Here is a 72,089-nt window from a genome sequence, read left to right as displayed (position 1 = left end):
CTTGTTAAGCGACTTCTTAACATCTATTATCATCTTTTGAATTTCCTTTTGTAACGGAACATCTTTTTATCTGCTTTATGTTTTATTGGAAATCCGTTTTGTAAAAGAACTTCTTTACATCTGTTATCATTCTTGATTTTAAAGTATGTAGTATCGATTTTTCATTTTCACAAATCTGCTGGATGTTTCTCAATTTGTACCATGTTTTTGTATTTGAGCAGTTGTTCACTAATCAGTACCCTGGTGGGCTGTCAGTATCCCTGTATGCCCCCCTGAGGGGGCTGGTCAGGGTAAAGCTTATATACATATATAGACAATGCTGTTTTTTAAAGATATCATCCGTGATATTTGTTTGTTTAGAGCTCTATTTAATTAAGAAAAAAAGTTTATTGCATGGACTTTAATTATTTTTTATTCGCTATAAGATAAATTCAATGAACAACATTAACGTGGTTGCATTCGTGGATTACGCCACCAAATTAATATTTCTAAAGTTATCTGATATCACGTGTTTATAGTATTTAAAATGTTTATTTTTTATTTAAATCAACTTAAATTGGGTAATTTTACTTCAAAAAGAAGAAGACTACGGACACCCACACATGTGATCTAGGACGTCAGCGCCAGCTGATCGTTTATAAGCAAAATGGCGTGTTAAAGTTGAGCTCAGTTTCTCCACATAAGTTAGAATGTTAACTAACGTGAATTTAATTAAATACAACGCCGGTATCGCCCCTCGAATTTGGTGAAATATAATTCCTTCTCGTCTTCATCTTTTACTTAACTTAGATTTATTATTTGTTTATGTATTTTATTTTAACCACACTATATTTTTATTTCGTGTGCCTGGAAATTCGATTGATATTTAGTTTTTGTTTTACATGGATTTGTGCAGCCCGTCTTTATGTTATGTACGAAACAGATAATGAAAAAATTTAAATCTCGTTGAAAGAATCTTTGCGAACGAGCATAGAATGTGTCACTTATGAGAATTGATACTTGACGGGCTTGGTTTACTCGATATAGAATAGAAAGAACAGATGTGGACGTGAACAAATACCACGTTTCAGCAACCAATCAAGATAGAGATACGCGCACTGCGTCACTTAAAGTAAAATAAAAAATTGTTATGCATTCAAAGATAAAACTAATTGAAACGTGGTACTATTTCGCTTAGAGACGTAAAAAATCGGCATGCTATTATTGATGCCAATGATTCTTAATTAATTTAGATAATACATGCATATTTAAATAACATAAATAACCTATGCACTGAAAGCTAAAATTCATGGAGTAAAGGCACCTATTCGTTTATTCAAACCGTAAAAAAATGCCATACTATTATTAAGATCTATATTTAAATAATATTTGTAATATGTATTAATTGAAAGAAAAAAAAAGTAATGTACTAAAAAAACAAATTTAATGTAGAAAGCTTTCTTACCCGTTTAGGAAACTTCAGAAAATCTCTTTACGTAGATTACACTTATTAATTTTAGTAATATCTATTACGGGTATTATGGTAATTGGTGCAGCTTTAATAAGAATTTTACGAGTTTTCTGTAATTTCAGAAAATATAAATACAAAGGTAGTGAAGATAGTGTATTGATATTTTATTATATTAAATTAATAGAACTTTTTTCCACTACTACTTTATAAATATTTTAAACTATATATTAATAGTCAGATATAGAAATGGTTAATCTAGGTTATCGAAGAATTATATTTGTTTTCAAAATTTCGGTTTCAGTTTGTTGCCACTGATAAATGTATTGCGCACCCAACTCAAATGAGGGGTTATGCGATAAGCGTCAAATATATTAATATAGATATAAAGTATTATATCAGCACATTTGGTGATTATTAAAACTGCACCAATACTAGGCAGTTTTAATACCGAATACCATTGAAATAAAACTGTCTTATAATTCCTTCGAAGAGATATGAACCGGAAAAATTACTTGATAGCTGCAAGTTTTGACTGTCATGTGTTGCCCCCGAGCAATATAATTACGCCAAGTAATGCTTAATACAGTTAATCTCAATTTTGATGGGATGAACTACACAAATTAAGTTTTGCTAACTATAACAATGTGGGACGGGATTGCTCGGTCGGTAGAGCTCTGGGCCCATGTCCAAGAGTTCGTGGGTTCGATCCCCACAGGCCGAAGATTCCTCGTGTAGTAGATGGTGACTGATGCACGTTAAATCTGTCGAGCCGCAAAGTCCCCCATGTTCCCATAACAAATCAAAACCTCTGGGGGTGCTGATCCAAGAGTTTCCTTGTCTACTGGATTGGTTCAAAATTACAAGGCTAAGGAGTTGAACATCAGTAGTCGTTAACCCAAAAATTGGGTCTGCTTTTCAAAGACGGATATATAAATGTAACCATGGATCAGGGGATAGAGCGTTCGCCTACCAATGAGGTGAACCCGGCTCGAATCAATCCCGGTGATGGCTGGTCGATATGAATTCCGTATCTGGCTTGTACGGACTGCTACAGTGCTGACGTGTAATATCCTCAGTGGAAGATGGATCGTGGGTTAGGGTTCCCTCGCAGTCAGGCTAACCGTGGGAGGTTCGCATGGTCTTCCTCTCCATTTAACGCAAATGCTGGTTAGTTAAATCTAAAAGTCCTCCACGAAAGAAAATTCCTCTCAATACTTGATCCAGCTCCTTTGTCTTCTGGATTGGGTTCAAAATTACAAGGATACGGAGTGGAACATAAGTAGTCGTAAACTCAAAAAATTGGTCGGCTGTTCAACGACGGTTATAAAATTAAAATGTAAAATATAACAACGTGAAACAAACAGGAAGGGAAATAAAAATGAAATTATTTTAGTGGAAAAACCAGGTAAGTGACATTTTCAAAGTGGCCTCCGAATTACTTTACTACCGATTTATTAGATTGTGGAACTTATAGTTCTCTGTCTTATTTTATGTACCATTACTTAATTTGAAAATAAAAACCAAATTCTATTAAAAAAATAAAGTGGATCAGTTATGTTAAGTTTAAAATGAAAGCAATTACAATTTTCTTACATTAAACATACCCGATTGATGTAACCTCTTCATGTTATTTTCAGTGAGTCATAAATATCACTTACCTGAATCTTTCACTAAACTCCTCAATTGTGTCGGTTTATGCCTTTCAGTTTTGTGTATTATTTCATACTGCTGTGCCGTACTGATTAATTGGTTATTTTTTTAATCACCCCGTACAGAAAACGGGTATTCAGCTAGTAATTTAAACAAAACATCAAAAGAATAAATGAACAGCCAAGATCTTACAAATTTGTACAGACATATTTGTAATACTTCCATCAAAGATGGATGTACAGTAATTAATGCTGAAATATAAATATATTTACAAATCTCTTGAAAGCTTTTTTATCTTCTCTAACTTTCCGTTTCTTACTCTTGCCAGCTTATAACGCTTGAAAGGATAGCTAATGATAAGAATAACTGTCTCTAAGAAATCATATACAGCAACCAATGAGATTCCAAGCCAAATTCCAACATAGCCACCTATATTGCTGAAAGCCTCTACATTCTAAAATATATAATAGCCTGTATTTATCATTTTTAATTGAGAAAAATGTAGAACTCAATTCACTATAAAATATTTATGCGAAATAAAACTTGATTTATATAATCTAATGAAACATTCTTTTTTTACTGATTACAAGAAAATATATTAAGTTCACAATGAAACATCATGAAACGGCGCATTAATTAAATAGAAACACTAAGATAAGCTTAAGCAATAAAAAATAAAATAGATTATTTTTTCATGATAAAAAAATGCCACCTTTTTTTCAGGTGTTCAGTGCACGGAAAAAAAAACACGAACCATCTTTTTAAATAACTTTTTTCTAACAATCAGATCTTCACGTTCTGGGACTCAATCCAAAGGTTTTAAGCGGATGAAGTCAAATATGAAAATTAATTAGTGCAGACGATAATTTATGTTACAAGTTTATACAGAAAAACGTATTTTTTCTGAATAAACACCTCTTTTTATTGATGAAATCGAGTTTCTGACCCCAAAATGTAGGGGATGATTGCCGCAATTTGGGAAATGTAGTCCCAATAGTTTGGTCAGCCGAGCAGTCCCAAGTTTAAACCCCTTAATGTTAATTTTAAGATTTGTGTATTTCGTCAGATTTCGAGAACTTCTCAAGCAAATTGAAAAATTTTTGACCACAATTCTGAAATTCGTTTATCAAAATATAATTCCATGTATAGTTTTTTATTATTTTATTTAATAGTAGTAAAAAAATTGAATAGTAAGGTATGCATTGTTTATATCATTTTAATGACTGTAATTATAGATGGCAAAATACAAAATTTTAGTGAATCAGCCAAATAATTCCTGCGAAATCAAAATGCGAATAAGTAATAATTATAAAATTCTTCGGCATTAATTAATTTGCATATTTTAGGTCACCCTCTCGAATCATTAAGATTGAGTCCTAGAACGTAAAGATCCGATCATCAGATCAAAAGTCACTCAGGTCACACTGTTTATTTTTTTACTCACTATACAACTTTACATTACATTTTGTTTTCCTTATCAAAAATTACAAAACTTATTAGTTTAAACTGACGATGAAATAAAAAAATTAACATTCGGAAATGAACTGAAGAACTGCTAAACTTCTAGCAAAAAACACAAGACAAATCACTGAAATGCAAATACAGATTTAAGAAACTAAAAGGGCAATATATTTGTTTATGAATTTTAAACCAGGTGGTTTTCAAAAAATTCCAATTTTTGCATTTTTAAATGTTTTTTTCGAGTTTTTTGTCACTTTTTTTTACGTTAAACTTTGTTTTGCTGTGCAAAAAAGCTATTTCAAAACTTAAAATCATGACAGCGTAAAAGAAAAAAAAAAATACAACGAAAGAAAAAAACATTTAACATCTGATAGTTTTACAATTATTAACTACCAGCCGCCTGAGGCGGCCAGCTGTTCGCCACGCTAAAGGTTTTCACAAATAAAGTTTTTTAAAACATAGCAGGAAATTTGAAGATTAGTGGACAATTAAAGTACTCCTGTCCTGCAATTTTGTTATCATATCCAGTTCTGCTGCAGACAAAAGTTAAACTTTTCTCCACTTTTTTAAATGTAAACTAATGCGAACCTTACAATTAAATTATTAATTCCTTCGTATATTATTGGTTTAAGTTGTCGAAAATTAATATTTCAATTGTAAGGTTCGCATTAGCATACATTTATAAGAGTGGAGAAAAGTATATGCATTTTTTAATAGTTTTTTGAATATGGCTCTTTGAAGACGATAAAGCATAGATTTTCTTACGAAATGACTGATAATTAAAAAACTAATCCTAATTTTTTAAAAAGAAAAAAAAATACTTCTTCATTATGTCAAAACACAATTATGTGCCGAGTTTCGTGCCTGGGCGAGGCTTCTGGGGCGATATATTGTGATTACAGACAGACACACACAGCCGCGTTTATTATTATGTATAGATTGAACTTGTACTAAAAAATATCATTCGAGTCAATCTGTTGCACGCTGAAAGGAAACTTTACATGCAGAAAGAATCTTGTTAACTCAGCAATTGTTATGAAATTGCACTTCTTTTTTTTTCTGAAGAGCAAATAAAATGAATAAAAAGATTCACAAAAGTAAGATAAACAAATTAGATGTTGCCAGATATAAATTTTGACTTTTATATCGAAATTTTTCAAAAATAAAGGGATCAAGTGAGATAAAAATCACATTCCAATGTTATACAAGTTAAGGTTATTGTTATAATATTGTTAACAAGTAAAATTACTTCTCATTTTTTACTTTATATTTAGTCACAAGTTCAGTGCGGAAAAAATAAGTAAATAAAACCTCCATCCTAAATATCTTTTGATCTAATGATCGTATCTTCGCGTTCTAGAACTCGATCTTAACGGTTAACCTTAAAAATGCTAATCTGAGCACATCTTGAACTGTTTAGGGCTGAACTGGAACGACATTCATTCCTCTCCCATTCTGGTTTCGGATTTTCTTAATGTCAACGGATTTATTGATCAGCTTGTTGTTGCTAATTCCCATCTGGTCTGACGGGGTCAGACCAGATGGGAATTAGCAACAACAAAAATGCTAATTAATTAGCGCAGGCGATATTTTAAGTTGCGAAATCATCTAAAACCAGTTAATAAACATATGTTTTATCAGTTTAATCAGTTAATAAACATATGTTTTATTCGGCAGATTCAGATTTTTGTCCTCCACAATATATAGGGAGTAACCGTAATCTGGTAAATAAATGTCCCTACAGTTCGGTCAGGAGAGCTGTAAAAGTTTGGACTCCTTAACGTTAATTTTTCCCGTAGTTCACCAAATCACGAGAACTTTTTAAGTGAATCGAAAAATTTTTGCACACAATTATAAAATTCGCTTATCTATAGTAATTATCCATGCAAAATATCACTTTTAATAAATTTTATTTTTATTTTTAATCCTTATTTTATAATACTCTAAAGAAATTTGTAATTGTATGGTATATAATTTTTTACATTATTTTAAAGAATTCTAGTTTAAAATGTAAATTACAGATTTTGACCGAAATCTGTCGAAAAGTTTTTTGAAAATCAAATTTTAAAAAAATTAATTTTTCAAAATTCGATTTCTCGAGAACGATTTCGCTCAAATTTTATATTGATATAAATTTTGATAAAAATGTTAGGATTTATATTTGGTAACACCTAGTCTTTTTCTCTTATTTATCGTTTTAAATTCATGTTTTGTTTGTTGACGTTCTTATATTTTGTAACGCGTCTTTATTTTCTGAAACTGCAAATAAAATGTCAAGAAATTTTCCTTGATAACTTAACTTCAAATTATGTGCTGATATATCTAAAATAACATGTAATTGTTACGCGATGTTATTATTTTCTTAAAAACATAAAAAATAATGAAATTTTAATTGAATCTTAAAATTTCCAATTTCCTGACGTTCTGTATATATTTTTCTACAGATTTTCGTAAATTCAAAATTTTAAGTCATATATTTTGAACAGCAAAACAAAATTTTACATAAAGTGAAAGAAAATTAAAAATAACAGATATAAAAAAAATCTGTTAAAATTGCTATAACATTTGAACGAAATGGAATTTCCCAAAAAATTCTCGTGTTTAGTTCATAGACAAAAAGGGCTCTTTCAGCATGCCGAATTTTATATCTGTATGTAGTTGCAATCATGCTACAAAATATTGATAGATGCTCTAAAATATGAAAAATACATTTAACTTTCACCTGAAATTTGGGATTATGTGTATACGTTGTTGTTTCCATGCCATCCAAGATTATAATTATGGTAACTCTTTGGCTAAAATATAAATGTTTTTTATAAATTAAATTTATAATATATTTAATGAAGAAAATTAGTTTAATTGTGAGGATCTTTCAGAATACTTACGACTTTATTCAGGAATCAAAAGTATTTAGCTCGGATTTTAATTTCATTAGGTGATACTTAGTAATATGTTGCCTTTTTATTATTTTTATTTTTAAACTGTTTTTCAAAATTTAAGTTTACTTTTTCTAAGCAAAGTTCATAAGCCAGGGCTCAGGGGCATTCGTCTCCCAATGCCAATTCGCATCGCACTTGACTAGACCTAGTATGACTAGACCTTTGGTAAATCTCCGAAATATATACTAGCTCTAGTTAAGTGCCACTGCCCGGTATACATTTACCCGGTATACAGTACACTGATGTTTTTTTAAGGTCAAATGCCATTGAACTGTATACATTTGCCCGGTATACCCTTCACTGATATTTTTTTAAGGTTCAGTGCCCTTGCCTGGTATACATATGCCCGATATACCCTACACTGATATTTTTTAAGGTCAAGTATCATTGCCCGGTATATATTTGCCCGATACTTCAAACACTGATGTTTCTTCAAATCTATCGTCAGTAAGTATTAAAATATCGAATAAATGTAATTACATCCACTGATAAATTAATATTAAGTCGAATGTAATAAATATATCGGGCATTCACCAAAGCGACTATGTGATTGTCAACATTCACCGATGAAAGTCAACAACCATCGATTTCGGTCATTCACAGTAACATGCACATCATATGCATAATAACCTCATCAGGACGCTTATTTCATACTTTGCCTAAATAGGCATCCGGCATTATATAGAATGCCTAGGCAATGTAAGAAATATAAATCATTTCATACTTTGCCGGCTAATTTTAGGCTTTATATATAATGCCGGATTTCATACTTTGCCGGTAACATATACATGATTCCTCACACCCCACCTTTCTAAAGAAAAACACTTATCCCCGTTTTAAAAAAAGTTTTGAAGTCTGACAGACGAAATCACATAGGAGATTGTTCAATTGGTAAATATATTCTTCAAGAAAAAGGGAGAGTTTATTCAATTTTATGGTAGTACTTCTCAGATGAATTGACCGGAAATATATGTTCCCTTTTAAACCACAGTTCTGGCTCATTGAATCCTAATATTGAATAAGTTTATTGCTATCTGGACAAGGCATTAAATCGAGTAAAAATATCTTGTAATTAAGTTTCGGACAGTTCTTTTTTTGCTCTATGATATGGTTCAACTTGACATTGATTAAAATGTAATAAATTTGTATGATATTGTGTTTCAACGCTCTCTAAATCTTTTAGCATTGTGTAGTTCTTGTAAACGAGAATAAAAAAATAAAGTGATATCATTCAAGATTCATGCAATTACAAATTTTTCTTTTGTACAAGAATCTATAAGAATAAGCTCTAAGAATTAAAACTATTAATATTTCAATTAATACTTACAGGTAAGCTGGTACACGGGGACAACCATGCTAAAAAAGAGATCAGGTCATTTTTAACATACATATAAAACATTTTTCAGTAGATATATACATATATATACATATGTCTTGCCAGTCATTGAAATCCGAAAGCTGATCTCTGTTGTCAATCCCTGTAAGCTAAAAGCTAATCCGAAGCAAGGGAAATCATTTGAGCCACACCCCCAACTCAGATGAGAAGACGGTTGAAAACATGAAAGACTTACGTATGTGCTTCAAAAGAAAGTACAGATTAAACATTAAAGGAAAGCTTAAGCATTTATCATTTGTGTTATTTGTTTGTTTGTGAATCGTCCCCTTGTAAAGTTTTTTGGTCAATATATAATTTTGTTTATTAGGAGAATTTCTTATTTCAAATTCAAAGATGCCTAACACCCTTATAGCCTTCCCCACAAATATATATATATATATGTATGATGTATGTAATATCTAAAATACTAGCTTAATAAAACTAAAAGGATCTTTTGAGACTAAACTTAAAAAGAATTATATCTTATCTACAGATAAGCTTAACTGGGTTCTGAGAACATTAAATTTCTCTTTCACATACTTAACTTAGCTCTTCGCGTATATATTAAGTTCCGTTGAATAGCGATGGAATCTTTATTTATAAAATAAATCCTAACCGCGCAGTAAAATATCTTAAGGAAGCCGAATTCCCATTTAGGTTCCGAACTATGTTGAGATATTAATTCATCTCCATCTGGTCTTCAGATCTTACGGCGCGCCGCTTCTGACAAAGAAGATATAAACAAAAGAGGCCTGGATGGATTTTATAGATCATATGACATGAACGATAGATTATATGTAACGTTTAAGAAAGTGTACACTTATATTTTGGAAATGAAACGGTAAAGATGTGTCCCGGAGCTCTACTCCATTTGTATATAAATTGTAAATCTTTTCCTCAATAAAAGCATAGAAAAGTCATTATGTTATCATCATTATAGAAAAGGATATTAAAAATATTAAAATATGACTGAAAAAATTAGGAAATGCTATATTACGAGAAAACACGAGAAGGAGCACTATATATATATATATATATATATATATATATATATATATATATATATATATATATATATATATATATATAAACGCTTGTAGTAAAGTACAAATGCACCCATGTCCACTCTGAAAAAAAAGACGTTAGATTATATAAACAGGGGGTAAATAAAATAACATTAAAATAATTGCATGCAACGCAAGGTCCAGTGTAGCAGCGTCTTATTATTGTCATTACATTTGTATTTACACTTCGTAAATCTACTCTGCAAATAGCTAAAGCAAAGTTGCATGCTTTATATCGTGTTATAAAAAAGTAACAATATTGAAAAAAAGTATAGATTCGAAAAGGAAATTTGACATTCAGCACATTCAATACCTTAGAATGAAAATAAATATAGTAAAAGTAAGCTTACGTATGAAACTGTCGAGCCAGTTATTTCTCTTGTAACTTCAAAATGTTCTTCACTAACAAAAGCAGAAAAAAGTTTTTTTTATTCATAATAAATCAAGTTAATCGTCAGCATACCAATTATAGTGTACTGACATTTCTCAAATACAAATAGTAATGCAATTTTATGAGTTTACATAATCATTTTTAAAAAGTTATTAGGAAAGAAAAGCATTTTTAGTGTGTTTTGATGAAAAGGTGTAGCATACCACTAAGATTGTTATAACATACTGTCGATTTCTCTACTAATTTTTTTTCTTGAACAACGAAGTAGAATCTATCTATTTCTGTATATTTTTTTCTGTACATTTTGAACTACGTTAAGCTAGTGAAAAAAAAAGCTGTGTTAGGGTGTGTGATCAATTTCAAAGTAATATTTTGAAAGATTTATGTTAATAGCGGATTTGATATCTTGTCAAGTTATCCAATATCATATCATGGTATAATTTCTCAAGTTGTATGTTTATATTTACTTATTTCGATATTCGTTTTTAGAAAGTGATGAAAGTATTATTCACCATTGGACGTCTCTGAAATGCTTAAAAATGTGTTATTAAAATTTCCTTTTATTAATGCATTTAATGTATATGATACAGCCTCATTAATCATTATCAATGCGCATTCTACAGCTTTTTTTCCACTTTCGAATGAAAGTTACAACTTAAAAAGAAATAGAAAATGTTTGAAGAAATTTAAATTTAAAGCAATGGTAGATGGACTAAACAGATAATATAAATATCAAAGTTTTGCTTTTATTCTAGTTTCTTTTAATTTAATTTTATTCATTTTTTTAAAATTTGATTAATTGATTTATTATTATAATGTGGGATCATATATTTCTTTCAATTCCTTAGCTTTAAAGATTTGGAAGAAGTTAAATTTTTTTATTTAGAATTTTGTAGCTTAAAAGAATTTTTACTCAAAATAGGTAAAAAATTTCACAATAAATTTTAATAAATCAAAATTAAACATTGTTTAAAACCAATATTAAATTATTACAGAAAAATTATAAATTTTTAATTTTTGCTTTTTAACATATTACAGGATATTTTTACTTTGTTCTTCGTATTTTAGTAAAGAAATAAAAATCAACAAGATTCATAATAGCAAGATATGTATGTGCCACAAACTTCTTAAACAGTCGTAACCGTAAATAACGTAATTTCGATTGACCTTTCTAATATTTTTCTTTGTAATTAAAAATTCCTAAGAACGAGGATAAAGCAAATTATATTTTCATGTAAACATTCACTTCGTAAAGGCATCCAAAAGGAAAAGATGATAAAAATGTTGTTTATGCGATAACATTATATCAAATGTTGTATAGCGTATATTTTTTTATAAACAATCGTTCTTGTAAAGGTATATACGCTGAAAAAGTTTGAAATATTTTTTTAAGTGATAAAATTATACCAATATATCAAACGATATGTCTTAAAGAGGATAATGTCGCAATTGGAAATAAAAAAACTAATAAAATAAAATATTTTCTCCAATTCAATCTAGTTTTAACTGCATCAGTTAAGTAGCTGATATGAATTTATAACAAAATGTTTGTGACTTAAGCTAGTTTTTAATAGCAAATATTATCGCTTAAGATTAGAAGATGTTATTGCGTTAGTTACTGATGTTACCATAAAGTGATATAGGGAAAAAACAATTAATTCAATGTTATAAATAACGCTTCATCTTAGCTCACACTTTATCAGAAAATCAAATCCCATACTTACTAACAGGCAGGATAACAATTCTCTTTTTCACATTCTACAATATCATTTTCTGGCACTTCAATGTCAAATTCAACTGTAATCAATATTAAAAAAAATCACTTTATTCCTCATTGCAATTCTATTAATTTTTTAGAGAAAAATAAAATCCAATAATTCATTTATGAAAAATAAACAAATAAAACATTCCTTATCTTTCTTCCTCCTATACAAAATTGATCTATATATGTGAAAGAGAGTAAAATTATTAAAGTTATTCACATTTTTTTTGTTGCAAATTTGTCAGACTTTACGGAATTCAGACATAATTTTCATGATTCTAGTCTATTAGTCTAGTCGAATTGTCCCGAAAAATCTTAAATGGCTTGAAATATCAGGGGAGTTTAAAATTTTTGGTATGTTAACTATCGATGAAGAGTTTAAGTTTTCCAAATCCAAAGACCACAGCAGGGGCAGCAATCTTGGAAATTTTTTTTTGGCCTTTCATCTTATTTTTTGCCAATATTTTCTTATGTATTAGAAAGACAAAAATATGTATATTGGTGTTTAGTTATTTATAATAAATTATCTGCAATTTGATATCAATACAAAGGTTATAGCTGTAATACTTTCCGAAAAAGTGCTCTTTAAATTCAAAATTTTTTTCCCAAAAAAGACAAAATTTCAAATTATTGGTAGTTTATATGAATTAAAAAGTAAGTAAAAGTAAGTAAGTTAAAAAAAAGTAAGTACCCTATATGAATTAAAAAGTAAGTTTTACACCATAATAGCTGTTGTAAACGAAATTAACTGCGTTTGTGAGACTTTTAGTTTTCCAAGTTGTACGCCAATTTGAAGTTAAGGAAGAACTAGTATAGATAATTGGAATTAAATACCGAAATAAATAGTTTTTCCAGCAAATTTTGACTATCATGAGTTGCGTCAAGCAGCACTATCATGACAGATGATTTTGGGTAGGTAGGTACGTATACTTACGTAGCACTTTAGCTGCACAATAGGCAATTGGCGACAGTCTGGGAAACATCCCTGAGGATGATCCAAAGGCAAGCCATCGCTATTTTAATCCTCAAGAACAAAGAGTGTGCTCTCCTCACGCAACGCCTATGCTGCTCAAACTTGGTCATTGGTTTAAATATAGCGTGTTTCTTAAATCCATACCAGTACATAAATAATGATAAGTATCTAATATTTTTATTGGTTGAAATATTTTCTTATAAAAATACCAGAAACTAAGATATTTCTTAATTAATTTTTTAAAAATTTCTTTAAGCTAGTACTGGCTTAAAAAGAACATATTTGGCAGCCTTAAAAGTTTTTTAAGTCATTAACTTGATTTTTGTGATTTTTATCATGCGCATAAGACATCATAGAAGTTTTCTTTCCTTCAAATTTTAGTTCTAAAGAAGATTAAATTATAAAGCTCTTTCCCTTATTTTACAGAAGTATTTGCATTTAAATAATGTGTGCGTATTTTTTTTAAAAATCTCATAAAAAATCATAATCCTCAGTTAAAATTTTAATAAGTTACGAAAAGTCAAAACAAAGTGGTACATTGATGCCTTCTCAATGAAATCAATACCACTTAGACCCCTTAATAGAAAAAATGTGAAATCAAAATTCAGTGCAGCTTTGGGTGACTCCTATCATCAAGAAGGATTGCATGGAAAGCTCGGTACTCTAAAATGGCCAAAAGTGGATAATAAAATTATACACGTTTCGTGATGATAATTTTTAATTATATTTATTTAATTAAACATAAGAAAAAATAGATGTAATTACTTAGTGAACAAAATAATTTAAGGGAATAGCAGAGTTATAATAGTTTATAATTTTACATTACTTTCAGAACTGCAAATTTTTTCAAGTCCCGGATAGCCGTAGTAACTAGGGATACAGCCACGAACAGCCATACTAACGTTCTTTCGGCATTCCTTAAAGCATTCCTAGAAGTTTAGAAAAATCAATTCATTAGCTTCGGTTAAACAGTGCCCGTAAAGTAATGACAGAGAGTGCATTAAAAGCATTGTTTGTGCAAAGACTACGCACTATAAAAAAAGTTCCAAAATAGGACAGAACGAACAATTTACAAAAATTTTTCTAAGCGCCGTGAAATAGAATGCGTCGCAACATTATCAGAAGCATATATATATATATATATATATACACACTATCTGGCCATTAATGACCGGACAACCCTAATTTCGGATACCTGAGGTGTACAGCTTTAACCCTTCTAGGAAGGCTATCCACTAGGTGTTGGTACACGGCGGCAGGTATTGACCGCCATTCCTCCTGGAACATCGCGAAGAGTTGAGTGGTGGTTTTGGGGCGTTGTGGTCTGGCCCTCAACCGGCGCTCCAACTCATCCCAGAGATGCTCAATTGGATTGATGTCGGGACTTGGGATGGCCAGTCAAGCTCTTGCACCCCTGGTTGTGATGGCCTGTGCTTTATGAATGGCAGCGTTATCGTGTTGAAACACAAACGGGTCATTACCGAACTGTTGCCACAGGGTGGGAAGCACCGAATTGTCCAGGATGTCTCTATACCCTTCTGCGTTCAGGGTTCGACGCACTGACACCAGGGGTTCAAGGCTAAACCATGAGAAACAGGACCACACCATAATTTCTCAACCGCCGAACTTCACAGTGTCCGGTCATTAATGGCTAGATAGTGTTATATATATACATTTATAAGAGGAGAGTGGAATGATAACACATAGCCAATAGAAAAGTCAAGACGTTTAAATGAAAACGAATAATATCGAAAAGAAATTGATAAAAAAAATTTGTATATAAGGAGGTTTTGTAAATAATTTTTAATTTTTTTATTGTTTTTTCTTACTTTGAATTGCTTTTTACTTACTTTCAAAAAATCGTTCAGCCAGAAATATTAATTAACAGTTCATATTTGTTTCAGATATTTGCATAATTCAGATATTTGCATTTAAATGATGCATAAAAGTGCAAATCATTGGTACACAAAATGATGTGAAAAGAAAAATTAATCAAAAATGTACATAGCTAGGTTTTGTGAATATTCCGAGATTGTAAATAATTTTTAATTTTATTGTTTTCACCATTTTATTGTTTTCACCTTATTTTTTTATAACAATTCAGACAAAAATGTTTATTGATCATTGGTAACATAATTATTTCATTTTACATTTGTTTTTTTATTAGTATTCAATATGACAAAAAAATTAAATTGCTTAATTTATTTGTCGAATTTCAGTTTCATTATGTTTATGTTTTATTATGTTTTTATTACATAATTTGCTTTTTGTCTGATTGAAACTAAAATATTTTGTCAGTTGACAGTATTGTAGTTAATTGGGCAATTACTTGCAATGGGTTTTGCTTTTGAAATTTTACTCAGCATCAACTTGTTAATGTTACATGTTTTAATTTGTTTGCCATATTTTAAAGTTTTTTTCATTAGGTTTTAATTGTTTTCAGTTTAAAATTTAAATTTCTGGGGGGGGGGGAATGAAGCACCAGGATAGGGAGCGTCCGGCACCCTATAAGATCAACAATGATTTCAGTTAGTGGGGGTAAAAATATATATGGGTTTCCCCTAGGCGAAATTGGCGACTTATGTTTGGCGCCATTCTTGATTGCGCGGAACATCGTGGTAACAGGAATGACCGCCGAAATATAATGATATTTCAATAAAACATTGGAAAATTTCAACAGAACATCGGCCAAAACTTTATAAAATTGCAATGAACCCGTTATGAGCAAAATTAATAAACCCAAGAAAACGCATTTTGAATCGAAAAAAAATTTATGAAGTAAGCACAGAAAGAAAAGGAAAAAAACAACTCACTTCTTCTTTAAGCTGGAGTATCCTCAAATTTAGGTGCACCATATTCTCTAATAGGAGTTAGATACTGTCTAAATTTATCATGAATAGAATCTGTGTACCCCCAATCGCCACATAAATTCGGCGAAATACGAATCGAAAATGGCGTCTGTGGTATCGGACTGGCGATGAAATTTTTTTCTGAAGTCCCTTTTTATGACTACCCACATACCTTCGATCTTATTGACCAGAGGAAAAAGTAATCTTACCAGCCGGTATCCAACTTAGAACAAGATACTGAAATCAAATATACCGTTGAAATCAAATATACCGTTGAACATTTAAAAATAACGCTAAAATCTAAACCAATCAGAATCACGATTGGGTTTCAACATCGCCCTGCTTGGTGATCAACTCCGACCACAACTTGGTGAGAATCAAAGGGCACCCTCAAATATAGCCAACCCGAGTTAGGTTCAGCCCCGTATGTTTCGAATACGGAGATTAATCTCCGGCTAATGCCCTATAGTAATGTGTTAAATAATATTGCTTCCTCGCTTTATATAAGTTTATATTATTGTTTGTATTAAAATTGCTTTATATAAGTTTATAATGCTGATAACAAGGACCTCTGACATATTACAATCCTATCATATTCTCTCTATGCAGAAAAATTGCCAGCTAATCTCCAGGAAAACGACTTTAATTTTGTTCGCGAAGCGAGCAAAAATGTAATTGCGTTGCAGTTATCGGGGGCAGCGAGTGGTAGCGAGCAGGGGGCGGAGCCCTCTAGTATATATATATATATATATATATATATATATATATATATATATATATATATATATTGTATATACCTGCGTACTTGTGGAGTTCTCATTGAGATACGAAATCATCTAAACAATGGGACACGAGAGAAATGGGAGGGGGGGGGATAACATTTGGTTGTCTCATGCACTTTTTCGGAGTTATTTTTGCTTTTGATTTCTGTATTTAAAGATTTCTTGTTCCTATCCTTCTATTCTTGGTTATGGCAACAGCTATTAGAAATAAAATTAAAAAAACAAAAATTTGGACGCAGTGGAATGTTACTCTCCGCGAACAGGATAGCATTCTTTTAATTATGTATAGAAGGCCTTTCAAAGCGCATACAGATTAACTCAGCTTTTATTAAAAAATATTACGGGTTGGGTTGTATAATGTGTATGTATGATTCTTTATATATTTTTTCAATGAATACCATCTTTAAAAATGAATGTTCTTATATATTGTATCTCAAAATCTATATTCACCTTCATATCTCTACTACAATTATTCTGAAAAAGTTTATTGTATAATCCACCTTCTTATTAATATCATGCAATGACCAAATGAACCTTATCGTAAAATTGTGTCGTCTAATTTATCGTAAAATGACTCAACGAACTTAATCTAGTAATACTCACCAAATTTCATTTAAATAAATGCACAAAGTGTAAATGTGACAATACCCGGACATATAAAAAAAATATATGAAAAAAAAGGGAAATAAAGGTTTAAGAAAATTAATAGATTAGATATAAATAAAAGAGTAAATTGTTACGTTGCACAAAGTGTAAATGTGACAATTGTCGAAAAAAGCTCCACTGGTTAGCTAATCTTAATACTCCTGAAGTTTTTAACTTTCTTCCATTACTTGTATAAGAACATAACACAAATTTATAAAGTAAGAGAATTCATCTGAACTGTCACAAGACGCTCCTCTTTCTCCACCAAATCGCCGAAAGAGAGGGAGCACGTGATGAAATTTGGGGAAAAAAACAGTGGCCTTGCTCAATTTGTAAGCAATAAGTTTTGGTAAAGTATCGACACTTCATTAGGGGACGCACTGCCTGCTAACACACACATTTTTTTTCCTTCTCAGCTATTTGGAATTTCAAAATTTCCTTAGAGAATAATAATTTTCCTTTTAATTATTGTAATTATAATTTTCTTAATTCAATGTATTTTAAAGACGTTTGACTAATTTGGATGATATTGAAGCCAGCATAAATAAGCCTATGCGGTGAAACTAAGAATTTTTTTTGTTCCTGAAGAATATAGAAGGAATTATTAGAATTTTTAATATTTGAATGTTTTTGCTTTCAAGTTTTTCAAAACTATAAATATTTCTTAAATTTCTTTTTTAAAGATTTGGCTATTTATGTTTTGTTTTATTTTGATTTGGTTATTTTAACTGTAACTTTATCTTCATTTATTTTTCTTATGTGTGGGCGTCTCATTATTAGTTTTTTCTCTGTTGACTTGAGTTGGTATATCATTAAATTATCGTAGCATTTTCTTTTCCTTTTTTGTGCTTTTCAATGCTTTTTATTTTTGCTTCGTTTTATTAGTTTATTCATTATAGGGTATAGGGTAAAGTCAGTTTTTGGTATTACCAGTGAGGTCAGGAAGGCTCCTGTTTGTTAGCAGACAGTGCGTCGCCTGATGAAGTGCTGTTTTGTTAACATACATATCCTTAAAAGTTCTTCTATTTTTTATTTGTTGCTTGATTTGTGTTTATAACTTTCTAAATTGTTTAAATTAGACAAATTTGGTTTTAGGTGCTTTTAGCACTTTTTCATTTTGACTTATTATTATTTTAAAGGTTATTTTCTTAATTTGCCTTTTTCTTAATTTGCTTAAATCAGTTTCATTCTTTGATTAGATAACAATGCAATTATTCATAACATAATAAAAATTTGTCTCTGCATGGCTACCTATTCAGAAATAACTGTTACAAAAGCTTCGCCCTAGCATGTTATACTATATTTTCTTTCATATACAATTTAAAACAAGCGTCGTGGGCAGAAAACAAAGAATTATTCATATGATTATTTTCAGCTTTAATTAATAGTTTGTGTTACATATTTAAATTCAGATATGTAAAAGAAAATTGGAATCCACAACTGCAGAGTCAAACATGTCAAGACATGTGTCGACTCTCTTGTCCAGTAGTGAGAAAATTAGAATTTAAGTGGCTCATATGCGTTTATCGGTCACTCATTAACCTGATTTTTCTACTTTTTTAAGTTAAACAATTGAAATAAACAAAAACACTTTCATAAATAAATAAATATTATTTACTCTCTGGTTAGTGGGGCCATATCCTCCTCTTATTTTCCATCTTTCCAGGTAATCTACGCAATTTGTCTCATAAGGGGCAGGTAAAAGTTTTTTTACTACCTGAAATACATACGTATTTTAAAAAAATACAGTAAAAAAGATAAACAAACTAACATAGTGGTATATTACATTTAGAAAGTTATTTTTAAAATAACTGAACACCTTTTTTAGTCGAAGTTCATGTACCGTGTTGGCCTCCATTGGAAATCCATAGTGGAACGGATTAAGAATATGTCGAGGATTGTGAATGGAGATATACACTGAAGCAACTTCATAAAAATAAGGATATTCTTCAATATGAGGAAGCACAACTAGAAAATATTCTAGAAAAAAAGCATTGAAAATGATTGCAATACAAATATTCTTTGTTCCAGGTATACTTTTCCTGATATCAGCAAATCAAGGGCAAGAATGTTGTAGCGACACCATTACTAAATATCTTAATAGATATTTAGTAATGGTGTCGCTACAACATTCTTGCCCTAAACAGTACCATTAAGTACTACATAAGAAGTTAAAATACCATAGGATCTATTTTACCTGGTAGTAAACTTCATAGTCTCGAAAATGGGCGCCTATTTTTGACGCTCTTGAAACATGTCCGTTCATTTCAATTTTATATATTTTTGAAGCGTATGAAGGTAATACCTTTCTATCAGGTAAATATAGTTCCGCTTCAGTTTCTTAGGATTATTTGTCTAAGCCATTGTGCTGTATTGGTTGTATTGTGTTGGTTGTTTGTGTTGGTTGTATTGTATTGCATTGAATTGTATTATATTGTGTTTTTACTTTAAAAGTGAGTCTTTTTTTGCGAATTATATGCTATTTTCATAACTTCTGTGATTTTGAAACTGTTATTTATGATTGTTAGGAAAGTTAAGCATATTTAAAGCTAGAGCTGTTCATGCTTGTTCTATAAATGGCGCAAAACGTCAATGAGGAAAAAAGCAGAAGTTTTGTTAAAAGGAAATAATGTTTAAATATTTTAGAACTACTCCAATGCTGCTTTATCTGAACTCATGAAAATTTGCAGAAACTGAGAATAAGTCAGTGATTTTGATAATTTTCCTCTTGGAGGTTTTAAAAAAAGCTTAATAACTTTCAAAATATTTAGGTTATTTATCCGTTTTAAATCCAAGATAGTTCTTCACGTCAACATGACATATATAATTTAAAATCATCGCTTTGTTTCAAGATTAAAGCACTTAAATTGTGACTTTATTTTATTTTCCTTGGTGACAGAGCATCTGAAAACGTTGCTAATAAACTTACCTGAGATAGCGGGAACTTTCTTAGGTTTAGTTTCTGGCCGTCCGATTATTGTATTAAAGGTCCAACAGCTTTGAACGACGCTTTCACCTCTGATTGCACAGCGAGTGTGCTGATAGTATTTTAAGCTAAAATATAACATAATACTTTGTAATAAAATTCTGTTCAACTTTGAAACGTTATGTGAAAATTTTCAAGTTATAATAATACTATTGATCCATTGATCGCAAGAAAATATTTCAGTTAGAATAAACGTAACAATGCTACGGTTTTAACTAGACTCCAAAAAACCTCAGAAACAAATTGGGGTTAGGCTAGTATCCTATTTAAGCTGTATTTGAATGCAGATCAAAAGTTTTAGTTAAGTTGGCTTAAGTTAATCTAAGTATGTTGGTTAGCGTTAATGTTTAAGTTATCATTAAAATTAATTAGTTTGTTTATCTTTAAGCGAGATTTTACAGCAATTATTTGCCATTAAAATCTTTTAAGATTTAAGTTAGAAACTTAAAATATTTCTATTAATAACACTTATGCATTTTTTTAAAAAAATAATTTTTTTTTTATATTTTTGTTACAAATGTTATTATTTCTTGAAAACTGAGTTCTGATAGCGGCAACCACATCATTGTTTAGATTAACCAGAACAAGAAATTTTTCAGATGATCTTGTAATTTCGTAAATAACGTTTTCTTATTGTTGCTTTAATTCTGGTTGATTTTTTATTACTTAGGTTAATAGGTCAGGTTTAATTTATTAAAGCGTAATTACAGCGAAAACAATCACGTTGTTTCACACAGTTGTCAATAGAGCCCCTGGTTTCCATTTCTAAGCTCCTTATTTCGTTCCGCCACTCCAAGTTGATTTATCAGTAGAAAATAAATTATTATTTGAAAGAGCAAAAAAATCTAGTAAATTAGAATTTCATGAAACAGGAGCTCTAAGTTATAAAACAGAACTGTTGTTATCTTTAAATCTTTTGTGCAAATAGAATTGTCTACATATTATTTTATTACAATCCCCAATGTTAACTCATTGAAAAAAAATGCAATTTTCAAAGTTTTTTCCGTACAAACTAACTGAACATTTTTTTAAAATTTTGGGAATCGGATGGTAAAATGCCTTTTGCATAGACTATCCATATTTAAGGACAATAATTTTAGAGATATAGATACAGTGAAACCCCGATTTTACGTTTCTCAGGGGACTGGGTAAAAAAAACGTAAAATCCGGGAAAACGTAAAATACGGGAAATTCTTAGATAGCAAAAAATCATGTAATAATAATGGGAAAATAAAACAAACGAAAGGTAGTAAAGATGACTCTTTCAAAAGGTACTATTAAAATCTATATTTTACGAAAAGAATATTAGTATTTAAAGAAAAAAACATACCAGTTCAAGATCACTTTTACAATTTTTGTTAAGAATCATGTAATTTAGGTGCAAAATAGTGCGTAATAGTAGATTGTTTTTTAGACATTGAGTTCCAAGTAAATGCCTCATCTTCCAGGACTGAAATCTTTTGCAAATTTTTTTCCTGGTCTTTGTATGATAGAAAATAGTCTTTCACTATTAGCAAACTTCTCAATGCTGTGTTGAAAGAAGGAACGGGCTGTGCTTCTGTTTCTTCTTGTTCATCTTCATCGGCGGATGAAAAGTCCATAACATCGTCCACGGATGGAGCAGTGGTTCTCTCAGCTTCGCATGTTGCTAAGTTTTCTCGGATGTACTCGTCGAAGTCATAGCTAACTGTTTCATTGTCATTCTCCGGGTCTAGTCTAGCTAATCCTGCATCTGCTAACGGTTCATTAGAAGCTACGACTCCGCTTTCTTCAAAACAGTGGGAAATGCACTTTTGTGTAACGCTTCTCCAAGCAGCAGAAATAAAATGCATAGCCTCCAGAACACTTAACTTTAGTTTGCAGGCGTCATTTAGGTTTCCGTTCTCTAGTTCAGCTACAGCTTTCCGGGCAAGTTGCTTTCTGTATAAAAAACCTTAAATATTGCTTATTAAAACGTTTTTTTATTTTTTTTCTTTCTACAAAAACGTAAAATGCGGGAAATTCCGTAAATTAAAAACTTACAATCCGGGTAAAATTAACATTGGAGGTATACGGAAAAACTGGGTCCTGATGAAAAAAACGTAAAATGCGGGAAAAACGTAAATTTGGGGGACGTAAAATCGAGGTTTCACTGTATTTAGTTATATTAGAAACACATAGACTAACTCTTCATTTTATTATAATAGCTTACGGAAAGCTGATTTTTTTTAAACACACGAAATAGGATACCTAATGTTTTGGGAATACCCTCTGATGTAGATTAAAGCTACTTACTCGCACGTATCATTTTGTTCTCTTTCCGTTCCATCGTTAAAATCACATTCCTTAATAAGTTCGTCCCATCTTTGCAACAACATTTCATAATCTTCATAATCCATTTCACCAATTTTTACATATGTTTCAAAATCAGGAACCTTAAAAAAAAGGGGGGGGGGAACCAAACGTTTTGTTGACAGTTAGAATCTACAATAAGAAACGATACGATACGAAATTAAAAAGAAACGATAAGACAAGAAATTAAACTAAAATGCCCTACTAATAGACTGAAGCCTAAATAAACTAAATGCCTAAAAAAATATCTCTTTACGCCAGGAGATTGGTGAACTCTAAATCTTATTACACAAATGAAAGAGAGGAAGAATCAGGGCAATTTACAGCAGTTATTTGCCTTGATAGCAAATAACTGTTTGCCTTGATTGCCAAAGTAAAATTGAAAAGAATTGGCTCTTAAGATCATTGGCATTGAAAATAAAATTTCTAAGATCCTACATCTTTTAACAATGCTGGCCTACAATAAAATAGACTTCAGACAGTGGCTCAACTGACAACCTAGTACAACTCAGATCCAAGAGCAAGAGTCGTAGATCACAATTTACTGGACACGTTGGATATAGAATGTGTAGCAGACATCCCACTCTTGTGCCTTTGGTGGCCAAACGTCATTGTCATCTACGCCTACAGTGGATCAGCGAGCATCGACACTGAACCATGGGGATAAATAGAAGACATTGTCTGGCTAGATCAGGAGTTTCCAACTTACACGAGGCCGGGAGCCACAATTAAAAACACAAATCAAATGGACTGCCACAACTTTATCAAAATGTTATGTAAGATTATTTTATGTTTGAAGGAACATTAAATATTACTGTCAGACTTTTACTAAGTTGTACAAAACAAAAGTATTGAATTACAAATTAAAATAAGAAGTAGATTTTTAAAAATATTTAATTGCTATTAATAATATTATTAAAAATATTTAATGTCTATTAATAATATTTTTGAAAATATTAAAAAAGTAATAAAAATTTGTGCTGCAATATGAATGCACCTATGTATTCACCTCTTCATGTGCACCTATGAATTAAACAATTAATGTGCAACAGATATTTAATTGTTAAGATATAAAACTTTAAAAAGGTTGGTATTAAAACTTACATAGTAGCACACAAAATATTCAGTGAGAAAATTGAGGCTTGTCTGCTGCAACGACCAGAGAATAGATATTTACATTTTAAATTTAAAATTTACAAATGTGTGTTTCAAATATTTTCGTCCAAAATGAGTGGTTTCAAAAAGTTAGATCGGAGAATTTTTTCGAGAAAATTTCTGATGTGTACATGCTAAATTATATTCACAAAATACAAAAAAAAAAAGAAATTAAAAAGAGCAACATACACGATTATTTTTGCATTTGAATAAATATTTTCTTGGATGCAAAACCTAAGAAATAAATTTCTTTGCACCGTTGGTATGTTAAATTTCACAGAAACAAAGAAATGAGGTTTTTATTAACGAGAAAAGTATTTTAAACCCATATAGATTTTTTTCGAAAATTGTCCACAAAAAAATGACAACTAATATATTTTAGTTCGCGGGCCACAAAAAAAGGCTTCGCGGGCCGGATGCGGACCCCGGGCCGCCAGTTGGAAACCCCTGGGTTAGATCATACTAGAACTTAACGTCTTAAAAAAAGCATACGTACATATATGTGAAACTCAGGATATACAAACGTACAGAGCATACGTATCTAGATTTTGTAGCAAATCGTTAATTTTGAGTCAAGTTGGTTAGTAAATTTGGACAAGTAGTTAGACTAGAAAAATATCCCCTTACCACACGAAATAGATTTAAATTAAACTCCCTAAGCTTATAAAAATATTTCATTTTCTAAAAAGATAATATTATGTACTAGAATATCTTTCAGAATTGTATTATTGCACCATCTTCCATCTTTACATTCACATGAATATGAATCATCGAATATTGAACAGTTTGGCATGAATCTTGAGTCGTTGCAAATTCGACTTCTGTATAATCTAAAAAAAAAAGTACAAAACCGTGTTCAAAATTATGCATAATAAAATAAATTAATACCGTTATAAAAATTAAGTGAAGATCGTTACCTGAAATTAATAAAAATTATAAATAGTACAGTAATAATAGCTAAATTAATGTCTAATCTCAAACATCATTAAAAATCTTTTTATGCAGCTACAAAATGTAATTCACGTTACTGTAGTAGTATTTTCCTGTCTTTACGGGGTAGAAATTCGGTGGGAGTAAGGAAATTCTATCTATGCAAATAAGATTTTAAATTTTTTATAACTTTATAATTTTATAATAATTTTTTTTTACGTTTACGTCCTCAAACTATTATTCTGCGAAATTATAATCTCAAAATATTTTAGAGAATTTTAGGCACATTGGTAAAATGCACAGTTAGAAAATTATAATCTAGGTAACATGTCATTTCATAAAATTATTGTTATTTTTAGTTGTTGTTAGTCTAGGTCAAACTGATAAATGAAAATGACCTAATTTGTAAGGAAAAAAATAATTTTACTTAAAAAAAAAGAAAGTTATGAAAATTTTAAAATTTTTTTAAACATTAAATATTCAAGAAGCTATGAGAAATAATTCAATGTAATTTGATGCACCGATAGCCATCTGTGGTGCACAAAGAAGTCCTAGAAAGTAAGTCAATTTAGGTAAGTGGGAAAAAAAGATTGAAACTTTTTGGAAGAAAAACTTTCTATTTGAAGAATGTTAATAATGTCCATAATGTTTTAAATCACGAATCATACCAGCTTTAAGACCTCATAAGAAAAACCGACAGGCGAAACATTTCAAAGAGTTAAGGAAAAAAAAGTTCAAGTAGATTATGAAAGACGAAATGAAGAAGTTTTTACATAAAATGTATTATTTTCACTAAATAGAATAAAAATAAAATATATAATTTCAGAGAGAATAACTAGTAAATTTTTAAGTTATCTTCAAAAATATGAAAATATTAATCAATAAAAAGTGACGTTTAAGAATGGAAACTTAGTATTTCTACATTGAGATATGCTGTCAGTCACCAACTGGTGGTGTGTCGCTACTTAATCTGCGTATAGGGCTTCATATGGTACAACTAACAAAGAAAAACTGACGCAAGTATAAGATTGATAGATGGATACTATTTTTATTTGAATGGAATAATTCAAATTAATTGTCCTAAAAATAATAAAATTACTTATAATAATAAAATTTAATTATCCTAAATATAATCAAATTAATTGATTATCTAAACAAAATTACCAGATTCGAGGATATATTATATAGTCTATGCTCTTTAATACAATCCTTTATTACAGCAACCTCTCCATTATAACGACCTATACAGAAAGTCCCATTCGTTATTCGGTGGACGCTAAGTTATATTAACGACATTCACAGCGTTCACACTAAACTATTTAAGGCTTTAATGTTTATTTTATTAAAATTTTCGAAGAAACTATTTAAATCATTTTTTAGCGCTATTTTAGCTTTTTTAGCGTAGCACGTTAAACATCTTGAATATTCCCTGAATATTGACACGATCCATAAATTCTTATACTAAGCGGATCAAATCATTGATAAAATATGAATTACTTCATGTTATTAATCAAAACCCTGTGTATTATTATCAGAGCATTTTAACCTGTAAAGTATTGTTTTAAAAGGTACTATACGAACAAAAAAGAAGGTATTTATTACCTATGAACACGTGAGCATTTTGTAAAATAACAATATGAGGACTTCACGCTATAACGTCTGTTTTCGCTTGAGTCATTATATCAAGATTGGATAACTGAGATTGGATAACTTATTTTTTTACATAAACACTGAAATATTTAACGTTATAAAGTATCATACCCGTTTTTGTTACATATTGTGAATGAAGGGTCTTCCTATTCTTTAGTTGTTTCCACATTAACGTCAGCAATCGTTTTGTACTGCCAATAAAGATTCATGAAGTCTAGAGATTGGTAGATGAACCCTGTCAAACAAGCGATGAGTACCAAGGCACGAATTAATTTTTTAGGAGGGCTTGTGGCACAAACTATTTGCGGAAGACCAGTAACCATTGAATTCCGCAGTATATCAGTTGCATAATTGCCGAAACCTTGTTTTCGTCTTCTCAACATAATTGAAGTATTTCAAATCCTGGAAGTTAAGAAATTTAAGCTTATGTATGCTTGTTGAAATATTTTAATCTGCGCGATTATAAGCGTTTAATAAATACAAAAATGAATTAACATAACTACGATAAACATAAATAGGAAATAATAGGACAATCAAGGAAAGTTCTGTAATCAGTGTGAGTTGCGATATATAAGTTAATTAGAAAATAAAATAAAACAATGAAAAATATTAGAAGAAAATGAAAACTTATACCTTTGTTTCTACTTGCAAGTTTAAGCTAGCTTAAGGCAAAGAAAGCTTTATTTTAAACGAAGAGAGCTTGTGCCCGTTTCTATTTACATATATTTGAGCTAGCTTAACTAAAGCATTTTTGAGTGTGAGGACTAAATACTAATTAATACTAAAAACTTATGCACTGTGTACTGCTCGCAAAATGAATAAATAGAAATCGGAACAGCCAAAAAGGCGAGTTCTTTCTGCAAATGTAGCAACTGTATTTGTTTTTTTTTTGACAAGTTATCTATAAATAACTGAAACAAATTTTCACTTCAAACTAATAAGGATTACTAAATATCATTAATATCTTATGAAATGTAACAGATTTGAGTCTGTTACATTCGAAGTGTCTTTTAATTGGTCTGTGTAAGGGTCAGAGAACTGGCCTTGCATCAGAAAGGTTCTGGGTTTGAATAATGGGCAAGGCATGGATGTTCTTTCATTCTCTATACTTTCCGTCCCTGCAATGAGAGCAACGTTGGCGTTGGCCCATCCAATATAGTGCCCCTAAAAGAGTGGCCAACAAATCTGCCCTGTGATTACCTGAATTGACGAAATATTAATACAGGTTGGCATTAGAAAATAAAAAAAAAGCAAAAGAAGAAAACTGAATTATCTGTTTGAAAAGATCACTTCGTTCGCTAAACTGTAGTAAGTAGAGTTGGGTACTGATTCGATGATTCGAATCTCTGAATTGATTTGAATCACCAACTTGTAACTGAATTGATCAGTTGTTTTTTGTCGAAACAGGTTTAAATTATAATGAATAGCTTTTTCTTAAATTTCAGTTAGTTTTGTTTCACAATGATGCTATGTCATATACAATAAAAAACTTCTTATAGAACCTAAACGATTCTCGTACATTGCTTATTAAGGACTTAAGATTTTCCAATTAAAGAATTTGACGAATTCAGAAAAAAAAATTAAAACATTTCTTTTGTAGTTCCTTAAAATTTACTATAGCTTAATGTCTTTATAGCAATTAGCAATATATATATATATATATGAGTCGCTCAGAAGCCAATGCGGTTAAGTCCAAAGTACAAAAATTGAGAAAATTAATGTGTTTTGATACATTAGTTTTTAAAATTCTTGGTTCATTAATTTAATTAGAAAAGTGTATAAAGTCTTTTTTCGAGGTGTAAACTCTGCAAAAAAACAAGATATGTACAAGATGTGTAAATAAAAACGTAAGTATTTATTGAAATAATGACAGCAACTTAAAAATTTTAGGACTTATACCTTTTGGCAGCTGAAAAAGATAAGAAATTTATGTAAAAAAACATTGATAAAAGGTGGACTTATTCACAATGGCTTCTGAAATTATTATACAATATATTCAGAAGCTATTAAAAAAAGGGCTGTCTAACCTAGAAAAAAGTAACCAACGAGTAAATCCTTTAATAACTAAGAAGATTATTATTTATTTCATCAAAATTTCCAAAAATCAGAAAATATCAAAAAATGGACTTAACCGCATTGGCTTCTGAGCGGCTCATATATATATATATATATATATATATATATATATATATATATATATATATATATATATATATATATATATATATATATATATATATATATATATATATATATATATATATATATATATATATATATATATAATATAAATAAGAAACACATTATAGGAATATTTATTTGCTTAAAATAATTCAATAATGAGGAAAGAATAAAAAACAAAATTTTTATCGTCATTCGTTGAAAGAAAAATAGTGATATGTAAATAAACTTTTTTTGAAGTATTTGATTCGAATCCCGTGATTCGCAATTAAGTCATTTCAGTCATGTTGTTCGAATCAGTGATCCAAATTACTGGATTCGAAATGCGATTCGAATCACTTGATTCTAATCACGGATTGGAATTATTGATCAAAATCACTTTATTCAAATAGTAATCTGAATCGCATGATTCAAATCAGTGATCTGAATCACTTAATAAGAATCCATTATTCGAATAGCGTGATTAGAATCACTTAATTTGAATCGTTGATCCAAATTGCATGATTCGAATCAACAATCTGAATCAATAGATACGAAAAAGGATCCAAATTACATTATTCGAAGCAGGAATTTGAATCACTATTCGAATCAGGTGATTTAAATCAATAGTTGAATTAAGTGGTGAATCAAGTGATTCGGATTACTGATTCAATTCAAGTGATTTGGATTACTGATTTGGATCAATATTCAAATCAAGTGATTTGGATCAGTGATTCAAATTATGTTATTTACGCCAATGATTTGAATTATAGAATTTGGATCAATATTCGAATTAGCAACTATTGCGTCCTTGCTTTTTGCGGGAGAAGTTATGTTCAGAATCTTAAACGTCTGCAGGCTTGAGTAATTACTCAAAATACTTTACTTATATGTTGCCAAAGCGTCTCACCCTAAACTCGAATTCTGAATCCAAAATTGGAGAAGAAAAATAAAAGTTTGGAAACTAAAATGTAAGATTATAATGTAATAGAGTGAATAATACGATGAGCTTTCCAGTTTTCTCAATTTACAGTTACTGAGTTCATATTGATTAGATAGTAAACATTTTAAAATTTCAAATATCGATTATAAATATAATAGCTAGTTACAAAAAATTTCGTATTTAAAAAAAAAGTTATTGCGCCCAATTATTCATCGGGATGATTATTTTAGAGAAACTTAACCTTAAAAACTTATTAATTTTCAAGTTATATATTTTTAAAATTATCTATTTATTAGATCAAATCTGGCTTCAGTTAATTCATATATATATATATATATATATATATATATATATATATATATATATATATATATATATATTGGAAACTATGAAGAAACGAGATTTGTGGAAATTTTCACCTCATTTTTAAAGGAAAAAATGACTTCAATTTTATCTCCAACATAACTCGCAAAAGAAAAAAACAGCGCTTTGAAACAAAATTAATTTATAAAATTGCTTATTTCGACTAATTATACATACCAATTAAATAGCATAATATTATTAAAATTTTTTAAATAACGTTCAAAGTGCGTGGATTTATTTTATAAAAAGTATTAAGTGTAAATCAGCACAAACTTCCAGCATATATAAAGATGACATGAAAGTGAAAAAGATGTATAAGGCTTTCGAAAAATAATGCATTTTCACTCATGGAAATATAAGAGGATTTTGCTGGTTTAAAAAATTGTCTGTCAAAGGCAGTAAGTAGGGCATTTTAAACAATCTAAATAAATAATAAATCGCGCTTTTAATATTTATCTGCATATTTCAATTTCACTGAATAAAAACAAAGATTACGATCACTCTAGACGTACAGCATTGCGTCTCAGGCTAGATCAGTGACCCCCCAGGGCTCGACGACAACCTGCAAGGGGTCCATGTCAAGTGAAAAAAATTGGGGGTCCATGAAATGAAAATGGGGGTCAACGATAGTAGATCTCATATGAGCAGGTCGTGACTTTTAATTTTGGCATTTCATGAATTGAATAATCAACATACACTGATAGTACCTATTTACTTGCATTATACTACCGTACAATATAAAGACATATCTATCTACATTCTACATAATTTATAAAAGTAGCTATGAAGTAAAAATTTTATTAAAATGTATAAGTTATTAGGATTATTTTTTGATATATGAAACTGAATTATTATAAACTAGCAGTTGCCTGCAGCTCCGTCCGCGTACGTTTTTATTTTTTCTCCGTGTAAGGTTTTATTTTGTTACAAAAAAGTATTTTTCCGCGGTAAATTGTATCCTAGTCTGTGGCAACTCTTTAGCTAGCTAGACCTTCAATTTTATATGCGCACAGAATCACGGAGATTTGTTGCTTAGTTTTTAGGTGAAAACGTAATAAACAGACCGACAATACACTACTACGACTTTCTATACAAACTTATTTCCGCAATTATAATATTAGTAGCGGAGTACGGGTTTTATAGTGCACTATTTTATTCCATTTACATATTAATAAAATTAAATTAGTAATTAAATTAGTTTGAATTTAATTGATAAATTTATAAAATTAACATGTTTTTTTTCTAAAGTTTTTCACACTACACTTCACTACAGTTAGAAATTTAAATCTTTCACAATGAGTAGCACTATGCCAACTGCAAAAAATACATTTGAAGTTGATGAATTACAAAAAATCAATATTTGGTAAGCAGGGGGTCTACCCAAAACCGAAAAACATGGCAAGGGGTATACAAGACAAAAAAGTTCGAGAACCACTGGGCAAGATGAAAAAGCTCTTCATCTTTTGACAGTGAATAACATTATTTATAATTTATTATTGTTTACTATAATTATATTAAGAATTTAATTTTATAATAATTTCAGAGAGAAATGGAAAATAAAAAAAGAATACTTAGTTATGACTTTGTAAACCCGCTCGAGGCTTGTTTTCATTAACCTGTTTTCATCACTCTGCATCAATGTATGTGTATGCATTTTTAGGGCGTGTGAAATGTAAATAAACTAATAAAAAACGATGAAGGTAAAGGAAAAACAAATGTGAATCACAACTTAAGATCTTAAAACATACCTAAATCTATGTACTATTATTTAACAAATAGCACGCTATTTTTAATTTTACTTGATATGCAAAGAAAATATAGCAATTTGATAACATCAACAAACTTGTATACATTGAGAAAAATATTTAAATAACATTAATAAAAAAATTACTGAACTTCCATTTTATTTATAGTCTTATTGCCTCGTTTTTTTATATTAAAATAATGATGATTGTACCAGTTAGACAAATAAAAAGTAATAACAAATATAGAAAATTCTCAAATTTTATGCTCAAATGTTAGGAATTCATTATAAATGATTTAAAATTTATGACTGTTATGTGTTAAACGTCAAGAGTTAATTTATAATTAAGTTAAGAAATCAGATATTATTAAAATACTTTGTTTCTTAAAGCTTTTGACAAAAATTTTTAACTGAGATATTTTCATTTAAAAAGCAATGTTCAACAAACTTGAAATTTTTTATACAAGCTGTCTGTCTTACTTAAGACCGTTTTTATCAATTTGAAATATACAAAAAGCCATGCAATTAATACTACTTTATTGCGATTAATGAACAATAATTTCAAGCACTCACTGTCACAAATTCCTTTTGATCAAAGTGAAGTACTCCAAAACCTGGAGATTAAAGGCCATAATAGCGTGCATTCGATGAAAAAGCAGTTCATTTTTTAAAATTCATTATGAACAATTACGTCCCATAACCGCTTAGGTTTGTTTTGTTTTTAAAGTTGAAATGATTATACAGAGACAAAAATGAATATTTAATTAATTTTTCGTAGCGTTTCATCTGTTACATTCCCAGATTGTTCACTGAAAGCATTAATATAATATATGCATGAATAAAAACAAAACATTCTGAACTTAAAACAAAGATAGTTAAATACATTACTAAACGGAATATTATTTACGATTTGGTATTAACATATTTATGATTTGCAAAGGAATTAATTGATTATATCGAAATACACTAGAAAGTGACATTAAGTACTCGTTTGAAAACTTCTGAATTATAATATATTCAAGTTTTTTTTCAACATATTGTAGTTACGAAACAATAACGCAACTATATCACGAGTTCTTTTTTCTCCAAAAAATTTTCTTTGTTGTACATGAATGTGAACATTTAATATTTTTAAATTAGGAATGAGAAAGTTCATTTTACGACTACCCTCGAATATGATTTTATTACTTTAAAATGGGTTGTCGTAGGGTCAAATTTTGAGGTGCTCTGTGAATTGGATTTTTAAGTTACAATGTATCGTTACAAAATATGCATAAAAAAACTTCCAATAATTTATAAAATCTATAAGAAAATATTACATATAAGTTAAAATTAATTCTAAATTACAAAAACAACGTTACAAAAGTATTTCGTGTGACACAAAATTACTATGATGGATGATATAACTTTATGCCACATTTGTTGCAATAAAATCGATTGAAACTTAATTTTTGCTCACAGTATAACACTTTGTTCCCAACACATAATTTCTTTAAAATTAATTAAAACATTTTATTTCTCAAAATCATTTTTTTTTTTAAAAATTGTTTTAGAGAGAAGACAGAAAAATTCAAAATAGAAATATTAAATTTGCTTTTAAATTAAGTATAATTATCATTTTTAATTGAGTACTTGCAACTCGAGACTATATTAATAATTAAAATTGAGGATATTTTCAAAGAAATGGAAAGTAAAAACAAGTTTAAGAAATGGTTCTTTATGGCTTTGTAAACCGGCTCGCTGCTTGTTTTTGCAAAATAAATCACTCCAATAGAATGTGTATGTGTATGCATTTTTAAAGAGTGTGAAATGTAAATAAACTAATAAAAAACGGAGGTAAAGTAGAAACAAATGTACACAACTCGCGATCTAAAATCATTCCTAAGTATGTACTATTATTTAACAAAAAGTACGCTATTTTTATTGTACTTGATATTCAAAATTATATAGCAGTTTGATAGCATCAACAAACTAACATACATTGAGAAAAATGCTTAAACAACATAAATAAAAAAAATACTAAACTTACATTTTATTTATAATCGTATTGCCTCGTTTTTTTTAGATTGAAATAATGATGATTGTGCCAGTCAGACAAATAAAATGTAAGCAAACAAAAGTAGAACGTTCTAGAATTTTTTGTTTAAATGTTAGGAATTTAAATTATTAATGATTTAAGTATTATAGCTAATATGCGTTTAACAACAAGAGTTAATTATAATTAAGTTATGAAATCAGATATTAAAAAGATACTATTTTTATTGAAGACAACTTTTTTAAAGATGTATCAGAAGTCTAAAAAAGTGTCCCGGAAACCAGTTAAAAATAAAAAAAGGTTAATAATATGTTAAAAATGTAGAAGACAAACATTAGAATTAAGTTAGTAAAAAAAAAAAAACTTTTGAACTTCAAACAAAACTTTTCAAAGCCTTTATCAAATTCCTTTAGCAGAGATATTTTTAATGAAGAAAAATGTTCAATAAATTTGTAATTTTGTATACAAGCTGTATTACAAAAGACGCATTTAGAAACTCAAAATATTTTTAGGAGATGATTACGAATACACAGTATCGTAACCTATGACCTCAGTGCCAGATTGTTTAAAAACAAGATGTCTTGTTAAAGTCGAGCTAAGTCTCTCCCATTGAGACTAGCTTCAACATCCATAGTCTCTCCACATAAATTTGAATGCTAATTAATGTGAATATACACGACCGCATCGTGCATAAAATTTGTTAAAATATAACAATTTCTCTTCTACGTCTTTTACTTAAGCCCTTCCTTCTCGCTCCCGTGAAAATGACGGGTTGAGATTTCGTTCGTTATTTCTCGCTCCCGTGATAGTTACGGGCTGGAAACTAATTAATTTTTTTTTTGCCCGGAAAACATTTTATTTCTCATTTTACGCACCAGATAGCAGTACTAGGATATTTTTAAGGTAATTATAGATAGTTTATTTTAAAAAAGATGCCAGCACTAAAGTCAGCTAATCAGCACTAATCAAATGCGTGTATTTGTGATATGTTATTTGTAATCTTAGCAAAGTTACCTAGTTAGGTCCTTTGTGAATAAACCTGGTTTGTGCTCAAGATAAAATTTATTTTTTAACCCCTTCCTTCTCGCTCCTGTGAAAATGACAGGTTGAGATTTCGTTCGTTTTTTCTCGCTCCCGTGATATTGACGGGCTGGAAACTAATTCATTTTTTTTTTTGGCCCGGAAAACATTTTATTTCTCATTTTACACACCAGATAGCAGTACTAGGATATTATTAAAGCACCTATTTTTAAAATTTTCCTTGCTTGCTGGAAAACCAACATTTAACACTGAATGTTGGCTTTTCCTAAAAATTAATTTTTTTTAAATTTCAAGCTAAAAACAAATCAAAAATTAAAAATGATTATATATATTGTTCATACACAAAGCTCATATAATTTTCAGGGTTAAAAAAATAGACACTTTTATGACCGTTTTCTTGAAAATTAACCGATCATTAAGGAGTTAACCTAGATTTATTATTTTTTTATGGGTTTTATTGTAACGGTGATATATTTCTGTTTTGTGTACCTGGCAACTTTGATACATAATTAGTTTGTTTATGTTCTACGTGGTTTCATACCTGTCTTTGTATTAAGTAAGAAATTTATAGTGTGAAAGAATTTAAATCTTTGTGAAAGAAAAGAAAATGCATCACTTTAGAGAACTGATACTTGACGGGCTTAACTTATTCGAAATAGAATGGAAAAAACAATTGATAACGTAAACAAATGCCACGTTTTAACAGCCAATCAAGATCGAGACACCCACACTACATCACTTGCTGGTATTCCATTAAACTGTAATTATTTAAAAAGAAATCCTGTAATTAAAACCTAATAAACATATTTTTCTTGATATATATAACTTAACAAAACGTGCAGAACTATGCGAGTTATTCTTAAAATTGCTTACCATCAAATGTGTTGAAAAAGAAGAAATACTAGACTTTTTTTGTATTACACTTTAGATACAAGATATCTTAATTCACTGAGAAGTTTAAAATATTGTTAAAAATCTATTACTTAGTTATGTCAATGCACAGAATATGAATAACACAGAACTTACCCATATTTTTCAACTGAAGATTTAGGGTATAATTTATGAACACTTTGTCTCCGCAAAAATGATAAAGAAAGGGGAATTTCCAATATTAAAACTCATGTTGTGTTTAAATTTTAATAAAACGTTTGGCTTTCTACTAAATAGTAAAAAAATATTTAAAATCGCAGACGATAAATAAAATTACAAAAAAAAAACTAAATTCACGAACGCAACGACCGATAGGGGGGCGCTGTTGTTGGAGACGAATTCCTGCTAGCAAAACAACAGGATCATCAGTTGCACTGAAGATTTCTTAAGTGTAGTATGGTAATGCTCTTTCTTTTTTGTAATTTTTTTGTGTTATTTAAAAAAGAAAAATTTATGATATTCTTTCGTATGCAAGTGAAAAACGAATGGAATAAGTATATATTATGTGATGTACATATTATTTGAAAATAAAGTTTTATTATTATTTGAAAATAAAGTTTACTACTTTTTCTATTATTTCAGCATTCCCCTGTTATTTCCTACTTTTCTTACTTTTTTTAAATCCTCCCATTTCTGCTATTCCTTATTTAAAAAGCATAGTGACAGCCAAGAAAACGGAATAACGACTCCAGCTCAAGTATTGCAAGTGCACCACTTTTTCAATTCATTCATTTTGAATGGGGTGTGAGGAGGGGACAGAATGTGGTAGAACATAAATTCTAAACTCATGTTTGTGAAAATTGCAACACCATGAAGGACTTACGCGAGTGAGCTGAAATTTTCAGGAAATGCAAGTAGAGCACGATATGCAAATTATTAGAATTTCAGACCCGTAGCGCATGCGTATGCTGAGCAGCGCCCTCTGAACGGCGGATGGATCCGAATAAATAGACGGCTGTAGCCAAGCGAGTATGGTTATCGGTGGTTATCTGCTAGTGGTAAATGTTAGCTCAGTCATTACTTATGCCTATTCGACGAAAGAGATCGAGATTTCAACAACTTACGGAGTTTAAACGGGGGAGAATCATTGGCCTTCGTGAAGCTGGATTATCTTATTGTGCAGTAGCCGCTCGTGTGCAGCGTAACAGCAGCACAGTGATGCGTGTTTGAAAGCAGTGGATGGACGAGTGTCGGACAACTCGGAAATCCGGGAATGGACTCTGAAATGTCACGTCAGCTCGCGATGATAGACACCTGTTCGGTGTTGCGCTAATGGACCGTACGGCTCCCTCTAGACAACTGGCAGCACGGTGGCCAATAGCTACAGGTGTTTCATTGCGTGCTTTATCAATTCGTTGACGTCTGCTGCAGCGTGGACTGCGCGCAAGGACTCCTTTATACAGGATCCCCCTCACGCTAATCCTTCGCCGCCTGCGGCTGCAATGGGCCAACCAGCATAGGAACTGGCTTGCTGATTGGCAGCGTGTCGTGCTTTCTGACCAATCTCTCTTCAATTTGTGGAACCATGATGGCCGCATTCGTGTCAGACGCTATGCCGGTGAACGCCATCTTCCGGAGTGCGTTATCGAACGCCACAGTGGACGAACATCCGGGGTTATGGTCTGCGGTGACATAGCATATCATGGACGTTCTCAATTGCTACGAATTGTGGGTAATCTGAACAGCAACCGGTACATCAGTGAAGTTCTGCAGCCCAAGCTGTTCCCTTCCTTCAAGCCTTACCAGGTGCTGTATTTCAACAGAACAATGCCCGCCCTCATATTGCTAGGACTGTTCAATCCTTCCTTGCATCGCGACAGGTACAACTTTTTCCTTGGCCGGCGTATTCCCCGGATATATCGCTGATTGAACATGTGTGGGATTTCGTTGGTCGGCGTCTCGCTCGTAATCCTCGTCATGTTGCTCCTACAGACGAACTTTGGATACGCATACAAACAGTATTGAATTCTCTTCCTCAGACAGACATTCAAAGTTTGCTTGACTCCATGCCATGTCGTGTAGCAACACTTATTGCGGACCGTGGTGGTTACACAAAATACTGATTTCGATCTCTTGTTATTGTTTGTTTGCTTTGAAAGTTTAATCATTTATTTGTACCACTATCACTCAACTGTGTATTAAATTTCATTCAATTACGACGATTCCTTCATGGTGTTGCAATTTTCACAAGCAGGAGTTTATATAGTAGGACAGCTTCTTGTGTCTGCATGCCCATTCATGTTTAACCAAAGCGGAGGAAAAGAAAAATCGCACAGCTCAAGATTGATACACGCGTTTTTCCTTCTGATTTCGATTATTGTTTCAGCAAAATGTTGAAGCCCTGCATGCCCATTCATGTCTAACCAAAGTGGAAGAAAAGGAAAATCGCACAGCTCAAGATTGATACACGCGTTTTTCCTTCTGATTTCGATTATTGTTTCAGAAAAATGTTGAAGCCCAAGTTAAACTGTAGATAACATTAATAATCCTGAGCCACAATCACGGTGATATAGTCGCAGAACGTTACAGAGTTTTTGCAGAAAGAGTTTTCCTTTAGGGAGTAAAAAAAATTAGTTCTTCTTTCTGCCGAAATTTTCTAAAGTTTTTTTCTCTCATCAGAATTATATTCAAAAGAGCCCACCAGGTGGCCGAGCGGTTAGCGCGCCGGACTGCGAAGCCATTGGCTGCGGGTTCGAATCCCGCTCTGGGCATGGATGTTTCACTCTCTCTTTGTGCTGTCCTCTGTGATGTGTGAATGTGGCGCACCCTGTAAACGGGTTTGTGGCAGTGTGGCGTGGGCAACACTGCTCGCCTCCGTGACTTTGGTTCACAGGTGCCCACTGGGTAACGCTAAATGAGTAACAATTCCGGCATTTTCATAGGCAAAGATTCAAATTCAGTGCCTGCCATTAGAAAAAAATATATATATATATATATTCAAAAGAAGCTTTATTCGCGATCGGAAAGAAATGCTCGTGATTTTTCTCTTCTCATTTGAGAATAATGAAAAATAAAGAGTAGCGAAGTAAAAAATTTAGGTTTTCTTTTTTTCCAGAAATTTGTGAAAGATATTTTTCGTTCCATCCAGAATTATACGCAAATGATGTCTTTCTCGCGCAAAATAGGGGAAAGAAAGGATTGCGATTTTTCTATTTTCATTTGTTAATAAAGAAAAGCAAAGAATAAAGTAAAAAATTATGGTTTTCTTTTTTGTAGAAATTTTCGAAAGTTATTTTTACCATTCAGAACTAGTTTCGAAAGATGCTTTTCTCGCCCATCAAAGAGTAAAGAAATGCTCCTGATACTTTTCTATTTCTATTTGAGAATTAAAAAAAAATTCTACAATGACTGGTTTCAGCTAGAATTACTATTAGATAATATTAAAAAACAAAGGAAAACATAATTCGCCATTGTTTAAAAGATAGTTTGCTCTAGAAATCATGCACTTTCTTTCGTTTTATTTTTATAAAGAACTCCATATTGTAGTAACTATGCATAAATTAACTATGCACTGAAGTTGCCACATATACAAAATAAAAATATATCTCGGTTACTATAAAATATATAAAAAAATAATAAAACTAAATTAAGTAAAAGACGTAGTCGAAGATAGAATTACATTTCAGCAATTTCAGTGTGCTATATGGAGTTGTATTTAATTAACTTCTCGTTAGTTTGCATTTTAACTTATGTGGGGGAACTAAGCTCAACTTTAACACGCTATTATGCTTATAAACGATCATCTAGCGCTGACGTCCGTCATAGGTCACATGTGTGGGTGTCTGAGATTTTTTTGTTCCTGAAAAGTATTTACCCCGACCTGCCCCAATTTAGGGCATACGGGTAAATGTTTATTAAAATTCAAAAGAACAGTACAAAACATAAAATACATAAATTACATGGCAACAGTCCATAAACAGAAATCAGTAAAAACAATGTTGAGTAAAAGTAAAGTTCAGTTAAAAACTGGATCACAAGATAAAATGTTCAATAATTAAAAGTTCGTTTTTAAATTGGAGTAGAGGTTTAAAAGTTCAAAAAAGTTAAAAATCAGCTAAAGCAGGTGAAGTGTTTAAAAAAGCAGTCAATATAAAATCCAATTAGAGTTTAAAAGTTCATAAAAAGTTAAAGTTGATTAAAATCAGATGTAAATAGTTAAGATCAACCAGAATTATAAACACTATGAACTGCAGGCTCCGAGAATTACAGGTCTGCTAAAACACCTTCAAGAGTAGTTTTGATGATATTTTTAATAATTTTTCTACAGGCCAACTCTGCGTAACATTGTTGAAGGATCTTTTCAACAAGGTGGTCGCCACGCAGTGTCCGGAAGTGGAGACAGGGATAAATTAAATGCTCGATAGTCTGTGTTTCCCCACAATACTTGCAGCTTTGATTTTTATTAAAAAGTCTATTTTGATGATCTCCGAGCACTCCGTATCCAGTAGGAAACTGGTTAAGATAAAAGTCGGCCTGTAATCTCCTGATTGATGGATCTTTAAGGAAATAATAAGTTTGCCTGCCCTTTCCGGGGTCCTGCCATTCCAGCCTCCGTGTTCTTAAATTTTAAAGTTTCTCACTAGATTTGATTGGGGAATTAGAACTCGGGACCTCTAATTTAATCTGACTGAGACTTGGCTGCCTGATACGCCTCCTCGTTACCTACTTAACCAATATGTGCCTTTACCCAATTACAAGTAATGTTAGAACGCCACAGGAGTTTAGTGTTTTCGATTATTCTGCTTTTAGGAGTTGGATCATTAAGTGCTTGCAACAAGGAGAGCGAATCAGTAAAAATCGTTGCATCTGGATAATTCAGTTCTGCTCAGCTGTAAAAACATTGCAGTTGTCAGAGAGCCTAGTGGAGTCCGCCCTAATGGTGTTACCATTCACTTTCATAATAACACCATATCCTGTTCTAAAATAATTGTTCTCTTCGTTATTTTCCTCTTCGGCAACCTCCATTCTAGACCCATCAGTGAATATTTCAATCCCGCTGGATCTTTGGGAGTGATTTACCACAGGGCACCGAAACCAAAAGTTAGGGATATTTTCCATCAGGAGGTTGCTCAATTTGGATTGGTCGATCGATGTGATTTAGGATCGAACCCAAATCCTCCAATTTCCAGCTCCATTTTATTCTTGTAATTGCAATATCCACCCTGATTTTGAGGTGGATGGGCACAACTCCCGTCAGTATCTGGAGAGCATCAGAAATTGTTGTACTGTATGCTCTAGTAATGGTTATTAACGATGGTCTTAGAATAGTTTTGAGTTTCTCATTGATTTTGACAAGGTTCCTGTACCAGACACTGCCGGCGTATAAAACGATCCTTTCGGTGGCCCTGAGATAGATTGTTTTTAAAATTGACGGTGTGAGTCCCCAAGTTTAATGCAATTATTAAAACTGTCGACTTTCTCTCTGACGTGGTTCAGGCAGCTAGTAATATATACAAAACATCAAAAGAATAAATCAACAGCCAAAGATCTTACAAATTTGTACATACATATTTGTAATACTTTCATAAAAGATGGATGTACAGTGTTTGCTGCTGAAATATAAATGTCTTTACATATCTCTTGAAAGCTTTTTTATCTTCTCTAACTTTCCGTTTCTTACTTTTGCTTTCTTATAACGCTTGAAAGGATAGCTAATGATAAGAATAACTGTCTCTAAGAAATCATATACAGCAACCAATGAGATTCCAAGCCAAATTCCAACATAGCCACCTATGTTACTGAAAGCCTCTACATTCTAAAATATATAATAGCCTGCATTTATTATTTTTAATTGCGAAAAATATTGTACTCAACACACTATAAAATATTTATGCGAAATGAAACTTGATTAATATAATCTAATGAAACATTATTTTTTTAGTGATTACAAGAAAATATATTAAGTTCACAATGAAACATTATGAAACGACGGATTAATTAAATAGAAACACTAAGATAAGTTTGAGCAAAAAAAAAAAAAAAAACAGGATTATTTTTTTCACAATAAAAAAAATGTCACCTTTTTTTCGGGTGTTCAGTGCACGGAAGAAAAAAAACACGGACCATCATTTTGAATAACTTTTTTTCTAACGATCGGATCTTCATGTTCTGGGACTCAATCCAAAGGTTTAAAGGGGGTGACCTCAAATATGCAAATTAATTAGTGCAGACGATAATTTATGTCACAAATTCATACAGAAAAACGTATTTTTTCTGAATAAACAACTCTTTTTATTGATGAAATCGAATTTCTGACCCCAAAATATAGGAGATGATTGCCGCAATCTGGGAAATGTAGTCCCAATAGTTTGGTCAGCAGAGCAGTCTCAAGTTTGAACCCCTTAATATTAATTTTAAGAATTGTGTATTTCGTCAGATTTCGAGAACTTCTTAAGCGAATTTAAAAACTTTTGACCACAATTCTAAAATTCGTTTAACGAAACATAATTCCATTTATAGTTTTTTATTATTTTATTTAATAGTAGTAAAAAAAATTTAAATAGTAAGGTATAAATTTTTTATATCATTTTCAAGACTGCAATTTTAGATTGCAAAATACAAAATTTGAGCGAAATCAGCCAAATAATTTATGAGAAATCGAATTTCAAAAAAATAATTTTAAATTTCTTTGGCATTAATTAATTTGTACATTTTAGGTCACCCGCTCGAATCATTAAGATTGATTCCTAGAGCGTAAAGATCTGATCATTAGATCAAAAGTTACTCTAGGTGGTCTGTTTATTTTTTTACTCACTATACAACTTTATGTTAGGTTTTGTTTTCCTAATTGAAAATTACAAAACATATAAATTTAAACTGACGATGAAATAAAAAATTTAGCGTTCGGAACTTAGCTGAAGAACTGCTAAACTTCTAGAAGACATGACCTTTAACATATCACTGAAATACAGATACAGATATAAAAAACTAAAAGGGCAATTTTTTTTATGAATTTTAAACAAGGGTGCTTTCAAAAAATTCTCAATTTTTGCATTTTTAAATGTTTCTTTTTTTCACGTTTTTTCTGTCTTTTTTTTACGCTAAGCTTTGTTTTGCTGTGCAAAAAAACTATTTAAAAACTTAAAATCATGACAGAGAGTAAAAAATTTAAAAAAAAAAAATTCAACGTAACAAAAAACATTCAATACTTGACTTTTTGATTGTTTTGCAATTATTAAGTATAAAACTTGTACTAAAAAATATCATTCGAGTCTATCTGTTGCACGCTGAAAGGGAGTTTTAAATGCTGAAAGAATCTTCTTTATTTGTTAACACAGTGATTTGTCTTGAAATTGCACATCTTTTTCTTTCCAAAGAGCAAATTAAATGAATTAAAAAATTCACAAAAGTAAAATAAACAAATTAGATGTTGCCAGATATAAATTGTAACTCTTATATCGAAATTTTTAAAAAATAAAGGGATCAAGTGAGATAAAAATCATATTTATTTTTCAGGTTATACAAGTTAAGGTTATTGTTATATATTGTTAACAAGTAAAAGTACTTCTCATTTTTTACTTTATATTTAGGCACACGTAAAGTGCGCAAATAATAAATAAATAAAACGACCATCCTAAATATCTTTTGATCTACTAATCGGATCTTCACGTTCTAGAACATGATCTTAATGGTTTACCTTAAAAATGCTAATTAATTAGCGCAGGCGATATTTTATGTTACGAAATCCAGGAAAAACCATACTTTCTCTGAATAAACATATGTTTTTCCCCCGACAGATTCAGATTCTTGATCTCCACAGTATATAGGGAGTGACCGTAATCTGGGAAATAAATATCCCTACAGTTCGGTCAGGAGAGCAGTCCAAAGTTTGAACCCCTTAACGTTAATTTTACCTTTCGCGTAGTTCACCAACTCACGAGAACCTTTTAAGCGAATCGAAAAGCTTTTGCACACAATTATAAAATTCGCTTATCCCTAGTAATTATCCATGCAAAATATAACTTTTAGTAAATATTTCTTTATTTTTTATCCTTATTTAATAATACTCAAAAGAGATTTGTAATTGTAAAGCATATAATTTTTTTACATTAATTCAAAGAATGTTAGTTTAAATGGTAAATTACATATTTTGACCGAAATCTGTCGAAACGTTTTTGGAAAATCGAATTTTAAATAAATTTATTTTTCAATATTCGATTTCTCGAGAACTATTCGTCCGATTTCGCTCAAATTTTATGTAGATAAAAATCTAAGGATTTATATTTGGTAACACCTAGTTTTCTTCTCTTATTTTTTTTTATCGTTTTAAATTCGTGTTTTTTTTTTTTTTTTTTTTTTTTTTTTTTTTTTTTTTTTGACGTTCCTACATTTTGTAACGTGTTTTTATTTTCTGAAACTACGAATAAAATGTCAAGAAATTTTTCTTGTTAACTTCCATTTCAAATTATGTTTTAATATATCTAAAATAATATGTAATTGCGTCGTGATTTTTTTAAAAAATAAAAAAAATGAAGAACTTTTAATTAAATCTTAAAATTTTCCATTCCCTGACGTTCTCAATACATTTTTCTACATACTTTTGTAAGCTTGAAATTTTAAGTCATATAATTTGAACAGCAAAGCAAAATTCAACATAAAGTGAAAAAAAGCAAAAATAAAAGAAATTAAAAAAAAAAATCAGTTAAAATTGCTGTAACATTTGAACGAATTGGAATTGATCAAAAAGTTCTCGTGTTAAGTTCATAGACAAAAAAGGCTCTTTCAGCATATCGAATTTTATATCTGTAGTTGCAATCATGCTACAAAATATTGATAAATGTTCTAAAATATGAAAAACAAAATTAACTTTCACCTGAAATTTGGGATTGTATGTATACGTTGTTGTTTTCATGCCGTCCAAGTTTATAAATATCGTAATATTTTGGCTGAAATAAAGAAAATTTTATAAATTGAATTATATATTTCATGAAGAAAATTAGTTTAATTTTAAGGATCTTTCAAAATACTTACGACTTTATTCAGGAATCAAAAGTATTTACCTCAGACTTTAATTTCACCAGGTGATACTTAATAATATGTTCTCTTTTTATTATTTTTATTTTTAAACGATTTTACAAAATTTAAGTTTACCTTTTCTAAACAAAGTTCATATGCCAGAGCTCAGGGCATAGTGCATTCGCCTCCCATTGAGGTAACCCAAGTTCGAATCCTAGCAATGTCTGGCTGTTATGAATTCTGCTCACAGCTCGCACAACCTCAGATCTCACTTAAAATACCCTCAGTGGTAGACGAGTTTCGAGTTAGAATTCCTTTGGCGTGGTGTCAACCATGAGAGGTTTGCGATGTTTTCTTCTCCATGTTACACAAATGTGTTAGAATTCAATCAAAACGTCCTCCTCAAAGACTACTTTGTCCAATGCTTGATCAAAGAGTTTCTTTGTCTTTTGGATAGGGTTCAAAATTACAAGGCAACGGAGTTGAACGTTAAATTACGTATAGTCAGGATTCGGCTGTTCAACGCCTGTCATGAACAAAGCTCCTTAAAGTTTTCAGATTAAAATGAAAATAACAAAAGAGAATTTTAAACCTTGATTGTTCCAAAAAAGCTATGGGATGGAACGGAACAATGTGGATTATACAACACTTTAGTTACTGATTACCTTACTTTACAGAAAATTGAATCTAATTACGAACGTGACGCTCGTGAGCACTGATAAAAAAGACAATGTCAACTGTTAGCTTTCGGATCTCATGATAGGTATAGCAGAGGTAAGAACTATTATATGTATCTTAATGTTAAACAGGAGTGTATAATATATATAGCAGTAATAAGGTCGGCAAAAAATATTGACACTGTCAGTTACCATATAACATGGCGGGATATTGAGATTTCCAAAAGGCTCTCTTGGAATCTGCGTTGTAACTGAGAATAATGTTAAGATGGTTGGAAAAAATCTACAACGAAAGGCTCTTTTAGCCGACCTGTATCAGCGCAGTCATCCTAAGTGTCAGTATAGAAGAAGTGGAGAGATGGGATTAGGAAGTGTTATTCAATCAACGAGAAGTGAAATTAATATTAAGGGAAACAAACTTTCGACAGAAATAGACAAAATTTTGATTCCTACAGAAAGTATGTGTTAATGCTTAGAAAAATACGTCACAATTCAATTCAATTAACCAGCTTGGCTAGGCACGCACCTCGCACCATATATTGCATTCCAGTTAATAAAAAATCCATCACTAGACCACAAAGTTATTAAGTGTGTATGACTTTTTTTATGTACACCTGTATTTTTCACACCCCACCTTCGAAAGGAAAATTTTTTCCCCCCATTTTTTAAAAAGTTTTGAAGTCTAACAGACGAAATCACGTAGGAGATTGTTCAATTGGAAAATGTATTCTTCATGAAAAAGGGAGAATTTATTCAATTTTATGGTAGTACTTCTCAGATAAATTGACCGGAAATATCTGTTCCCTTTTGAACCATAGTCTCAGTTCATTGAATCCTAATATCGAATAAGCTTATTGCAATCTGGACAAGATAGTAAAATTGAGTAAAATTATCTTGTAATTAAGTTTAAGACAGCTTATTTTGTTCTATGATATGGCTCAACTTGACAACCATTAAAATGTAACAAATTTGTATCATACTGTGTTTCAACGCTCTCTAAATCTTCTAACATTTTGTAGCTCCTGTAAACGCTAATAAAAAAATCTGTTATATAATTCAAAATATCATGTAATTACGAATATCTGTTGCACAAATACTTTATAAGCTCTAAGAATTAAAACTATTAATATTTAAATTGTTACTTACGTGTGAGCTGGTTCACGGGGACAACCATGCTAGAAAAGAAATCAGGTTATATATATATATATATATATATATATATATATATATATATATATATATATATATATATATATATATATATATATATATATATATATATATATATATATATATATATATATATATATATATATATATATATATATATATATATATATATATATATATATACATGTATATATATATCTTCTTTTTTAATATAATTTAAATTTTTTTTTTTTAAATTGTCGTTTGCTATTTTTTTTACTTATTATTTCCACCCCCCTTTTTTTTCTCTTCATATGTCTATAATTTTTTCTTTATTTTATTCTTCATTTTGAATTTATCTAATGGGTTCTGTTTGCTTGCAGCTTAAGCGCAATAAATGAAAATTATTTTTTTTCTTAACTTTCATCGTGTTTTCTTGTAATTAATATATATATATACATAAAAAGACTGAAAAAAAGATGTTAGATTATGTAAATAGAGGGTAAATAAATAAAATAACATTAAAAAAATGTCATGCAACGTAAGGTCCAATGTAGCAGCGTCATATTATTATCATTGTATTTGTATTTACACTTCGTAAATCTACTCTGCAAATAGCAAAGTTGCATGCTTTATATCGTGTTATAAAAGAGTAACGATATTGAAAAAAAGTATAGATTTGAAAAGGAAATTTGACATTCAGCACATTCAATTCTTTAGAATGAAAACAAATTAATCCAAACATAGTAAAAGTAAGCTTACGTATAAAACTGTAGAGTCTGTTACTTCTCTTGTAACTTCAAAATGTTCTTCACTAACAAAAGCAAAAAAAAGTTTTTTTTAATTCATAATAGATCAAGTTATTCGTCAACACATCAATTATAGTGTACTGACATTTCTCAAATACAAATAGCAATGTAATAGTATGAGTTTATATAATCTTTTAAAAAATTTGTTAGGAGAAAAAAAGCATTTTCACTGTGTTATCATGAAAAGATGTAGCATACAAATAAGATTGTTATAAGATACTTTCGGTTTCTCTAATCATTCATTTCTTGAACAAAGAGGTAGAATCTATCTATTTCTTTAAATTTTTTTCTGTGCATTTTGAACTACATTAAGTTAGTGGGAAAAAAATCTGTGTTCCGATAAGTGTGTATGATCAATTTCAAAGTAATATTTTGAAAGATTTATGTTAATAGCGGAGTTGATATCTTGTCAAGTTATCCGATATCATATCATGGTATAATTTCTCAAGTTGTATGTTTATATTTACTTATTTCGATATTCGTTTTTAGAAAGTGATGAAAATATTATTCACCATTGGACGTCTCTGAAATGCATAAAAATGTGTTATTAAAATTTCCTTTTATTAATGCATTGATTGTTTATTATACACCTTCATCTATCCTTATCCAGCTTTTTTTCTCTCTTGAATGAAAGATACAATTTTTTAAAAAAAAATAGAAAATGTTTAAAGAAATTCCTAAAAATTTAAATTTAAAGCAATGGTAGATGGGTTAAGTAAATAATATAAATATTAAAGTTTTGCTTTTATTCTATTTCTTTTTAAATGTAATTTATTTTAATTTTTTAAATTCAATTTATTAAAGTGTAGGGTCATAATTTTCGCCTGATTCCTTAGCTTTAAATATTTGGAAGAAGTTAAATTTTTTTATTCGGAATTCTGTAGTTTAAAAGAATTTTAACTCATAAATACGGTAAAAAAAATTCACAATAATTAGTATTGTATTAAAATTATACATTGTTTAAAATCAATATTAAATTATTACATAAAAGTTATAAATTTTTAATTTTGGCATTTTAACATATTATTGGATATTTTTACTTTGTACTTCTTCGTATTTTGGAAACGAAATAAAAATCAACAAGATTCATAATAACAAAAGATACGTATATGCCACAAACTTCTTAAACTTAAATAACGTAATTTCTATTGACCTTTCTTATATTTTTTTTTTGTAATTAAAAATTCTCAAGAACGAAGATAAAGCAAATTATATTTTCAAGTAAACATTCGCTTCGTAAAGGCATCCAAAAAGAAAAAAATGATAAAAATATTGCTTATGTGATAACATTATATCAAATGTTGTCTAGTGTATATTTTTTATAAACAATCGTTCTTGTAAAGGTGCTTACGCAGAAAAAGTTTGAAATATTCTTTTGTAAGTGATAAAATTATACCAAATAATATGAAATATATCAAACGTCATTTCTCAAAGAGAATAATGTCGCATTTGGATACAAAAAAATTTTTTTAAAAATTTTTGCTCCACTTCAGTCTGTAGTTTTAAGTGTATCAATTAAGAAACTGATATGAATTTATAGCGAAACATTTGCGACTTAAACAAGCTTTTAATACTAAATATTATTGCTTAAGATTAGAAGATGTAATTGAGTTAGTTGCTAATGTTACCATTAAGTGATATAGGGAAAAAATATCCAATTCAATGCTATAAATGGCGCTTCATCTTAGCTCAGACTTTATCATAAAATCAAATTCCATACTTACTAACAGGCAGGATAACAATTCTGTTTTTCACATTCTACAATATCATTTTCTGGCATTTCCACGCCTAATATATCTGTGTTCATTATAAAAAAAAATCACTTTATTTCTCATTGCAAATCTTATTAATTTTTTTCGAGAAAAATAAAATTCAACAATTCATTTAGGAAAAAGAAACAAGTAAAACATTCCTTATTTTTCTTCCTGCTATACAAAATTGGTCTATTTATATAAAAGAGAGCAAAATATTAAACTTATTACCATTTTTTGTTGTTGTTAAAAATTTGTCAGGCTTTACGGAATTAAGACAAAATTTTCACTATATGAATTAAAAAGCAAGTTCTACGACAAAGTTTTGCACTATAATAGCTGTTGTAAACGAAATTAACTGCGCTTGTGAAACTTTTAGTCTTCAAAGTTGTAATGAAGTTTATGGTAACGCCAATTTGAAGTTAGGAAGAATTAGTATAGAGAATCGGAATTAAATACCGAAAGAAAAAGTTTTTCCAGCAAATTTCGACTACCATGAGTTGCGTCAAGCAGCACCATCATGACAGATGAATTTGGGTTGGTAGGTACTTATATTTACGTCGCACTTTAGCTGCACAATAGGCTATTGGCGACAGTCTGGGAAACTTCCCTGAATATGATCCGAAGACATGCCATCGCAATTTTGATCCCCTGCAGGGAGGATGACTATCCAGCTTTGGTAGCCCGACGATCTGCGCGCGAAGTCGAGCACTTTACGGTAGATGATTTTGAATACAGTATATATTTGCTTTGGTGATAAGAAATTCAAAAATGCTTTTTGTTTAATTTTATATCGTAAAACCAATAAAGAAAGTAGGAAATAAAAATAGGAATTATTTTAGGTAAATTAATTCTGTCGGTATCTTACTTTTTTGTTTTATTTATGATTTCATAGTGATCAATATTAATTAAGTCCTAATTTGCATTTTCCCCAGTACGAATAGCGAATACTCAGTATTCAACTAAGTGAATACAAACCGTGTATTCAGGCAGTAATTAATATTTTTACTTTAGTAAATAATATTCACCTCGTCGTCAGCAAACAGTTTTTGTTTAACGTTGTTGTTGTTGCTTATCCTCTTCTGGCCTGACGAAGTCAGACCAGATCTTTGAGCCCGTTGACCTGAGGAAAATCAAACACCAAAAGAGGAGTAGAGTAAATGTCTTCCCAGAGAAGACCAAGACAGTTCAGGATGTGATCGGCGGAAGCCCGGTGTAGATGGTATTTAGGGCAGAGGGGGTAGGTTTTAGTTCCCTCAGAAAATAGTAAACCTTTAAGATGGCCGGTAGCTAGGCGGGAGATGGTGGTGCAGACTCTCCTTTCAAAGGGAAGGGTCAAAGAAGCTCCAGGCTTATTTCCCTTGTACCAATGGTGGGTGGGGGGAATCAACCAGTCTCTGAGAAGCTGGGATTTCTTCAGGGAGTAAAGTTCAAGATAGGTAAGATCAGAAGAGGTAGGGTGCGGTTGGCTGCAACCCTGTTTAGCTAGGCTGTCCGCTAAATCATTACCATAGATACCGACGTCAGAAGGAACCCACTGCAGGTGAATATTATGTTGGAGGGAAAAGAGTTTTAGGCTTGTTTAGGTCCGGTTGTTGGTTGTAGGGGGCTGCGGCTATCAGAGAATATCCAAAGGTCTTTAAAATAAAGGTCATTTTGCATAACAAATTCCAGACCCCTGTTGATAGCCAGAAGTTCACTTCTGAAAACGGAGCAGAAGTCTGGGTTACGGTTTAACGTTATTTACCTAATTTGTTCATCTCAATTTAAATTCTTTCACCTTGCGCTTAAAATTACTCGACGTTAAATAAAACTGTTAGTTTAACACTTTTTGTTTTTAGAAAACTGTTGCCTATTTTAAGTTTTATACAATATATTTATATATAAATATACATACTATAAATATACATACTATAAATATACATACTATAAATATACATACTATAAATAATAAATATGCATCATGCAATCATATGCTTTCAAAGGGTGGATAATTCAAGAGACTTTGGCTTATTCAGAAAAATATGGTATCTTATTGATTTATATTAAGTTTATTTAACAGCTTGCATTGGATTTTGGAATGTATTGCAAGGGTGGCTTTCCATGGTTGCAATTTGGTACAGATTTATCTAGCCATGAAAATATGAAAAAACTAAGCCTTTTTCGAATGCCCCTGCTATTTAAGCAGGGATTCGGAAAGGAAACCGGTTGCAGGAATATCCCTAACTTAATAAAACGTCATTCAAATGGGAAAATTTAAAGATTTTGATATGTTCCTAAGATGACGCCATTCTGATGATATGGAATTTTTGGAATTTTTTAAGAATTATTACCCATTAACTTCAGAAAATAATCCCTTAATCGGCATCTTGACTTTTTATGGCTCTTTGTGAAAGAATGATATCTGCGTCTTAAAAATAGAAGGCGAAATCTATTTTAAGCTTTTTGATTTAAAATAGAAAGACTCGTATGAGGCATTCCATATTACATGCATATATGCAGAAAACTTTAAATAAGCGAACAGTTTTTTAAAAACTCAGAGTTTGCTCCCTCACGCAACGCCTGTTAAGTTCAAACTGGGTCATTGGTCATCAACCTTGGTCAAGCGTGTTTCTTAAATCCATACTAGTACATAAATAATGGTAAATATCTAATATTTTTATTGGTTGAAATATTTTTCTTATAAAAATACCAGAAATTAAGATTTTTCTTAATTAATTTTTTTTTTAAATTTCTAGTGTTGGCTTAAAAAGAACATATTTGACAGCCTTAAAACTTTTTTAAGTCATTTACTTGATTTTTGTGACTTTTATCATGCGCATAAGACATCATAGTAGTTTTTTTCCTTCAAATTTTAGTTCTAAAGAAAACTAAGTTATAAAGCTCTTTCCTTTATTTTACAGAAGTATTTGCATTTAAATAATGTGTACGTATTTTTTAAAATCTCGTAAAAAAATCATAATCCTCAGTTAAAATTTTAATAAGTTACGAAAAGTCAAAACAATGTTGTACATTGATGCCTTCTCAGTGAAATCAATACCACTTAGATCCCTATGTAAAAATAAAAAAAAAATGTGAAATCAAAATTCAGTGCAACTTCGGGTGATTCCTATCATCCAGAAAGATTGCTTGGAAAACTCAGTACTCTAAAATAGCCAAAAGTGGTTAATAAAATTATACACGTTTAATAATGACAGTTTTTATTTATATTTATTTAATTAAATATAAGAAGAAAAATAATTGTAAATACTTGTGAACAGCATTTTTTCTTAATCGATCTATAGAACACAGTAGAGTTATAATAGTTCATAATTTTACATTACCTTTATAATTGCACATTTTTTCATGTCCCGGATACCCGTAGTAACTAGGGACACAGTTACGAACAGCCATACTAACGTTCTTTCGGCATTCCTCAAAGCATTCCTAAAAGTTTGGAAAAATCAATTCATTAGATTCGGTTAAACAGTGTTTGCCCGTAAAGTAATGACAGAGAATGGATTAAAAACATTGTTTGTGCAAAAACTACGCACAGTAAAAAAAGTTCCAACATAGGAAAAAGCAAACAAGTTACAACAAAATTCTCTAAGCGCTGTAAAATAGAATGCGTCGCAACATTCAAATGTTCAAAATGCAGAGAAAACATGGAAAAAAATAAGTATAATATAAGAAGAAAATTATTTCGAAAAATATATATAAAAATCCGGGTAAAAGGAAAAGAAAAACAGATATAACCTCTCTATCGGCTCACTCGACTATATCCAGAAAAAAGAGTGCTTTCTAATATTGTATCAATATAGCCAAAGCAAAATATATCAATACAATAGAATGAGGAGCACTCAAAAAATTACAACAAATAAAATAGAAGAAACAGCACATCATCAGGGGAGACACTGTCTGCTAACACACAGGAGCCTTTCTTTTTCTTCAGCTATTGGGAATTTTAAAATTTCCTTAGAGAATAATAATTTTTCCTTCAATTAGTGTAATAATTATTTTTTAATCCGATGAATTTTAAAGACGTTCAACTAATTCAAACGATATTGGAACCCGTATAAATAGGCCTATGTGGTAAAATTTAGAATTTTTCTTGCTCCCGAAGAATATTGTAAAGTAGAATAAATAGGACTTAGTCTAGAAAGTTGAAGAGATTTATTGAACACCTTCAAAGTACAGTGAAAAAAGTAACTGTGGTCTCGGCGTGAAACACCCTGTCTTTTATAGGAATAATAACGAAACAGGAAATGATATATTAGAACAATCTAGAAACTTCTAGAATCTAGAAGATATAGAAATAATAAATAAAAGCTTATTTAGAAAGTTTTAAATTTTCTTAAAGTTCTGAGGATCGAACACTGCATCTATGCCTTTCCAAGATGACGACACCAAACTCTCGGCCACGCTGACACGTCAATGTAAAAGGCAGCACTTACTAGGATTTTTTTTTTTTTTTTTTTTTTTTTTTTTTTGCTTTCAAGTTTTCGAAACTATAAATATTTCAAATTTTTTTTTTTTTTTGAAGATTTGGCATTTGATATTTTGTTTTATTTTGATTTGGTTATTCTAACTGTAACTTTATTATTCATTATTAGTTTCATTATTAGTTCTTTCTCTGTGCATTTTTGACTTGAGTTTGTATATCATTAAATTATCGTAGCATTTTCTTTTCTTGTTTTGAGCTTTTCAATGCTTTTTATATTTGCTTCTTTTTATTAGTTTATCCATTATAGGGTCTCGGGGAACAGTCAGTTTTTGGTATTACCACTGACGTCAGGAAGGCTCCTGTGTGTTAGCAGACAGTGCTTCGCCTGATGAAGTGCTGTTTTTGTTAACATACATATCCTTAGAAATTCTTCTTTTTTGTGTGCTTGATTTGTGTTTATAACTTTCTAAATTGCTTAAATTAGACAAATTTGGTTTTAGGTGCTTTTAGCACTTTTCCATTTTGACTTATTATTATTTTAAAGGTTATTTTCTTAATTTGCTTAAATCAGTTTCATTCTTCGATTAGATAACAATGCAATTATTCATAACATAATAAAAATTTGTTTCTGCATGGGCTACCTATTCAGAAATAACTGTTACAAAAGCTTCGCCCTAGCATTTTGAACTATATTTTCTATCACGTACTATTTAAAACGAGCATCGTAGGCTGAAAACAGAGAATTACTCATATGATTATTTTCAGCTTTAATTAATAGTCTGTGTTACGTATTTAAATTCAGATATGCAAAAGAAAATTGGAATCCGCAACTGCAGAGTTAAACATGTCAAGACATGTGTCGACTCTCTTGTCCAGTAGTGAGAAAATTAGAATTTAAGTGGCTCATATACGTTTATCGGCCACTCTTTACCTGATTTTTCTTCCTTTTTATGTTAAACAATTGAAATAAACAAAAACACTTTCATGAATAAATAAATATTATTTACTTTCTGGTTAGTGGGGCCATATCCTCCTCTTGTTTTCCATCTTTCTAGGTAATCTACGCAATTTGTCTCATAAGGTGCAGGTAAAAGTTTTTTTACTACCTGAAACATATATGCACTTGAAAAAAAATGCAGTTAAAAAGATAAACTAACTAAGTGTTATATTACATTTAGGAAGTTACTTTCAAAATAAATGAACACCTTTTTAAGTCGAAATTCATGTACCGTGTTGACTTTCATTGGAAATCCATAGTGGAACGGATTAAGAATATGTCGAGGACTGTGAATGGAGATATGTACTGAAGCGAATTCATAAAAAGAAGGATACTCTTCAATATGAGGAAACACACTTAGAATATATTCTAGAAAAAAAAACATTGAAAATAATTGCAATACAAATTTGTTTTTCTAGGTATACTTTTCCTGATATCAGCAAATCAAGGGCAAAAATGTTATAACGACACCATTACTAAATATCTATTGCTTAACAACACCATTAAGTACAGAAGAAGGGAAAATACCATAGGATCTATTTTACCTGATAGAAAACTTCATAGTTTCGAAAATGGGCTCCTATTTTTGATGCACGTAAAACAGGTTGACTATCACTTCAATTTTATATATTTTTGAAGCGTATGAAGGTTATAGACAGGGACAGTGATGACGTATTTCACCCCGCCTCCTTCCAAACGCGTTCCAAACATTTTTTCGAAGGAACCATTTCAATGGCATTTCCTATGTGAATTTAAGACGGCAAGATTTTTAGTTAATTATTGAAATAAATAAATTTATATAGCGCTTCTAAGGGACATATTCCTAATTTATGTAGTTTTCATTATACGGGGTATTCAGTAGATTTTACGAGTTAAGTGCATTAAAGCTTTAAAAAAGTTTCAAAATGGTTATCTTTAATTTTGATGTATAAAAATTTAAGCGTCAGTACTATTTTTAACTCTTGTTTCATTTTTATAATAATGCCTTATTTTATTTAGAATTTGTTACATATTCTTAACCTACATCTAATTTTTTTCTTTAGTTATGGAAAGGCATGCATTGTTTTAAAACGTTCAGAAATGAATTTTTAATCTATAATTAGATTGTAATTATCAATACTAATGTCTGTTTATTAAATTATATCTGATGATTAAATTTGTAGTTTTTGTAAACTTTGTTTGCTTAAGATTTTCTGATTATTGCTGCTAATTCTCATAAGCTTTAGTTTTTAACTATTAAACAGGAATAAATTATGTAACTAACTTATTTAATATGTATACATATAGTTAAATCTGCACAGAGTTTTAGTTTAAACTCAGATTTATTTTGACTTGAGATTTTTTCTTGTTTGTATTTATCAGTTTTTAACAGTAGTTTTATGCATTAATTTTTTGAAAAAATTAAGATACCTTATTATTAAATAATTAATATTAGATTATTTCTTAACGTAACTAGTGTAGTGCTATGTTAAAGTGTAGTGTTATGTTAAAAGGGTCAATACTATGTATAGTTTCCAGAATTTTAATATATAGAATAGCTAAATTATTTTAGAATTTTAAATTTCTAATTTTCATTTTAAAATGTGAGAGGAACAATTTTTTTTAGGTGTTATATATGAATTTATCTTAAAATCTCAGATTCCTATTTTATTCGATAAGAAAGTGCAACATGAATTTTTTTAGAATTCTTTAAAACATACTTATCCCATACATAAACTTTTATTTAACATTCATATTTATTAATCTATGTATTCACATAGGTGTTTAAATTTTACTTATTTAATAATATTAATTTCGCATGCATTTCAAATAAATATAATTCAAATTTTTAATAATTTTTTTAATTTAGAAACTTAATTCTTTAATGTATGTATGCATATTTAGTTATACAGCTTTTATTTTGGCAAATGTTACTGTTATCACTTTTTATAGAATAAAATTTGCATTTGACAGTATAAATCAAAATTTTTTAAATTACCTTCATAGTAATATTCTATTTGTTGCAGTGAACGTAACATTCAAGTCATCCATATTTATTTCATAATTTGGTTGTAAATATGTTTTAAGACCTGTCAACTCGTTTGTTTATATAATTTTTTTTTTTTTTACTTCCTATCATTTTAGTAAATTTACCAATTAATTTGAGCTATTTTAAAAACGTATATCTAAAATGCTTTATAATTTTCACTAATTTATCTGACTTTATTCATGCTTCTTACATAACTTTTTAATTTGTTTTAAAATTCTCATAATTATTTACAATTAATAAGTTGTCTCAATATTATAAAAATAATTGATTTAATATAATATACATATTTTAAGAAAAATTAAACATAAATTAAATAATAAAATTCACAAATTTCCGGTTTCCAGATTATAAATACAATTTATATGGTAAATATTAAATACAAATTCTCTCAATCATATATACAAAAAGTTTTCATAATCATTTGCAATTAATAAGCTATTCCAATTAATGTCATAAAAAGAGATTAACGTAATATTAATATATGCAACTCTTTTTCTTGCCATGTCAGTGGTTAAATTCGACTCTATATTAATATATTCAAAGATTTAGTTCACCCTCTTTTAACTGCATGAGAAACGCCATATTGTTTGCTCCGTTCAGAACTTTGTTTGGAACGAGGAGAGCTAGTGACGTCGTTGATGACGTAGGACTAACCCTGTCTATACCTTTCTTTCAGGTAATTATCTCTCCTCTTCAATTTCTTGCGATTATTTAACAAAGCCATTGTATTGTGTTGCTTTGTAATGGTTGTATTGTGTCGCATTGTGCTGGTTTTATTGTGTTGATTGTTTGCGTTAGTTGCATTGTATTGTATTGCATTGTTGTATTGTGTTGTATTCTATTGGATTGAATTATATTATATTGTTGGTTGGTTGGTGTCGTATCCTCTATTGAATCATATTTCATGGTGTGCTTGAATAGTTTTTGTTATTTCTATGGCATTAAAAGAATACAAATCCTCTTCTGTGGGGTAGTTTGAGAGGTGAAGGCCTGCAGCGACTGCAGGGCAGTTAAAAACATGATATGGTGTCAGTTCCACGTTAAGACAATTGCCACAGTTTTGATATTTTCTAGTCCTTTCTGTAGAAATTTTCATGTTTTTATGATGTTTTGTTCTTAGTCTGATGAGAGTAGTGGCTGTCTTCCTATCGATGTTAAGATTAGTTATTTGATCGGTGGCTTTGATTTTTAAAGGGGTGAATAGTCTTGAATTTGCAAAAGCATTTGCATCTGCCTGGTTGGGATTTAATTTTGATTGAGATTTCTGGCATTTTTAGCCAAGGAATCAGCTATTTCATTGAACTCTAGGTTCACATAGGCGGGAATCCACTGCAAGAAGCATTTTTTCCGGAGACGCTGAAGTTGTCCAAGTTGTTCTATGATATTCAGGATTAGGCTTGAGGTACCTTTGCTGAGGGCCTGTAAGGCAGACCTGCAGTCGCTGAAGATGGTGATACCACTAAGCTGCTCCGAAGGTTCAGTATTATATTGTGTTCTTACTTTAAAAGTGAGTCTTTTGGGAATAATATGCTATTTTCATAACTTCTGTGATTTTGAAACTGTTATTTATGATTGTTAGGAAAGTTAAGCATATTTAAAGCTAGCGCTCTCTATGCTTGTTCTATAAATGACGCAAAACGTCAATGTGGAAAAATGCCGCAGTTTTGTTAAAATGAAATAATTTTTAAATATTTTAAAACTACTCCAATGCTCTTTATCTGAATTGATAAAAATTTGCAAAAACTGAGAATAAGTCAATGATTTTGATAATTTTCATCTTGGAGGTTTAAAAAAAAGCTTAATAACTTTGAAATATTTGGATTATTTATCCGTTATAAATCCCAGATAATTCTTCATGGCAACATAACACATATAATTTGAAATCATCGCTTTGTTTCAAGAGTAAAGCACTTTAATTGTGGCTTTACTTTATTTTCCTTTTTGACAGACGTTCGGAAAACCATGCTAATAAACTTACCTGAGATAGAAGAAACTTTCTTAGGTTCAGTTTCTGGTCGTCCGATTAATGTATTAAAGGTCCAACAGCTTTCAACGACGTGTTCAAATCTGGCTGAACAGCGCATGTGCTGATAGTATTTTAAGCTAAAATATAACATAATACTTTGTTATAAAATTCTGTTCAACTTTGAAACGTTGTGTGAAAATTTTCAAGTTATAATAATACTATTGGTCCATTGATCGCAAGAAAATATTTCAGTTATAATAAATGTAACAATGCGATGGTTTTAACTAGACTCCAAAAACCTCCGAAACAAATTGGGGTTATCCTATTTAAGCTGCATTTGAATGCAAATCAAAAGTTTTAGTTAATTTGGCTTCATTAAAGTTTATTTGTTAGAATTTATGTTTGTTGGAGCGTTAATGCTTAAGCTATTATTAATATTGATTAGTTTATTTATCTTTAAGTGAGATGTTACAGCAGTTATTTGCCATTAAAAACATTTAAAATTTATGTTGGAAATTTAAAATATTTCTAGAAACAACACTTATGTATTTTTAAAAAAATAACCTTTTTTATATTTTTGTTACAAATATTATTATTTGTGGAAAATGATGATACTGAGTTTTGACAGCGGCAACACATCATAGCCTAGATTAACCAAAACAAGAAATTTTTCAGATGAACTTGTAATTTTCTAAATGACGTTTTCTTTTTTGTTGCTTTAATTGTGGTTGATCTTTAATTGCTTAGCTTAATAGGTCAGGTTTAATTTATAAAAGCTTAATTGCAATGAAAACAATCACGTTGTTTCACACAGTTATCAATAGAGCCCCTGGTTTCCATTTCTAAACTCCTTTTTTCGATCCGTCACTCCACGTTGATTTCTCTTATGCTTGCCTGATATTATCAGTAGAAAATAAATTATTGCTTGAAAGAGCAAAAAATCTAAGAAATCAGAATTTGATATAACAGAACTGTTGTTTTTTTAAATATTCTTTTGTAGAAATAGAATCGTCGATATATTATTTTATTACAATCCCCAATGTTAACTCATTGAAAAAATGCAACTTTCAAAGTTTTTTCCCGTACAAACTAACTGAGCATTTTTTTTAAATTTTGGGGATTGGATGGTAAAATCCCTTTTGCATAGACTATCCATATTTAGGGATACTTGATTGACAAATAATTTTCATTTGACATTATATTAGAAACACATAGCCTAACTCTACTTTTTATTGTAATAGCTTACGGACAATTTATTTTTTTAACACAAAAAATAGGATACCTAATGTTTAGAGAATACCCTCTGATGTGGAATAAAGCTACTTACTCGCACTCTTCTTGAAGTACTTCCGATCCATCGGTAAAATAACATTCCTCAATAAATTCGTCCCATCTTTGCAACAACATTTCATAATCTTCATAATCCATTTCATTAATTTTCATGTAAGTTATGAAATCAGGAACCTTAAAAAAAAGTTGGGGGGGGGGGAATTAAATGTTTTGTTGACAAGTAGAGTCTACGATAAGAAATTGAAAAGAAACGATATTATAAGAAATTAAACTAAAATGCCCTGCTAATAGACTAATGCCTAAATATACTAAATGCCTAAAAAAATATCTCTTTACGCCAGGAGATTAGTCAGCCCCAATTCTTCTTACACAAATGGAGTGGAGGAAGAATCAAGGCAATTTGGATATGGAATGTGTAGCAGACATCCCACTCTTAGTCCATTGTTGGCCAAACGTCATCGTCAACTACACCTACAGTGGATCGATCAGCGAGCTTCGACACTGAATCATGGGGGATAAATAGAAGACATTGTCTGACTGATGAATCACGTTTTCTCATTGAACAGGGTACGCCGTCATGTCAGGGCACACCCTCTTCCAGACGAGCACTTGCTTCCGACATGGATAGCAGGTCATACAGGCAGGCGAGTCGATTGTATTATTCTTTGAAAGACGTTCTCATTACTGACTCTGGGACTTATAGTTGTGATAGAAGGGATGCTGAAAGCTGTGGAATATCTAAACATATTTGCATATCACCTATGCCATTACAAGTTGCAGCTGATTTGAAAGCCAACTGTGGCGAAACATGTTATTTAGTAGATGGTCATGATATTTGCGCTTTACAATGTATTTTTGACTAGTAAAGGCTCATATTTTTGCTTTCATTTTGAAGCCTGCCTAACTATGTTTCAGAAGATAAGCGCAAGAATACACGCGATTGTGTAGTCCTGATATTCTTTGATACATTGGATGTGCTATTGTTTCTTCTTCCAGCATTCAAACTCGATTATTCGATTTAAACGATAAATTCGTGCGTTAAAAGATACATAAATCTTATTGAATCTATTTAGAACTCCTTTCAAACTATTACTTCTGGCCCACAGTCTAATTTTGTTAAATTATCATTAATGGTTACAAAAATTAATGTAGTTTCGATTTTTCAATAAGTTGTCGTGCTTGGTACAGGGATGAAAAATTACAAATTTTTAATTTTTCTGAAAATCTTCTTGAAACTTTTATTTTGAAAAACCTGCTGAATTTTTTGCTTTTTCCACAGTTTTTTTCTTCAAATATTTTGAAAAGTATTTGTGCATCAAAAAATATGCATATATTTTTTTTTATTTATTAAATTATCTTATATTTGAGATCAATTTTAAGCTTGTATCTTCAATATTTTCATCATTGCATGAGAATAACAAAAAGGTGAACTAAATGATAAACACTTTTTAAAATAATTATCGTAGACATATCTAGTGAATATAGATTTTGAGTTACAATATATAAGAATATTCATTTTTAATGATGGTATTCATTATAATTAAGAGAATGCTATAAGATAGATAATTAAGAGAGATAGATAATTAAGAGAATGCTATCTTGTTCGCGCAGAGTAAAATTCCATTATTTCCGATTTATTTTTTATTTTATCTCTAATAGCTGGGGCTATAATAAAGAATGGGAACAAAAAAATCTTTAAACAAAAAAATCAAAAGCAAAATTAACAACCGAAGGTTATACCCCCTCCCGTAATTTTTCTCGTTTTCCATAGTCTAGCTAGTTGATTTCGTATCCCCTCAAGTACGCAGGTGATATTTGTCCATAGACTCATTTCTTTTTATCACACAGGGGACGGACAGCCTCAGTAAGAATGTCTATGGGATACAAATGTCAGCAAAGTAGTGATGCCCGGTAAATAGACGAAAGGCAGATCACTGCCTTCCGTATTTGTGTGTCAGTTAATATCTCAAAGGCAATTATTCCTTAAAATTTAGTTTCTATTCTATTAGATAAGAGTTCATCTTGGTATAGCATAGCACCCTTTTTCGACGACTCCTAAACCTTTGTGCTCCAGTATTTCATTGATCTTTTCATTTTGAGAAATACGCCTCTCCCTTCAATCCTCAATGTGCAAATACTTCCAAAGTCATCCGTTATCATTCAACATGTTTTTAATCTACGAGATGTTCTCATCATTCACATCAAAGTTTTCTCAATTGTCTGAACAATCCAAGTACCAAATCAGACTTTGTTGGAACGTCAGACTGCAAGAAAAAAACCTTAGAAATTGAGAATGCATTGGGAACTCAACTGCATCTATTCTGTTTGCAATGTCATATCTTGCCGGTACAAATGTGTGAAGTTTGCACAAAGGAATGTTATGCTTCCTGAAAAAAAATGATAGAATTTTTTAGTTAGTTAGAGTTGCCAGAAGAATCTAATTTCCCGTTCTCTTTTCTTCTACGACTCGTTTGCTCAAACTGACCATTGAAAAGTACTGCACTGTAAGCTTCCAGATAAGCCCTCGTTCCTAAAGTTTGTGCAAGCGTTCTTGAATTTTACAGAAACTGCTTTCAATACTTCATTTTTTTAATGTCACTCAAAATAGCGTCTAGGACGTCAATAAATGTTTTTTCATTATCACAGCCTTATCTTCTCATCGATGACTCTCACATTAATTTGTTCAAGTCAATATGAATCAAATTACTCATACTATAAATCAAAGAGGACTAGAGGATGTAACATAAAAAGCTTCTAATAATCTTTTTTATGTTAGCTTCTTCGCTATAAAGCAAATCCTAATTAATTATTCAAATCGAACTGCTTTCTCACACTTTTAAAAGCCACATCCTGTTTCTAAATCTATTTTTGGCTGAAGTTCTAAGATTTCCCTCTTTTCCCTAAATAGAGACATTTTCGGATTTTTCGCAAGACTTTCCCTGCCAGAAAGACTGATCCTGAATGGAGTTAACATCACTTTTCGCCCGTGTTCCATATGAAAATGATGTAAATAAAATACTTCTGATTTCATTAAAATCCTGTGTCTGTTTTCCTGCTCGGTCCGACTGCATCATTTTACAAGCCGGCAGGATGATCATTCGCAATTTTATATAATTATTGAAAATAGAGGTGGTGAAATATTGTTACTTTTGAAGCAATTGATAACGAAAGAAGGATATTTTCTCGCATGTAAAAATTGAAATTATATTAATTGTGCTCTCATCACGTTTATAACGATGTATTTAGCAACTTTTTAATTTTTTTTAATTGATTCAGTAAGATTATCAAGCATACTTTTCTTTCTTTAAATTACAATAAACTTATTCCAATCTACAATTATTATTAACAGGAAATTTAGTCCTACTTGGTAGATGACTAAATATGAATGCATTTTTCATAACCTCAAAGTAGCATTACTGTAACATCTATTCCAAAGAAACTATGAAGGTGGAAGATCACTGCAGTTATTTACCCCAACTATAACTATTGTTATGTCAAACTTTGTTGGTAGTATTCGCTTTTTAGTTGATTTTCGAGCAACAATTTACCTAGAATTTGAAAATTTGATTTTTCTTTGAAAGGAATTTTAAAATGAAAAGAGCTCGATTGGAAAAAGTATGGCAGATACAAACTTTGTAAAGAGCAGCAAATAACATTTTCTTGTCACACATACTTTTCAGATATTTGGAAGAAACTGGAAAAGGCCAAAATTTTAATGTTTTCAAGATGGCGGTGCACGCGAATAATTGGAAAACTTGGATTTTTCATCACATTACCAACCAATACAGCATATGAAAAGAAAGAAAAAAGAAAAAAACAAAACTAACCAAATTTTGTAAATGTGCAAGACTTTTTGGGGAAATTTGACAAAACAAGCTATGTGATGCGTGTTTCTCCACGATGCACCAGTTTTTCGTTTCGACAAACGATGTATAAAAAAGCAACATATTCTCAAATTCGCCTTTTTTGTGTGAAGGCCAGAAGATTAAACAATCATCCGATTCTGAAGCGTAATAGAACTGTTTAACATAATGTATGTCACATAATTTATTATCGTAGTTTATGCTTGATGAAATTTGGCATGGTTGAAGTATTGGAGGGGTTAATATTATAACAATGAAACCTCTCGAGAGCGACCACTCTCTGCTACACAGTAAAATGGTCGTTAATGGAGGTTGGTCGTTCTTAGGATTTACCTTTATTGACTTCAAAATGCTATCGAAGATACACGATTTTTCTAAAAGGACTTTAATTTTATTCCGCGCCATTTTCTTGGTGCGGAAATGTCACTTGTGCTGGTGTTATGAAAACCTGATCTCTGAAAAAAATATAGCTTCCATAAAAATGATCCCTACTTATATAATTATGTGTAAATATAAATTTACCAACTATGAGGGAGAGAACTACTTATATAAATAAAATAAAAAAAATTTTGTGTTTAAGTTTGCATTCAATTTTACGTAAAAAAATCAGTTTGCTTAAAACAATGAGAAGAGATTTGTTTGTTTGATATGCTTAAGCTATTTCTAATTTAACTTTCTACTCTGAAATTTAATAGTTGATAGCATCGTTTCTAGTGCTTCCTGACTACAACATGAGTTTGCAGATCTCTTACCAAGACATCAAAAACAGCTCTCTAAAGAAGAGTCTCAAACAATTATTTTAAATACATTTTTATCTATTTATTGGTTTTGTTAATATTTTTTGTTGTTGATATTTTATCGTGTTTCCTTATTTGGCCTTTCTCGTATTTGATGCAGAGGTCTGCTCGGCCACTGTGAGTTGTTTTGGTGGTCTCTTTTAAATGATTTCTTCAACACAAAGTCAATGGAAAAATTTCGAAAAATAGGTCGAAAAGGTCGTAAATAGAGGTGGTCTTTCCCGGAGGTTTCATTGTACTATCATTATTACTTCAGCTTTTTCTGATTAATCTCGGTTCATAAAATTACAATAAAATTTTTTAAAGTATTTAAGATAATTGTAACTTTCTTCTTTAGAGTAAACCAAAGCAAAAACATACCATTTTATGCAAAATTACCTAAATCTAGGTTGCTTTAAACAATGAATAGACAGTGGTTACTGAGATTTTATATCAGAGACCTTTTTCAAGAAAATCTGCCTGGTCTGTCTGCTTTCTCAATGCGAGTATTATCTGTACTCACATTAAAAACGAAGTAAAGATTTTATTTGAGTTGATCTGAACAAATTCTAGGGCTAGATCGCACTAGAACTTTACGTCTTGTAAAAAGCATAGGTACATAGATGTAAAACTCAGGATATACATACGTAACTAGATTTTGTAGCAAATCGCTAATTCTGAGTCAAGGAAAATTTGGACAAGTAGTTAGACTAGAAAATTATCCCTTTACCACACGAAATAGATTCACATTTAACCTCCTAAGCCTATGAAAATATTTCCTTTTTTAAAAAGATAATATTACGTACTAGAGTATCTTCCAGAATTGCATTATTGCACCATCTTCCATCTTTACATTCACACGAATTTGAATCATTGTATATTGAACAGTGAGGCATGAATCTTGAGTCGTTACAAATTCGACTTCTGTATAATCTGAAAAAAAAGTACAAAAGCATGTTCAAAATTATACACATTAAAATAAAGTAATACCGTAATAAAAATTAAGTAAAGATCCTTAGCTGGAAATAATAAAGGTTATAGATAGTACAGTAACAGTAGCTCAATTAATGTCTGGACTCAAACATCATAAAGAAAACTTTTATGCAACTACAAAATGTAATTCACGTTACTGTAGTAGTATTTTCTTGTTATTACGAGTTAGAAATTCGTTGGGAGTAGGAAAATTCTATCTATGGAAATAAGATTTCAAATTTTTAATAACTTCATGATTTTATTATATTTTTTTTTAACCTTTAAGTCTTCAAATTATTATTCTGTCAAATTATAACCTCAAAATATTTTAGAGAATCTTATGCACATTGGTAATATGCACAGTTAGAAAATTATAATCTAGCTAACATATTATTTTATATAATAAATTTCATAAAATTATTGTTATTTTTAGTTGTTGTTAGTCTAGGTCAAACTGATAAATGAAAATGACCTAGTTTGTAAGGATAAAATCTAATCATTTTTATTTTTAAAAAAAGACAGTTATACAAATTTTAAATTTTTTTTAAATATTGGATATACAAGAAACTATGAAAAACAATTCAATATGACGTAAATAATGCTCACTGAATATATATATATATATATATATATATATATATATATATATATATATATATATATATATATATATATATATATATATATTCAACTGAAAAAAATTTTTTTTTTCTTAAATACCAAGAATTATTTATTAGAATAAAATATTTGTCATACAATATAAAAAATATTCAAATAATGTATCTCAATCATAGTGAATCTATATAATTCAAATGGATTTAACCTCATTTTGTTATACGTACAAGATGACGATAAGATCATATAACTAAAGACAAGATAACTGTATTTTGAAAAAAATCTGATATTCTTTCAAAAATATTAATGCTGTTAAATGGATTTATTGTTTTTATATTTATAACATGTTTTTTATTTCAATTGACAAACACATTTTCATTTTAGTATTTTAAAAATTAAACAGCAATTTTAAAATATTTTTCAATTATGTAATTGGTATCTAAAATTTTAATTAAAATTTCTTTTTAAATATAACTAATTATACTTAAAAGCTTTTATTATAAAATATCAAATAACATCTGGTAATGACTAGGAAGTAAAAGATTGGAAACTTTTTGTAAAAAATCTTTTTCTTTGAACAATGTTAATAATGTCCATAATGTTTTAAATCACAAGTCATTATATGAAGCATTGACTGAGATTGGATAGCTAATTTTTTTAGAAAAACTCTGAAATATTTAACGTTATAAAATATTATACCCGTTTTTGTTACATATTGTGAATGAAGGCTCTTCCGTTTCTTTAGTTGTTTCCACATTAACGTCAGCAATCGTTTTGTACTGCCAATAAAGATCCATGAAGTCCAAAGATTGGTAGATGAACCCCGTCAAACAAGCGATGAGTACCAAAGCACGAATGAATTTTTTAGTAGGGTTTGCAGCAACAATTATTTGCGGAAGACCAGTAACCATTGAATTCTGCAGTATATCAGTTGCATAATTGCCGAAACCTTGTTTTCGTTTTCTCAACATAATTGAAGTGTTTCAAATCCTGGAACTTGAAAAATGTAAACTTATGTCTGCTTGTTGAAATATTTCAATGCGATTATAAGCGTATAATAAATACAAAAATGAATTAACATAACTACGATGAACATAAATATGAAATAATAGGACAATTAAGAAAAGTTCTGTAATCAGCGTAAGTTGCGATACAATAAGTTAACTGAAAAATAAAACAAAACAATGAAAAACAATAAAAGTAAATGAAAACAATGTACTTATACCTTGTTTCTACTTGGTATACCTGTAAATAAATACTTAAACTAACAAGGATTACAAAACATCATTATAATATATTATGAAATGTAACAGATTTGATCACAGAACTTGGATTATTTATTTCTTTTAATGAAAACAAAATTGGTCTGTGTAGGGATCAGATAACTGGCCTTGCATCAGAAAGGTTCTGGGTTCGAATCCCGGCAAAGCTTGGATGATCTTTCATTCTCTGTACTTTCTGTCCTTACAGTGAGATCAACGTTGGCCTATCTAATATGGTGCCCCAGAAAGAGTGGTCAACAAATCTGCCTAGTGAATGCCTGAGTCGACGAAATGGTATTACAGTTTGGCATTGGAAATAAAAAAAAGAAGAAAACAAAATTATCTGTTTGAAAAGATCACTTCGTTCACTAAACTGTAGTAAGAAGAGTTGGGTACTGGTTCGATGATTCCAATCTCTGAATTAATTCAAATAACCAAACTTGCAACTGTTTCGAATTAGTTGTTTTTATCGAAATAGATTTAAATTAAATTAATAATTGTTTCTTAAATTTCAGTTAGTTTTGTTTCACAGTGATAGTATCTCATATACAGTTAAAAATTTCGTATAAAACCTGAGAGATTCTTATGCATTCATTATTAAGGACTTAAGATTTTCCAATTAAAGAATCTACGAATTCAGATAAAAAAAATTAAAACATTTCTATATATATATATATATAAATACGAAAGACTCAATAGGTAAATTTATTTACTTAAAAGAATTCAATAATGAGGAAAGAACAATACATTTTTTTTCTATGGGCATTTGTTAAAAGAAAAATAGTGATAGGTAAGTAAACTTTTTTAAATTTTTTGCTATTTTGCATTTTTTTGAAGCATTTGATTCGAATTACGTGATTCGCAATTAAGTCATCTAAGTCACGTTATTCAAATCAGTGATCCAAATTATTAGATTCGAAATGTGATCCGAATCACTTGATTCAAATCACTGATTAAAATCGGTGTTTGGAATCATTGATCACTTTATCCGAATAGTAATCCGAATCGCGATTTGAATCAATATCTGAATCATTTTATAAGAATCCGTTATTTGAATCGTGTGATTAGATTAACTTAACATGATTCGTTAATCGAATGTCATAATTCAAATGGCCTGATTCGAATCAATGATCTGGATAAATGGATTCGAAAAGAATTTCAAATCACATGAATCGAATCGGTAATTTGAATCACTATTCAAATCATGTGATTTTAATCAATATTAGAATTGAGTGATTCAAATCACTTTTTAGAATCATGTGATTCAGATCACTGATTCAAATCACATGATTCAGACTATTGATTCGAATCATGTGACTTGGATCAATATTCAAATCAAGTGGTTCAGATCAGTGATTCAAATCATGTTCTTCATATCAATGATTTTAATTATAGAACTTGGATCAATATTCAAATTAGCAACTATTGCTTCATAGCTTTTTGCCGGTAAAGTTATGTTCAGAATCTTAAACGTATGCAGGTTTAAAAATATTGAAAATAAATTACTTACATGTTGCCAAAATGCAACGCTCAAATTCTACTGAATCCAAAATTGGAAGAAAAAAAAAATTAAAAATTTTTAAACTGAAATTTAGGATTATATGTAATTTAGAATAATATGCAGAACTTTCCATTTTTCTCACTTAACAGTACCCGAGATTAAGTTGATAAGATAGTAAACATTTTAAAATTTCAAATAGCAATCATAAATGTAATAGCTAGTTACAAAAAAATGTTGTATTTAAAAAAACAGCGTTGGGCCCAATTATTCATCGGGACAACTATTTTAGAGAAACTTATCTTAAAATGTTATTACTTTTCAAGTTAGATATTTTTAAAATTATCTATTTTTTAGATGTCATTTATCTGGCCTCAGTTAATTCACAAAGTATTTTTTTTAAACTATAAAGAAACGAGTTTGTGGAAATTTTCACCTCATTTTTAAAAGAAAAAATGAATTCAAATTTATCTCCATCATAACTCGCAAAAGAAAAAAACAGTGCTTCGAAACAAATTTAATTTATAAAATTGATTATTTTGACTAATAATACATACACTAGTTAAATATAGTAATATTATTTAAAATTCTTAAATAAAATTCAAAGCGCTTGGATTTATTTTATTAAAAGTATTAAGCATAAATCAACACAAACTTCCAGTACATATCGATGACTTGAAAAAGAAAAAGAAGTATGAGGCTTTCGAAAAATAATGCATTTTCATTCATGGAAATAAAAAAAGGATTTTGCTGGTTTAAAAAACTGTCTGTCAAAGGCGGTAAGTTGGGCATTTTAAACAATCTAAATAAATATTAAATCGTGCTTTTAATATTTATCTACAGTTTCCAATTTCACTGAATAAAGACAAAGATTACGATCACTCTAGATATATAGCATTGCGTCCCGGGCTAGATGAAAAAACTCTTCATCTTTTGACAGTCAATAACATCATTTATAATTTATTATTGTTTACTTTAACTATATTAAGAATTTATTTTTATAATAATTTCAAAGAGAAATAGAAAATAAAAAAAGAATACTTCGTTTTGACTTTGTAAACTCACTCGCGGTTTGCTTTTATGAACCTGTTTTTATCACTCTGCATAAATGTATGTGTATGAATTTTTAAAGCGTGTGAAACGTAAATAAACTAATAAAAAACGATGAAGGTAAAAGAAAAACAAATGTAAATCACAGATTAAGAAAAAACATACCTAAATCTATGTACTATTATTTAACAAATAGCACGCTATTTTATATTGTACTTGATATGCAAAATAATATAGCAATTTGATAGCATCAACAAATTTGCATACTGTGAAAAAAATACTTAAATAACATAAATAAAAACATTTTTAAACTTCGATTTTATTTATAGTCTTATTGCCTCGTTTTTTTATATTAAAATAATGATGATTGTGCCAGTTAGACAAGTAAAAAGTAAAAACAAATGTAGAACATTCTCAAATTTTACGTTCAAATGTTAAGAAATTAAATTATTAATGATTTAAATTTATGGCTCTTATGTGTTTAACGCCAGGAGTTAATTTATAATTAAGTTATCAAATCAGATATTAAGAAAAGACTTTTTTTTAAGCTTTTTACAAAATTCTTTTAGCTGAGATATTTTCATTTAAAAAGCAATTTTCAGCAAATTTTAAATTTTTTTATGCATGCTGTCTGTCTTACTAAAGACCCATTTTAAAAATTTAAAATATATAAAAAGCCGTGCAATTGATACTACTTTATTCCGTTTTTATTGAATAATAATTTCAAGTACTCACTATCACAGATTCCTTTTGATCATAATAAAGCACTCCGAAACCTGGAGATTAACGACCGTAATAGCGTGCATTCGATGGAAAAGCAGTTCATTTTTTTAAAAATCATTCAGAACAATTACGTACTATAATCGTTTGGGTTCGTTTTGTTAGTGAAATTGAATTGATTATATAGAGACGAAAAGAAATATATTTAAATCCTTTTTCGTTACAATTCATCTGCCGTATTCCCAGATTGTTTACTGAAATCATTGATATATAAATATATGTATGAATAAAAACAAGTCATTGTGAACTTAAAGCAAAGATAATTAAATACATTAAACGATATATTATTTAGAATATTAAACGATATATTATTTAGGATTTGTTATTAACGTATCTATGATTTGCAAATGAATTGATTGATTATATCAAAATACTATAGAAAGTGACATAAAGTACTCTTTTGAAAACTTCTCAATTATAATATATTCATGTTTTTATAAACATATTGTAGTTACGAAACCATAACTCAACTATAACTATGGCACGATTTTTTTTTCCGTTTTCGTTCGTTGAACATGAATGTGAAAATTTAATATTTTTAAATTGGGAATGAGAAAGTACATTTTACAACTATCCTCGAATAATTGAGGTTCATGATTTTATTACTTTAAAATGGGTTGTCTTAGGGCCAAATTTTGAGGTGCTCCTTGAATTGGATTTTTAAATTGCATTGTATCGATACAAAATAGGCATAAAAAGCTTCCAATAATTTATAAAATGTATCAGAAAATATTACATATAAGTTAGAATTAATTCTAAATTAAAAAAAAAGTAACAAAAGTATTTCGTGAGACACAAAATCACTATGATTGATGAGATAACTTAGTGCAAAATTTGTTACATTAAAATCGCTTGGAACTTAATTTTAGCTAACAGTATAACGCTTTATTCACAACGCATAATTTCTTTACAATAAATTAAAACATTTTATATCTCAAAATCTTTTTTTTAAATTGTTTTAGAGAGAAGACAGAAAAAATCAAAATAGAAATATTAAATTTGCTTTTATAATTAAGTATAATTATCATTATTAATTGAGTACTTGCAACTTCAAGAATTAAAATTGATAATAATTTCAAAGAAATGGAAAATAAAAAAAAATAAAAAAATGGTTCTTTATGGCTTTGTAAACCGGCTCTCGGCCTGATTTTGTAAAATAAATCACTCTACATGAGTGTGCATATGTATGCATTTTTAAAGAGTGTGAAATGTAAATAAACTAATAAAAACGGTGGTAAAGTAGAAACAAATGAACACAACTCGCTATCTAAAATCATTCCTAAGTATGTACTAATATTTAACAAATTGTACGCTATTTTTATTGCACTTGATATGCAAAATAATACAGCAGTTTGACAGCAGCGACAAACTAACATACATTGAGAAAAATGAGCTAGCAACATAAATAAAAAATAATAAACTTAAGTTTTATTTATAATCTTATTGCCACGTTTTTTATTAAGATTAAAGTAATGCGTTCAGTTAGGCAAATAAATTAATGTGAGCAAAATATAAATGTAGAATTTAAGCAAACAAAAGTAGAAGATTCTGAAAAATTTTGTTCAAATGTTAGGAATTTAAATTATTAATGATTTAAAATTTATAGCTATTATGCGTT

General features: G+C 29.9%; 2 protein-coding genes across 2 annotated transcripts; both read right to left on the bottom strand.

Annotated features, from left to right (window-relative positions):
* Positions 1-20,142: 20,142 nt before the first annotated feature.
* On the bottom strand, positions 20,143-24,631 carry LOC147811015 (uncharacterized). Its single transcript, XM_087160375.1, has 3 exons — positions 24,517-24,631; positions 22,602-22,741; positions 20,143-20,395 (listed from the first exon to the last, which is right to left on the bottom strand). Exons 1-3 carry the CDS (start codon positions 24,604-24,606, stop codon positions 20,176-20,178), a joined length of 450 nt encoding a protein of 149 aa, XP_087016501.1. The 5' UTR covers positions 24,607-24,631; the 3' UTR covers positions 20,143-20,175.
* Positions 24,632-39,397: 14,766 nt separating this feature from the next.
* LOC107447351 (degenerin deg-1-like) lies at positions 39,398-66,871 on the bottom strand. Its single transcript, XM_016062235.4, has 12 exons — positions 66,581-66,871; positions 65,101-65,227; positions 59,693-59,829; positions 58,378-58,502; positions 54,579-54,739; positions 54,381-54,479; positions 52,274-52,376; positions 48,924-48,996; positions 47,153-47,204; positions 46,388-46,416; positions 44,422-44,494; positions 39,398-41,364 (listed from the first exon to the last, which is right to left on the bottom strand). Exons 1-12 carry the CDS (start codon positions 66,850-66,852, stop codon positions 41,179-41,181), a joined length of 1,437 nt encoding a protein of 478 aa, XP_015917721.3. The 5' UTR covers positions 66,853-66,871; the 3' UTR covers positions 39,398-41,178.
* Positions 66,872-72,089: the final 5,218 nt, after the last annotated feature.

The sequence above is a fragment of the Parasteatoda tepidariorum genome, chromosome 4, assembly GCF_982258835.1.
Source record: "Parasteatoda tepidariorum strain Cologne lab strain chromosome 4, Ptep-v5.0, whole genome shotgun sequence".
Classification (NCBI taxonomy): Eukaryota; Metazoa; Arthropoda; class Arachnida; order Araneae; family Theridiidae; genus Parasteatoda; species Parasteatoda tepidariorum.
Note: the sequence above shows the minus strand (reverse complement) of the source record. Positions and strands in the feature narration are given on the sequence as shown.

Coding starts and splice junctions, on each gene's coding strand:
- LOC147811015 (XM_087160375.1), bottom strand. CDS start 24,606: ATGCCAAACTGTTCAATATTCGATGATTCATATTCATGTGAATGTAAA. Junction 22,742..24,516: donor CAATTCTGAAAGATATTCTA/GTACATAATATT, acceptor CTTTTTTTTAAG/GTTCCTGATTTTGAAACATA. Junction 20,396..22,601: donor GAACAAAATGATACGTGCGA/GTAAGTAGCTTT, acceptor GTTATATTTTAG/CTTAAAATACTATCAGCACA.
- LOC107447351 (XM_016062235.4), bottom strand. CDS start 66,852: ATGTTGAGAAAACGAAAACAAGGTTTCGGCAATTATGCAACTGATATA. Junction 54,740..58,377: donor GAAAGTTTCTTCTATCTCAG/GTAAGTTTATTA, acceptor TTTTTTTTCTAG/AATATATTCTAAGTGTGTTT. Junction 47,205..48,923: donor AATTGTTATCCTGCCTGTTA/GTAAGTATGGAA, acceptor TGCTTTTGTTAG/TGAAGAACATTTTGAAGTTA.